This window comes from Hemicordylus capensis, chromosome 2 (assembly GCF_027244095.1).
Source record: "Hemicordylus capensis ecotype Gifberg chromosome 2, rHemCap1.1.pri, whole genome shotgun sequence".
Lineage (NCBI taxonomy): Eukaryota > Metazoa > Chordata > Lepidosauria > Squamata > Cordylidae > Hemicordylus > Hemicordylus capensis.
In genome coordinates, this window is record NC_069658.1 from 8623316 (window position 1) to 8695404 (window position 72089).

Here is a 72089-nt window from a genome sequence, read left to right on the forward strand (position 1 = left end):
GAAACTTGATTTAAATCAGTTTACCTTGATCTAATTACCACCCTGCCCCATTTACAAGGAACTGCCCCTGTATTCTGGCTTCAGTCCTTGGGAAAGCAATGAACTTGTTTTCCGTTTTTGGCAGTGCCTTTAAAAACTGTTGCTAGTTTTCTGTGAGTGTCAGCCACATCCCCTGGGTCTCTGGAAATTAAATCGTGTCTTATGTGGATGCTGTCAATGTACACACAGAGACAGGGAAATGTCAGGTTACTTCCACATGCTACACGACACCGTCTGGCCAGTGGTTGGATGAAAGACCACAAGGGAACCCCATGTAAACTGCCTTAAGTAGGAAGAAAGGTAGGGGATTAATGAGGTACATATATATGTATGTGCATACATAGGCACATACTTGTCATCTCCCAGGTAGGGCAGCAACCCCCTACTTTAGAGAGGAGGAGAGCTAGTCTTGTGATATGCTAAGCAGGGCCTGCCATGGTTTGCATTTGGATCGGTGTCTACATGTGAACACTGTAAACTATTCCCCTTAGGGGGTGGGGCCATATCTCAGTGGAACAGCATCTGCATGCTTGCATGTAGAAGGTCCCAGGTTCGGCCCCAGGAAGATACTCCTTCCTGAAACCCTGGAGAGCGCTGCTGCCAATCAGTGTGGACACTATAGAACTTGATGGATCAATGGTCTGACTGAGAATACGGTAGCCTTCTACGTCCCTATGTCCCTATGCATCTGGGCCTTCTGCATGAGAAGCAGATGCTCCATCTCTGAGCAACAGCCCCATCCTCACCTGGCTTCTGCAGAGCCCATCCCAATGGCCAGGTGAGTGGTGGAGCTGATCCGCCACCACAGGGGGTGCTGGGCAGCGCACTCCTGCTCGTAGTTTGCAGCTGGAGCGGAGGTAAGCACCTATTCATCTGCACTTCAAAGTGGCTCTCGCCACCCCCTCGGCAATGCCCAAATCGCCCGCTCCTGTTGGGCCGTTCTGTTAGGCTGCGCTGTGCACCCTTGTTCTGCGTGTTAGCCTCTTACAGTGAGATCAAGACATTTCCCTGAAAGGAAGAACAAGGTAATAGTCTGAAGTAACCAAATTGCAGAGCCAAGGTATTGGGCTAATCCTGGAGTAGCTGGCCATGCAGCCTGCCCAGAAGCCACACCAACTGGTCATGAAGCCCTGTCCCTTTAGATATCTGGAAATGATTCTGACTACTGGCGAAGGGCATGCACTCTGCACACGCACACCCAAACAGCTGAAAACAAGATCTCCTGTCTCTGAAACATTCCTGACAGGCGTCCACCCAAACATTTCCTCAAATCATGGATGGAGGTTGCATGACCTTCCCGAGCATTGTATTTCGCCTGCATTAAAATCTGCAAGGGAGACTTGCATGCAGCACAAAATTGAAAGAGGAGGGTTAAGTCTGTTTTTACCAAGCATCAGATGGGCAAAATGTGTTTGACCTTCACTGGGTTCCTCAGTCATTCTTCAGCTTGAGTGGCTGAGTGAAGAAAGTGTCATTCTGTCATATATTTTTAAAAAATACCTGGAAGGGGAAAAAAATTAAAAATCGATTCTGTCTACCCCCTGAAAGCTTTCCTTTTCATCGGCATCCAACTGACATAAATAATATTTTGTTGGGGTTTTTTTTCATTGCTGGATTTATTTAAATGCACGGAAGGTTGCTGGTTAGCAGGCAGTTTCGCAAGAGGTTATCTCTGTGTTTTTTTTAAATGGGGTGATGAGTGCCTACAGTTTCTGGTAAATACATTCCAATTACAGGAAGAACTCAGCAGCTCCTGTAAGAGTCAATACAGGCAAACTTCGTAACCCACGCCTAGCTGTCTATTTATAACTGCTAATTATAACAACCTGTACAAGGAGATTGGGTAAGTATAAATAAAACCCTCCAGTTCTTAGGTTCAAGGAACTAAAGAGAGCTGAAGGAGAAGACCAGAAAAGAGACACTCAGGAAAGTGTACAGCACATGTGACAAAACTGGACTGAGACTCGGTAAAAGTCTCAGATGACAACCCATTTCAAGTTGTCCCACAATGAACGGGACAGGAGGCAGCAGTGTGACCATTTATTATTTTATTTTATTTAAAATATTATACCCCACCCCTCCAGTATATTACTGCTTGGGGCGGCTCGCAACAATAAAATAGATACAATATAGAATAAAACTAACAGAATTAACCAAATTAAGTAAACAAGTTAGAAGTCAGGTTAAAAGCCATGATCAGAATTAAGTTTCAAATGAAAAGTTATTTTAAAAGCTAAAAATTGAGAATTTTTAAAAAAACTAAAAACTAAAGAACCTAGCAGATATAACCAAAGCATTAAAAGTCTCTTTTAACAGATGTGTTTTTAGTAAAAAAATTTTAAAAAACAAACACTGAGGGAGGGAGCATGGCGAAGCTCTGCAGAGAGGGTGTTCCGAAGCTAAGGGGCCATAACTGAAAAGGCCCTGTCTCTACTTCCTGCCAACCAGAACTCTGTTAGTGGTGGGGGCATGAACAGGGCCTGAAATGATGAGTGGAAGGATCTGGCGGGTTCATATGGGTGAATGTGATCCAACAGGTACCCCAGCCCCAAGCCATGTACATTTTTAAAGGTCAAGAGCAGAATGTTGAATCTAGCCCGGAAGCGGACCGGTAACAAATGAAGCTGCTGCAAAGGTGTGACACTCATGAAGCAACATGCACCCACGAGCATCCTTGCAGCAGCATTCTGGACCGGCTGAAGTTTCTGAGCCATCTTCAAGGGCAGCCCCACATAGAGCGCATTGCAGTAGTCCAATCTGGATGTTACCAAACATGAGAGACTGAGGTCAGGCCCTACTTCTCCAAGGTAGAAGGTAGATCTGTGGCTGCAGCTTGAGCAGTCACAGAACCTTGTGGCTAGAGCTGGGTAATTTCTGGAAATCCTCTAATGCACATCACATTGGTGCATTTCCCTGGCCTCCAGGTGGCCACACGGTGGCTCCCAGCAGATCTGCTCATGTGGGCATGACAGCTGCAGGGCCCGGAGCAGAATGGAGATCATCTCGGGGGCAGGGAGAGGTAGGTGCCCTCACCGCCCCACTTAAAGGTCACATGAACAACCATACTGTTTAAGTACTGCCTTAAAGTAGCATTTAATCACACATAGAGAGGTGGCAGTTCGGTGCAGCAGGAAGAAGTAGGACATGCATGTCATGTGGGGGGTGAGGTCGGTTGGACAGTTTTGTCTGAACCAGCCCATAGAGAGATCCATTTGTGTGTACAGCTGTACATTCAGAGGCTCCCTACAGATATACTACTGGATATGTAGGAAAAGAATGGAAGTTCAGCTCCCAATAGCAGAGCAAAGCCAGTGGGGGGAGAATTCAGCCAAGCAAGAGGTCTGGAGACCGTTCTTTAAGTTTGAAGAACAACAAGGATTTATTTAGAAGTTACAAGCGGATAGGGAAGCTGAGCTTAAGGCTGAAAGAGGAGAGACACTAAACAAACAACCATCTCTGGAGAGACAAAAATGGAGACTAACATTGGAAGAACAAAGAGGGGAGGAGTCCAACACTTTTATCCATGACCCTAAACCATCCCCTAGTGGTCACTATGAGACACTGCAGCTGAGAGCTGATGCTGCCAGGGTCCGAGCTCCAACAGTACATAGGCTGGGTGATGGTGCCTGGCCAGACTAACTGTACCCTAGTGAACATCTGGAAGGGTGCAAGCCAAAATAAATTTCCACCCCAACACAATTTCAGGCTAATGGGGCTTTAGCCTGCATTAGTAGAACCACAACGTCCAAGTCACCTAACAGGAAATAATGGGTCTACTCTTTTCTGCTGCAATCAAGCCTGGAATATTGTGGCCATATCTGGGTGCCACAACTGAAGGAGAATGTAGACAAATCGGAACCGGATCAGAGGACAGTAACATAGATGGTCAAGAATCCGGAAAACAAGTCTTAGGAGGAAATGTTCAAGGAACTGGGTATGTTTAGCCTATGGAAGAGAACGCTGAGGGCTAACATGATGGTACTATTCAAATACCTGGATGTCACATAGAAGAGGGCAAGGACTTATCCGCTGATGCCCCAGAGGGCAGGACTAGATTTAATGAGTGTAAGAGACAGGAGGGGAGATTTGGTTAGAACATTAGGAGAAATTTCTTCACAATAGGAGCAGTTCAGCAATTGAACCAATGACCACAGAAGGTAGGGTGGGTTCTCCCTTGTTGCAGGTCTTCAAGCAAAGGCTGGAGATGCTCTAGCTTTGGATTTCTGCATTGAGCAGGGACTTAGACTAGATAATCTGAAAGGGCCCCTCCAACTCTGGTTCTGCGACTATGATCAGGAACCCCCTATGGACAGCCTTAATCATCCAGTCCTGGGAACTATTTATTATCTAGAGGGAAATAGTCCTGGAGACTCCTTGTACAGTTTTGGACTGGTTATAGTCCCAGCAGCTCCTAACAAATAATGCACATCATATCTGCCCAGGGAATCATATTTCTGTGAGGGGGTGCTAGTCTTTTCAGGCACAGGATTCTCAGCACTCTCCCCAAACTACAGTTCCCAGAATTCGTTGGGAGAAGCCACGATAGTTCAATTGGTATGAAATCAACACACGTTTGCAGTAGTGATGCGCCCTGATTAGTGTTGCGGACATCCCAGGAGATCTCTCATTCAGGAAAGTATCCAGCCTGATGAAAAGTGATGGGATCACAGCTTGAGGTGGAATAGCTGTAGGCTATTACCTGGTTTATGAGAAGCCGGATCAGTAAATGACATGACCCGCTCTTTTATGGCGGGCTACAGGTCATCTTTCCAATGGCTTAAAAGTTTCTTTAAATGCATTTTGGAAGTCGCTCCATCTCTGACATTTATGATGAAGGGTTATGCTCTCTCTCCCTCTCTCTCTCTCTGAGTTTTCTGGTTAGGCCACTGTGATGCGAAGAGCACTTGCTCCAAGGGTGTCCTTTTATATCCACCTTTAGTGTGTGTTATGGCTTTAAAGGAAACGGAACACCGTGATCGCAAAATAGATTGTGTTCCCTTTATAATCACTCAACTCTATTCTGACACAAAGCAAACCAATGGGCAATAGTTGTGGCCTCCTATTTTTAAACTCATACTTTAATGATTTTTTAGGGCAGTCAGACAGAAAATACAGCAATTTCCTTCCAAATATACGAATTTTTTTCCCCACCAGTGGGTTTAAAAAAACCCATACCACCCACTACCTGATAATGACTCTACAAAATAAATGGCTGAATAAAAATAGTGTTGCTCATACTGTGTTTAAAATCACAGTATTTAGACATTTCTTTTGCCTTTTTATTGGATGCAGTTTTGCGGGAAGAGTGTTAGAGACAGAGAGAACATTTTAAGACCTGCTAGGAAAAATCCAGAGTTAATAACAATATAGATTGGAGAGGGAACAATGAAGAAGGTTAGAGCAGAGGGTCATGTAGTCAACTAATTAAAAATGAAGTTATTAGTTTTTAGTCACACAGCAGTTGCAGATGCCACAGTGGAAGAATCATGCAGGTGCATGAGTTATACTGGCTGACCAGTGAGGCTTTAAAGTGGCTTTCTCATTAGAGCAATGGGTATGGGATTGGGCATCCAGCCACAGAAGATGATTACCTATACTCAAATGCAAAGGAAAAAAAGAAAAGAAAAGAAAAGGTTTTGTAGTGATGGTCACGGTGGTGGTAAATTGGGCAGGCAGTGGGTGAGGTACCCAAATATTTCAGTGTTTATTCACTAAATATATCTGATATTGATGGGTATCTGATTTTTGAGTATGTTTGGAATCTGATGTTAATACCATGAGGCAGCTGACATGTAATGGCATTTAGTGTTTACTAAGTGACATGCAGTGGCATTTACTATGCCACATGTAACATTCAACGGAATCCCCCAATTTGGCTTGATCCACACTTGTTGAATACAGTTCTTCCGTGCAGAACACTTGAAAGTCTCCCTGTCAGAGCACAGAGGCAAATTTAGAATGCGGGTGGACATGTGCTCTGATTCATTTTGCCCCTTGCCCCCAGACACAGCCCGCTTTGCTGGACCCAAATAAAGTGAGGTGTCAAAATAAAGTGACCTACCTTGATTGTTTTTGTAGACTTAACACATAATACATCGAGAACATAAGAACAGCCCTGCTAGACCAGGTCCATGGCCTATCTAGTCTAGCACCCTGTTTCACACAGTGGCCCACCAAATGCCTCTGGGAAGCCCACACAGGCAAGAGCTGAGGGCTAGGGATGTGCGAATGGGCTCGTGGTTGAGCTGGTTCACCATCGAACTAGGCCTGTTTGATGGCTTCTCCTCAAGCCAAAATGAGCCCAGTTTGGTTCAGAGTGACCTGATCTCAAGCAAGAGGCAGAGGCCACTGGTGCAGCTAGTGCTGTTTGCACAATAAGGGAGAGGCAATTTTAGTTGACTTTCCCTGACTTAAAGCTTAAAGACATGCCAACTTCAAAAATTCTTTAAATTTGCCCAATTTGTCCAATTTCTTTGAAATTTGGGTGGTAGCTTCCACCCATTGGGCACTACCACCCATCCCACTTTGGCCACAAAATGGGGGTCCGAATCTCCAGATTTTGTGGGTCTGAATTTTGGGTGATTTGTTTTGTACCTGAATCTGGGCAGCTGAGGATAGGGGTGATTTGTTTTATCGACAAATCACCCAAATCAGCCAGATTCGGGTAGAAATCATTTTTTACCCAAGTCATTTTGTGCATCCCTAGTAGGCACTGCTTGTTTTCTTATTTCTTTTTGGAGGCCAGTGTAGTTCAGAATTTTGACAGTCCTCTAAAGTGTAGGATGCTTCTCTTTCAGATCCATTAGAATGGTGATACTTCCCGATTACTATTTGCACTTCTCAATTACTATTTTGCATAGGTCATGTAGATTTACAGCTGCCTTGTGGCAGCTGGGACTAATATTAACTGGACCAGCTGTAGTCATGGAGTTATTGAGCTTCTACTGCGCTGTGCTTTAGGCAGATTACTTTCGAAGATTACTTCCACCTACACACACACATTTTTATTATTTTAATATCTGCAAAATACAATAAACAAAATTACCATGTAGATGACAATTTAATAAATTCAGAATCTATTTGGAGTATCCACCTGGCCAGTATTTCACTGCCCAGACTGTTGTTTTTCAGGTGTGCTTATGAACACATGGAGCTGTCTTATACTAACTCAGGCCACTGGGTCTAACCACTGGTTTACTAGGGCTGACAACATTTCTCCATGTTTTCAGGCGGAGTCTTTCCTAGCTATGCCATCTTTTAACTGGAGATATTTGGAACTGAATCCAGGATCTTCTTCATCCAAAACATGTAATCTCCCATTCATCTATGGTTCCTTCTTCATGAAAGATTCTGCGTGCAGTGCAATGCCTATTATATACATTTGTGAAATGTCCAAGCTAGGGATGTTTGCAGCATTTCTCCCCATATTGTGGAGTTCTGAATGATGGAGTCTTGTTTTGGAAGTGGAACTGATGCATTAGGAATCCTCCTTTCTTCTTCTTTTTAAATTTTGTACTGAGGATTGTTTATGCACAGTTGGCCACAACTGGAAATTTCCTGGTGCATTTTTCCTCTCCCTTCATAACCAATGTACATGTGCACATTGATAAAACCAGTCTTGATATGATTGCCCTTATAGTTCAGGACTGGCATCAGAGGTTAGCATCGCTAGGCCACTATCAAAAGGATAGGCACTTCAAAAGGACTTGCTACAGATCCTTGGGTCTTCTCCATACTCCAAACCTTCGTGAAGTGGTGTTGGTGATGATGGAGCAGCAGCAGCAGATTATTGGCCAAGAAAGTCACTCTGTCATAGCTCCTACCAGAGCCTGAGAAGGAGGGGACGGATTTACTGGGGTGAATCCTTGACTGTGGGATAATAAACACTTCACCAACAAGAGTTTATTATTAGATTAAAAGAAAAACCAAAGTATGCAATAAGAACGATTCTCTCTTCATAAAGCAGATTTTAAGTGAGATAAATTTGCATTAACTAGGCAACAGATTCAAGCAATACAATAATGGAAAGTAACTTCCCTCACACATCTAATTGTACTGCCTCTATCTTGTTAGATAGGGGCAGTTAGGATCTTCCTACTATCTCCAGCCTCCAGACTGTGGCTTCCCATTTCCCCAGCAGTTTCTCAGCCAGCTGCTTCCTCAGAGCACTCTTGGGAGAGAACAAACAAACAGAACAAACCTTTCTCTTCTTCTTCTGCTGGTTGCTGAGAGTGTTGTTCCAGCCCAGTCCTCTGGATTGGTCCTTCTGTTTTGATTTTCCTGGGCTTTCCCCCTCATTAGGAATGGCCCACCCTCTCAGCAGTTGCTCTAAATGAGGCCTGGTCCTCCTTCAAATCCTTTCCATCACTACATGCTCTATTATTGCCTCCTCTCTTCCATCCCATCCCATCCCGACTACCAAGGTAAGCACCATTATCTACCTTGAGTGGGGGCAGAGGGATCAGCTACAGAGGAAGGGTCCTACAGAGGATGGTTTGCCAAGGGCTCCTAAAACCTGGAGTTGCCTGGGCACAATTGTATCAATATTCAGGCAGGAATTCTACAGGAAGAGAAGCATGATGCTATCACACATATTATAACATCAAAACTGGGTGCATTTTTCTTTAGTGCCTTATTGCTGCAGACATGAAGAAGAGGGTTAGAAGCAAGTATAGGAACTCGGAGCCGTGGGAAACCTAGCACTTTCCAGACCCAGAACTACTCTGAGAAACTCTCCTGGTTAAACTGGAATTGAGAAGGGGTAGAATGCAAAGCAGACCAAACCAGAAGCACACCAAAGAAACCGGAGAGGGGAAATCATCCTATCCCTAGTTTCAGTGGGCTGTTTGTACGGCCCAGGGTTCAATTGCCTGAATGGCCAGAGAGGGATAGAAACCCATTCAAAATATTGCAGAGTCCCCTCCACCAAAGATGCAGCATATACAGACTGCATTGAAATCACAGCCAGTACCTCGTGATGGTCCACTCCAAAGAACAAGACAGCCTCGCCAAGTTAACAAAACCTCTCCCACCTCCCTTTCCCTCTCCCACACATACACACGGATTTCTCCAAATCAAAATAAACAATACCTAATACTTTGAAAAGGTCACTCAGCGTTCCCGGTGAAGACACTTGGCTCCCATTGTGAGCTCTTTCACAAAGGGAAGTCTTTCTAAACTTCAACGGCTTAAAAAGCTAACCTTTACGCTTTAGATCCCCGTTCGTCTCTGTTGACACTCTTTCTCTGCTAAGGGCTTTACTCACTAGGAAAACATCTCACCAGCCCTTCCCGGCTCCCTCCCACCTATGTTTACCTTGAAACAAACATCAGAACTTGGCTCTGTGGGGTCATATCTCAGATCAAAGGGAGGTGCCGATCTGAGTTTGAGGTGCCAATCTGAGAGTGGCCCCCAGTTTGAGGAACCAGATCATGGGCTAGATTGGGGGGTGGGGGTGGTAATACTGGTAAAGCGGGATTCCCCTAGACTAAGAAGGGGGGAATGGTGAAAGGGGAATATTTACTTTTATTTTTCACTGGCGGGGATGGAGGTGACATCAGAGTCAGCGGCGGCGGGGGGCTCCTCCAACTGCCCCACCGACCTCCCAAAATGACAGGCCAGTCGTTCTAGCCTCTGATGTCGCAGCCACCACAGCCGCCATCTCCACTGACCCCACCGGTGGAAAAACAAAAGTAAATATTCCCCGTTCACCAGCACCCATTTGTCTAGGGAATTCCCCCTTTACTTGTAAAGGGGAATCCTAGCTGGATTCCCCTTAACAAGTATATCCCCCGAGCCGGCCCACAAGCCAGCTTGGCCGGCTCAATCGATGGACTGGACCAGACCCAATTTGGCTGAGCCTAAGCCCGGACTAGTCCAGATTCAAACCAAGCCGGCCAAATGACTTACCCCTATTTGGTAGACCAGCCCTCCACTCAAGACTTAGCACATCTGCCCACCTCAGAGGACTGGTCTGCAGGGCTGTCCTTAGAGAGTCCTAGTGGGGTTTGGGGCCCAGGGCAAATCAGCCAGTGCAGGGCCCCTTCCAGTTAATGTTAATGGGGGTTAAAGAGCGGGGCCTGGGGCGGACACCCTGCTTGCCATGCCCTAAGAGCAGCCCTGCTGGTCTGCTCTTGTAGACCAGTCTTCCGAGATGGGCTGATGGGCTCAGTCTGGAGAGGAGGGCTGGTCTAACCACCAGTCCCAACTGGAAGACCAGCTCTTCAGTTTTCCTGAGGATTGCTGGTCAACTAATTTGGGTCTGTGGGTAGATCAGCCTCTACTCTGGACATAGTGTGTCTGCCCGCCTCAAAGGATGGTCTATCCCCCAACCCCACTTAGTAGGCCAGTTCTCCCTGGGGGAAGTGCCATTTTGAAGCCCGTTTTTCCAGCAAAATGAGCCTCAGAATGGTGCTCAAATAAACCAAATCGATTTGGGTGATTAGAGTCTGATTTGTCGAGACAAACAGCCCGGCCAGCTATTCTTGATGGATCAATTATATTCAACCTCAAATCGAATCACATAATTTGATTCACACACACCCGTACCTCCTGGTGGACAGCTCAGTTGCTCCTTAGGCACTACGCTGTACTAGTTCTCAAGAAGAATGTGGTAGAAAGCTCACTTCCTTCACAGAACTGGAAGTTACAGAAAAGGCGGCCAAGATTATCAAGAGGATTCAAGCATCTTCCAAGGTGGCCGAGGTGACATTCCAAGGTGAGCTACACTGTGGAAGGGTGTTGGGAAGCAGAGAATGTGAGAAGATTTTATTCTGCGATAGGTGAGAATGGGGAGCAGGAGGAAGAGGCAAACATCCACCACATTACGCATTCTCAGCTTCTTAGTGGACTCTCCAACAAATGGAGAAACCTGCTTCCTTCATACCCTGTCTGTGAGCTTCTCAGAAGCAACTGTGGACACTATTGGAACAAGAATGCTGATTACATGGACCTATGATTTGATCGAGCAGGCTCTTCTTAAGAGTGGTTTGTCAAGCTGTGCATGGGCCAAATTATCAGCCCAGTTCTGATCCTGAACCTGGACATTTTCACATCACACTAGTGATGAAGAGGGTAGACAAGATTGCATTTGGCCAATAATCATTACCAGCACAAAACATCTGAATGGGGACAGGGAGCTTATTTTAAATGAAGAGCTGGCTTTGGTGAAGAAAGCGGCTATCTTCTGGAAGCTGCAGTCACAGCATTTCAAAATATCACCTTTCTTTTCCTGGTACTATCCAATAATGCTGAGCCTTTATCCTGGTGTGTTATGGTGCAGGGCGGGAGGGGGGGTGATGGCCACTCTAGTTACAGTATGTGGCCATATTTTCCCAGTCAAAGGATGCAACATCATGGTGCATTCAAGGGCAAGAAGATGCAGTGAAAGGCTGCTGCAGTTGCTAGAAGGCAGCCACATTCTTCACAGAAGATGGCTCTTTGTGGTAAGCCCCACTGCCTGATCCAATTCCATACCATGCATCTACGATTGAGTATTGTATCAAATAACTCCTGATAGAAGAACATTAGAACAGCCCTGCTGGATCAGGCCCAAGGCCTATATAGGCCAGCATCCTGTTTCCCACAGTGGCCCACCCCATACCTCTGGGGAGCCAACAGGCAAGAGGTGAGGGCATGGCCTCTCTCCTACTGTTGCTCCTCTGCAACTGGTGTTCAGAGGGAGGTAGCCTATAGCCATCAAGACTAATAGCAATTGATAGTTCTGCCCTCCATGAAAATGTCTAAGCCCTTTTTAAAGCCATCACCACATCCTGTGGCAGTGAATTCCAGAGATTAATTAGGCACTATTTGGAAAAAATATTTCCATCTGCTGATCCTAAACCTCCTGGCACACAGTTTCATGGGATGACCCCTGCTTTTAATGTTGTGAGAGAGGGAGAAAAAAAACCTTTTTCTTCACACCATGTATAATTTTATAACCCTATAAAACTGCCTTTCCCCCAAACAAACAAACAAAAGCCTCAGACTTTGTAGCCCTGCCTCATAAGGAAGGTGCTCTAGGCCCCTGATTGTCTTGGCCCCACTTCTGCAATTGTTTCTGGGGGGAAAATGCTCTGATAGGGTTTGCATCTCCTTGGACCAGATTATTTCTTTGATGCAATGCACAACCCTAATTGTTTGGTCGTTCTGAGCTGTACAATTTTGTGCACGATCCCATGCATACTCCGATACCTTTCACTGTATCCGATTCAACCATTGGCTCCATATCTTGGTGTTGCTAGAAAATCTCAAATCTGAGCCATTCCCCATTCAAGCCTTTCCTCACTGATGAGTTCTGGCAGGATCACAGCTTGAGATGACCCAGGAGATCTGATTGGATCACAGCTTGTGGGGATTTAGCTGCAGGCACAATGATTTTAAAAAATGACCTGACCCAAAATAGCGTCTAAGAACTATCCATCCAAACTCAGCCACTAAACCTACCTGAATTTCACAAAGAGTCTGAAACATTCTTAATTTAAAGGGGTACGATTCCTGATGAACTCCTTGGTGGTGTATCTTTGCAGTTCATGCTTAAGGCAAGAAGCAAGTCATGTCAAGTTGCTCTGGATATCCAGGACTACCAAAGGGATACTGAAAGAAAATTATGAATTTCACAGCTAGGATTATAGTTTTGACATGAAATTTGAGGATGGTGTTACATATTGCTTTTAACCTGAGAGATGTAGGAGAAGGGTGTTTACTGCTCTTTAGTAGTTTATCTGCTCTTTTCCTAGCTGCCAGAGTCTGGGGTTTTATTTATCTATTTATTATTGCATTTCTATACCACCCTACTTCCAACAAATTCAGGATGGCATACATGCTATCATCCAGGGGCATAGCTAGGGGAGAGAAGGCCTGTCTTCACCCTCTCCCTGGCAGCCTCTCGGAGTGAGGGAGATAATGAAGAAACTAGGGAGGGGTGGAGCTGGAGGCCCTCAGGAGCTGGGGGGGTGGGGTGGGTCTGGTCCTTTGAATCCCTCAGCTCAATTATAGCTACACTTCTGGTACCATCCTTCCTTTTATCCTCACAACAACCCTGTAAGGTAGGCTAGGCTGTCCATACTGCCTCCCTCCCTCAAAATGGTTGGCTATCAAGCCTTCAGGGCTGGGCTAGGACAATGACTAGCCATATTCAGATTTAGTCCTGCAGAGTATGACTTAGGATGCTGAAGTGAGTTGCTGGAGCTGGAAAAGCTGGTTCCAAAAATACAGCTGACAGCACATACAGCACTATGTGTCCAAGAGGGCATGCCCTCAGCTCCTGCCTGTAGGCTCCCAGCAGCATCTGGTGGGCCACTGTGTGAAACAGGTTGCTAGACTAGATGGGCCTTCCTTGGGCCTGATCCAGCAGGGCTGAAGAAAGAGCTGAGGCTAGATTCCTAGTATTGAGACCAGACTTGGTCACTCAAGAGGCTACATACTGCCTGTCCAGGGCTGGCTTGTTGACTTTCAACTAGGGATGTGCACTAAGCATTGGATGCCAAACAGTTTGCATCAAACCAGGCCAGTGCGGTGGCTCGATCGCAAACTGAACTGGGCCCAGTCTGGTCTGCAATTGAGTCAAACCACGCCCAGTTTGGGCAAACTGGTTCAGCATCGAAGGGCAGGAGGGTGGTGAGAAAGGTAGTGTGGCTGCTGGCGGCGTTGCTCCAGTCCAAGCACACGTCGATCCTTCTTTGAGTAAGCTGCCTGTGTGATGGCAGCACAGTTCCAGCCTCTGGGAATGCGTGGAGGCTGGGAACTCACTGCTGCAGCACGGGTGGCCTGCTTGAAGAGGAATCACCAATGCGGTGACACTGGCAGCCCTGCCATGCCGGTAAGCACCTTAAACATTTCTGACTTCTCCTCCACCGCCCTCCAGTGGATCCCCCAACCCCTTTACTTGTAAAGGGGAGTCCTCACCAGATTCCCCTTTACAACAATTGCCACTCAAACCACTGAACCAATTTGGTCAAATGGACCTGACTGGCCGGTCGATTTGACCGAACCAGTTTGGTGGCACACGGTGTGGTTCGAATTTGAGCCACATTCAAACCAAACCATGATCTTTGAGTTGGGCACACCCCTCCTGTCGACCTGGCCCTGATGGTTTGAGATGAAGGCAATGTGCAGCCGGGCCCTCCTTGCTAGCCCTGCCCCCCTGGGGCGGAGCCTGGGGCTGACACTGCCCCACCCCCTTGCCCGGAGCTGGCATTGACATTTTCCCTATCAGTGTTCCTACTAAAAATGTTCAGGAGAAAGGTTTAGCAAATTTCCTTAACAGAGGAAAGGAAATTCCTCCTTCCCTGTCCCCAAAGTCTCACTGATGGTGTCGGTGCTGCCCCTGTCCCCCTGGGTACCATGGGGTGGCATCAGCGCAATCAGCAAGAGTCTGGGGCTGGTGAGAGAGGCAGGGGTCAGGGTGGTAAGTGAGAAATGCATGTATAGGGTAGCAGCAGTGCCAAGGAGGCAGGGTGGCATCAGCAGGCAGGTGGGGTTGGTACCAGCAATGGAAGGTGCCCACACTTACCACCCCAGGGTATACTTGCTGCCTGAGGCCATTGTCTCACCTGGCCTCATGGGGAAGCTGCCCCTGTGCCTGCCAGTCACGGGATCTGATGTTGCAATTCCGTTCTTTGTTCTGTACCTGAAGAGGGCTCTGAGGCCAGATGCAAAAGGATGTCAATGGCTGCTGCAAACAGAGCACAAACCAAGCACAGCCCCTTCACAGGAACACCTAGTTTATGAAGATGAACTATGAGGCGATTCTCACAACCGCCAAAAAGCAGGCTAAGGGAGCCTAGCTTGCTTCTTGGCGGTCGTGTGCTGCCAGGGGAGCCAAGCGCCTCCCGGCAGCAAACCGCACTAACTACCCCTCCCTTTAGCCCAGGTTAGCAGAGCATGTGCTCCACCGCAGCAACTCACGAGGGGCCCCCCGACTGGGAGGGTCAAAAGCAGCCTCCCGCCTCAGGGGTCTCTCCAGCATGCTCTGCGTGCTTGTGCAGAGTAGGGGTGTGCATTTTGGAATTTTCTTGTTTCAATTTGTATCCGAATCGAAACATCCCCGTTTTGTTTTGTACCCAATTTTTCTGAATCCGAATCAGCCCTGTTTTGTGTTGTAGCCAAATTTTCCGAAACAGAATCCGAATCGATTTGGATTTTTAAAAAGGGTCCCAGGGCAAAAAGAGTGGGTGGTGGTGGTAGTGTCCAATGGGTGGAAGCTACCACCCAAATTTCAAAGCAATTAGGGCAAAGGGCTGATTTTTTTTGGTGATTTTTTTTAAGTTTACACATCTTTAAGAATTTTCCCATAGGGAATAATGGGGATTCCAGCAAATGTATCGCTTCAAATCAAGGGGAAAGGGATGTCCCAGAGCAGAGTGTGGTGGGTGGTAGTGCCCAATGGGGGCAAGGAAACTTCCAGAATTATTTCAAAGGAATTGGGCAAAGGGCTGATCTTTTGTGATTTGTTGACGTTTATGTGTCTTTAAGATTTCTCCCATGGAGAATAATGGAGGTTTCAGCAGCCCCATAATTCCACTTGGGGGGCACTGGGGTTGCCCAGAGCGAGGGGTTGTGTAGTGCACATAGGGTGCCAACCATCCCCACACCCACAAGCCTGTGGGGTACTGGGTTTTGTTGTTTCTGAGGTGTTCATTGTAGATTCTCTGGTAGCATATGAGATTTTCAGTGAAAAACAAGAATCCACTCTCATATGCTACCAGAAAATCTACACTCAGAACACCACAGAATCAACAGAACCCAGCACCCCATGGGTTAGCAACCCTTCCCCTGGCCAATGTGGGGTCAGTAAAGAGTGGGAAGAAGCAAAAGAGCCAATGGGGAACAAGGAGGGAATTGTCAGCAGGTCAGCCCATGATTTAGGTCACCGATCAGAAGGCTGGAAGGGTGGGAAATTCAAAGAGATGTCAAACACAAAATGGAGACTGACTCAGAGATCACCACAAAATGGAGGTCCGAAACAACAAAACGTTTTGTAGCCGAAACAAGGGCGTTTTGTTTTGTATACAAAACTTTTGGATCTGGAAAATGGGTGTTTTGTTTTGTCTACAAAACACCTGAAACAGGCTGTTTTGGGTACAAAATGTTTTGTATCTGAAATGTTTCGCACATCCCTAGTGCAGAGCATGCTGGAATTTCCGGGGGCCACGCGGCCCCTGAACTCGCAAGCCCCCACTGACTCTGTAACGGAGCCGATAGTCATGTGGGTGGCCAATCCGGCCACCCAGGGCAGACTGCAGGATCGTCTGCGGGGAGAGTGGGCTAAGCCCACTCTCCCCGCTTAACCCCATCTGGCGGTTCCCGCTGATCGTGGGAACTGCCTCTATATGTGTTCACAGGAACACATAGCTTATTAGTTTATATCTCTATAAGGTTTTCATAGGGAGTGGCCTTGGGGTCAATTTGGACTGAGACCATGATTCTTGGGGGAGGGGACACTGTCCCCCTCCCCCTGATGAAAATCTCTCCCCCCTTTCCTGATGAAAATCACTCCCCCTGCCCACCGCCATCAAAATTTCCTGTTGGGGCAAAAAGAGCTCTGCGGGGGATTTTCATTGGGAGAAAAGCTTGGAGAATAAGGTCCTTATTTAAACAGGGCCCTTCCCCATGGCTGCTTTTGAGAAATTAAGTATTCCTCAAAAGCAGAACTACCTGGGGTGATGGGAGATCCAAACACAGATCTTCATTTGCAGGGGGGTGTATTTAGGGGAGAGCGGGCTCAGGTTTGCCCCTCTCCCAGTGCAGCAGCCCCTCTGAGTGAGGGAGATAATGAAAGAAATAGGGAATGGTGGAGCTGGGGGGCCCTCAGGAGCTGTGGGGCCCGGGTTCTTTGAACCCATCTGCACAATTATAGCAACACCCCTGTTCATTTGTCCATCTAGTTTGAGCCGAGACTTCCTAATGAAGCTGAGCTGGGATCTTGCTAGATTACGTGTGCGTGTGTGTGTGTGTGCATGCACACACATTTTTGGTAAACAGCAGTCACAAAGGTCCCCAGTCTGGATCAGAACCCCATTGTGGAGGGAGGGAGATTTAACTCTGATCTGCGAGGTCCTGTATCTGGAAACAGAGAGAGGGGGAGAGAGAGAGAGAGAGAGAGAGAGAGAGAGAGATGCTTTTTTAAAGTAACTCTATGCAGCACCAAAGGGTGTGTTTAAAGGACCATCTAGCTTGGTGCTTTTCAGCATCCAGAATGCTACAGTATCTCAGCTGCTTTCCATTTGTCTGTGTATGCACAACCCCTTTCCAAACCACTGCCCTACTTTGATCCCTTAAATGCTGCGTTCTGATAAAAGGGACAGAAGTGTCCAGAAGCAGCACTGCCTTCGCTTTGCCAACACCCTGAGCTGTGTGAATTCAAGTGTATTGTTGAAAAATGAAGGTGCGTACCTTAGTAGGGCTCCAGGGCAGGAGCTTAGCTGGTGTTAGCATAGCTGCCACGTTGACAGTTTATACGGAATTTATGTGCCCATTTACTCTGTCTTTTTATGGGAAAACAGGTTGTTACCCTACAGCTGCCATCTCACATGCTACTTACCCTGCCTCTGAGCAACGGAGCACCTTCCTCAAGGAAACACTCATACATCACGGGGTTATAGAGATTTTAACAACTCAGGAAAGGGGAGGTGGTAATAAAATATGCATTATGGGCCATGGATTTGCAGCTTTTAATTTTTTTATTTACAACTACATTTTTACCTGCTGTATAACTGGTTTATTGCTTGTCCAAAGCATTTGGATGGTATTAACATAAGGAGGATGGAGGAAAGGGGGGGGAAGGGGGGGGAAGAGCGAGAGAGAGAGATGCTAGGATATTTCCATATTTTCACATTTCTTCTGGATTTGCGACACTTTTTCACTCACTTTTTGTGTGGCATCATTAGTACTATTTGTACACCACTTTGATAAAAGAAACCTTCTCAACGTGGTTTTCACAGCAGTAGATATGAGAAAATGGTTCCCTGTCCCCAAAGGGGCTCACAGTCTAAACACAAGCTCTGGCAACAGCCACTGGACAGATGCTCTGCTGGAACCAATAGGGACAGTTGCTCCCCACCTGCTAAATCTACAGGGGCCCCACTGTCAAAGGTGCCTCTTGGTCCAGTTATCATGGGTGTGTCTACAGGTTATCTGCAAATCCTTGTTCACCTGCGTTTCCCCTATTCAGCTTCCACTCCCTGTGAGAACTCAGAATATTCTGCCTTATACTTCCTGGTTAGGCTGGGGTCTTTGCCGGGGAAAGAGCCACATTCAGACTCGGCAGAGGCAGCCCAGCCTTTTACCAAGCATTGCTGCGCGTTCCTCTGTTACCTGACTCATCTTCCATTCTATTCAGTTGCTCATCTGCTTGCTTTCCCTTCTGCTTACTCCTTTCTAACCTGTACCCTCTTTCTGGGCAATCTCCCTCACTTTGGATGGACTTCTCAGCAAGATTCTAGTCTATACTTGACTCTGCCCCCAGACTGACACTCCTTTGGAGCGGCCTCAGTTCCCATCCTACCTCATCTCCAACCATGCTAGGGTTGGCGCATCAATTTCCTGTGTGCTCAGATGCCTGTGGCTGATAGAGAGCAATGGAGTACTTTAGGGACAACAGCAGTAGGGATGTGCGAATCAATTTGGGTATAAAACAATTTGTACCCAAATCTACCTGTTTGGGGTGATTTGTGGACAAAACAAATCGCCCCTGTGCTAGTTGGCCAGATTCGGTTTCAAAATAAATCGCCTGTATTTCGGACCTGAAAATTTTTTAAACTGAGACTTCAATTTTGTAGCAATCTCTCTTGCGATCTCCATTTTGTGACAGGAAATGTTTTTGAAAATCCCGCCCTCCCAAGCTTCAGATTGCTGACTTACAGTGTGCAATGATTGGCTGGCAATCCCTCCCTGTTCCAGATTGGCTTGTTTCCATTCATATCTTGTGTTGGCAGGGTGACTGACCCCGCATTGGCTAAGGGTCAAAGAAGGGACAAGGGCAGGGAGAGTTTGGAGGAGGGATTTTCAAATGTACTTAAGGAGGCAGGCAGCCAACATTATGCCTTTCTTGCTCATGGGAGGAGAGAGAGAGAGAGCCAGAGGAGCTTTGCTTTGCCTTGCCTGCCTGCTGCCTGGAGTAGAGTCTCTGCTTTTTGTCCCTGCTTTCCAGATTGAGGAAAAAAGAAGAGCATTTTTTTCACCCCCTTCTTGCAGCTGAGAGATTCACTGCCTGCGTCTGCTGTCTGTGCACATCGATTTGGGTACGAAATGATTTGTACCCAAACCTACCTGTTTCAGGAGATTTGTGGACAAAACAAATTGCCCTTGTGCTAGCTGGCCAGATTCGGACCCCAAACAAATCAAGGGTAATTCGATTCGGGTACAAATCGAATTAAAAAATTATTCGTGCACATCCCTAAACAGGAGATCTCTTCCCCCTCCCTTTGCAGGAAGAGGAAAAGGGGTAGCCCACTACAGTTGACTGACCATAGATTTACGTCTCATCAGTCAAAGCTCTTCCAATGTTCTCTTGAGGGAACCACAGGGACAGTAGCCATTATGGTGCCACCTAAAGGACTGCAGTCAACATGGCAGCCTCTAGGAAGACATCTTCTACTTGGGAATACTAATGGACCCTTCTTGCTTTCGAAAAGTAAATAGTACTTTATGTGCCATGGTTATTAGTATAGATATCCTCAGCAATAAAACAGATTATTGTCCACAATAAAAAACAAAATACATAGAATAGAAATATATATAGCAAATAAAAATTTAGTATTTAGTAAAACACCCAGAACTGAACATGGTGCAGTTAGTAGTGCAGAAATACTGCCTGCATCCGCTGGTGCGCGGTGAAGAAGGTAGGAAATCCAGGTCCCTGCCTAGCTCCTTGATTCACCACTTCTCATCTGCCTTGTCATTCTCCACTTCAGAAGCCATGTGCTAGCAAACTTTAATTTCTAGGAAGGTTGTACTATAATCCCCACTCTGATTGCAAAGGCCAGGGGCTACACCAGCCATGTAGACGTTTGAAGGATGTGGGCTGCTTTTCCAACATATATTGCTTCCTGTGTAGAAATACTATTCCTTAGTAAAGATGTGTATTTATTTTATTTAAGAACATAAAATGAGAATGTAGCAAAAGCCCTGCTAAACCAGCTTGGCAACAACACCAGAAGGAAGGGCTGTAGCTCTGGGGCAGAACATCGGTTTTACATGCAGAAACTCCTAGGTTCAATCCCTGACAATACCTGTAGAATAGGTATAGAATGGGCTAGAATAGATCCCTGCCTGAAAGCCTAGAGAACTGATGCCAGTCATCACAGACAGTACTGAGCAGCTATATGTTCATCAGACCCATCTTGTCCAAGACCCTACCTCCCTTGGTGGCCAGTCTTACACCTCCCTAAAACAGGTAATGGAATTAGCCTTACTGCCACACAGATTTCTCTCTCTCCCTCTAAACAAATTAGAGCTGAGAAGTCCTGAATGGTCAAGGTTGACCTTGAACCCAACCTGTTTGGGACTTTAAAAGGTCAACACCAGCACATGGAACTCTTCATGCATAAGGAATGATCCCTAAGGAATGATCCCTCTGTAAATACATATGGGGTCTCCTTTAATTATCAAAAGGGGCAGGGATACAAAATCCTTCCCCTAGCTGTGAGGAGTCCTGGGTAGGCTGCCACCACCACCCAATTTTTATATGAGCAGATTCACCCTTCCAAGGGAATATACTGGGAGAGTAAAGTGGAAAACCCCTCCTACAAGAAAGGCTTAAGCAGTCTTAGGCTTTCAGGAGCATGTGATTAAGGCAAGACCCAATAAAGAGGGACACTCTCTATAACAACCTGGATTGATTTAAAATTGGATGATCAGGAAAATTCTAGAGGCATCAGCCATCACTGCTTCCATTCAAGTAAAACCCTTCCCTGGGAACCACAAGAACCATGCAGTCAGCTCCAAGCACTTAAACAAAAATAAATTCCCTGACAGGTCTAGCTAAACTGGTCCCTATCCTTCCTACTTACTTCCAGGTAAGGAACTTCCAGCTGATTCCCAGCCCAAGCCTGTTAGTCACCTCTTTCCCACACTAGTTGCTGATTAGACCTCTCTCCTAGGCTTCCCAGGAAGAACTGAATTCTAACACACCTCTCCCCTACTCCTTTATAGGCTGCTATAATAAACCCTGCCCCTTGCTCTGGATTGGGCCACAGGAATTTGATTCTCCCAAGCTTTCTTCCTTATTTGGAGAAGTCCACCCTCCAAGTCCTCTAACTGAAGCCTAGTCTTCCCGCAAGCCTGACTATCATTACATCTTCCTACATATACTTTAATGAATGTTCCACCGGCTCTGGTTGGGATTTCACTTCCCCTAACCGTTCAGGTCCACAACTTGAGGGTATTACTCAATCCAGATTCCAGAGATCACTGGACATCTATGGCACACCATTTCCCATCTCCTGGACAGAGGTAGCTTGGCTACAGTTATCCATGCGCTGGTCCTCTCCTTAGACTATTAGAACCCTGGGTTGAAGAGCATACACCAGCCCTGTACTCACATAATGCTTCCCACTTACTAAAGGCCAGTGCTGGTCCTGCTCACAGCACCCATTTCCATGATGAATGCAGGTGCCACCTCCTTTTCCAATATTGCCAAACCCATGATAATGCAACCAGTGGGCACCAACATCAGGGTGACACCAGCAGGCATGTTTCCCACTTCCCCTCTCCTGACATTCAGTGAGCATGATGTAAGCACTGGGTTACTCTCTAGGGTTCAAATCAAGTCATCCACAGACCAGTGAATTTTATACAGCCCTTGTATAAAATAAAGATAGGCACTCTTTTCTAGAGGCACTCATTATAATGCTGATGTGTAGAATTAGACTGTAAATCAAGATAGGAGATGGTATCGAACAGGGGTTCCCAACCGTAGGTGTTGTTGGATTGCAACTGCCATCATCCCCATACACCATGTCCAAAGGCCATATGGAAGACACAGTGTAAGGAAACTACTGACAGAAATGACCCCATATACACATAGAGATAAGGGGAATCACTCCCACTTTTGCCTCTTGCCTGCACTCCTGTCTCCTATGCTTTTTTGGCATAATGTCTGAAAAAGACTGTATACAGTTCGTATGCTTGATCAGAACTTTGGAACTGGTGTCCATACATACACCTCCACACTAGGGATGTGCACAAAACCGATTTGCCTAGTTCGGTTCGAATTCGAACCAGGTTCGAACCAGGAGGGGGTGGTTCGGTTTTGGTTTTGCTCGAACCTCCCCCTGGTTCAGTTCGAATTCAAACCAGTTTGAACTTCTTCAGACACCCAAAAATTGGTAGGATGGTAGCTGGCACCCAGGGGTACCTGCCACCCAAACCCCAAAGCAATTGGACACTCATACGGGTTCTTATGAATTTTTGAAAATTATTTCTATTTTTTTCTCATAGGATATAATGGGACTCCAACCATCCCATTATTCCTTATTGTGGAGCACCCATGGGTGCCAACAACCATGCAAACCCCGAAGCAATCAGACACCCCTATGATTTTTTATGAATATTTGAAATATTTTTAATTATTTTTCTCATAAGGTATAATAGGACCCGAACCAGCCCATATCCCCTATTGTGGAGCACCTAGGGGCACAAAATTGGGGTAGGTGGTAGACAACCAGGGGTGCCTACTTTCCACAAAGTTCCAAGGCAATCGGACTCTCCTCTGATTATTGGTGAATTTTAAAATTATTTTGGAATTCCTCATAGAGAATAATGAGGATTGCAGCAAATATATAGCTTCACGTCAGAGAGAAAGGGGTGTCCTAGAGTGGAGTGTGGTGGGTGGTTGTTCCCAAGGTGGGCAAGGAAGCTATCAGAATTATTTGAAAGGAATTGGGCAAAAGGCTTATTTTTAAGTGATTTTTGAAGTTTACATGACTTTAAGGTTTTTCTCCATAAAGAAGCATAGAGATTTTAGCAAATGTATAGCTTCACGTCGGGGGGAAAGGGGTGTCCAAGAGCAGAGTGTGGTGGGTAGTAGTGCACAAGGGGGGCCAGGTAGCTATCAGAATTATTTGAAAGGAATTGGGCACAGGGCTGATTTTTAAGTGATTTTTGAAGTTTATGTGTCTTTAAGGTTAGCAATGAGAGTGGAGTCATAGTTTGTCATTGAAAATCTTATATGCTACCAAAGAATCTACACTCAGAACACTTCAGAAACAAAACCCAGTACCCCATGGGTTAGCAACCCATGGGGGTGGTTGGCACCCTCGCTCTGGGCCCCCCAAGTGCAGTTATGGGGCTGCTGAAACCTCCTTTCTTCCCTATGGAGAAAAACCTTAAAGCCACTTGTGGGGTGCTGGGGTGGCCCAGAGTGAGTGGTGGTCTAGTGCAAAGAGGGTGCCAACCACCCCCATGGGTTGCTAGATTTCTCCTGAAATCTAGGAGAGCTGATGCCAGTCAGTGTAGATAGTTCTGAGCTAGATGGACCAAGTTTTTGATTCAGCAGACAGCAGCTCTCTATATTCCTAGGTAGATATTACAGCAAATGAACATAACAGATGGCACATGAGAGACATCAGGTAGGAACAGGCATGTTTCCCTTCCCTTCTCTACAAGTGTTCAGACTGCAGAGTAATTGTGCACACAAAACACACTGACATTGGCCATTGCAGACCAATTCTAAAACAGCATCTGTACAGGAACTTCTGTTGTTGTTTTTCCATAATCTTAAAGCCAGTAGTTGCAGAGCAAGTATTTGAGCTTCCTCCAGCATTTTAGGAAATTTAAAGCATGACCCGTGTCTTGTCCCTAAACATTAATACCCGTTCTATGATTTGCTGAAGACACCCGTTCAATACTGCTGCAAAGGACGATCAATACGCGGACACTCCATAATCCTAGACAGTGGACATTCCCTGGGGATCTTGGCTGTTTCTCAGACGGGCTGTCGTAAGGTTGTGTTTGGCTCCCCCCCCCACCCTCCCTTAGAAGCTGCACTAGCATCATTTAATTTAACATGACACTTCCTTCACTCATCTGCTGCTAAGGCATTTGCCAAGTCAGAGGCAGAAAGCATTATGTGGGATAAAACCAAGAGACTTGAGATGAAGCAAGGTTTTTGGTCTTTTGCAGCACAGCAACAGGAGGAGACTTCCTAAGAAGTGAAATAACCAATGATTTAGGGAGCTGATTAGAGAAAGGAATGGTGGCAGCATAACAGAGCCATAAAGGGGGGAAGATATTAGGCTCCGAAGAATATCTGCTGGGAATAACGAAGCCTTCTTCAAGATACATTCTCAGTCTTTAAAATAAGAAATACATCAGGACATGTCTAGAGGTGACATGTGCCTTGTGTTAGCTGGATTTCTAGGGGACATAGATTAGGGGTACACCAGGAGGGATGGGAAAAGATGGAGATGGACGTCTTACTCTGGCTATTTGGAATAACCAGGAACTCCTGTGGGCCTTGTTCCACTGAAATGGGAAATTTGCAGAAGGTGAGTCAAGGTCTCTATGTACCTGAAGAGGATGCCAAATGTCACTCCCTTGTGTGCAGGGGGCAGAAGGGCATCTTGTCACTTGCTGGTGCCCATAACCTGCTGCCTGAAGCGACCGTCTCACCTCACCTCATGGATGGGCCGCCTCCCAGAAACCTGTGTCTTGACTTTGCCATTTTACATTGCAATTGGGAACTTATCTGCCTGAATACTCCTCCATACAAAATTGTTTCCAGCATACAGGCATCAAGGAGAAGGGTTTTATTCTAGCCTTAAGAACATCAACACTGCAACAAAAATTAAAATGGCTGAATATTAGAAAACAAAAACAAAAAGTCAGCCCTTATCAGAATGCGACAAAAAACAGCATAGATGTCGAGGTTAACATGTTTTGGGAGAAGTTATCAGAAAATGGACAAGCAGGTTTATTGAGAGTTTGTCATTTTTGAATGTCATATTTGAATGATAAATTTCAGGAAAATATCCAACCATATATCTTCTTTTCAATGATACAATGATACTGGCAATATATCTGTCACACACTGAAAACGTATATTTATAGGTATTCTTTATATTTTCTATCTGTCTTTAAATTGCTAATATTGGGGGGGGGGGGGGTTGAGGGGGAGGCTGATGGATCAGACCAAAGTCTACCTAATCCAGCATTCTGTTTCCCACAGTGACCAGTTTCCTATGGCAATCATGACCTTCTCCCTGCTATATATTCATCTTCTTTTTGCAGGGGGAAATTGATTTTTAGAACATGTAGGAACACTCCATCATTTGAGCCCCACCGCCCAGCACCCCATGTAATCTGAATTAGTACAGAACCATCCTACCCTAGTTCAGGAGCTGCTCATGTAGGAGTTAAAAACAAGGTCAGAGGCATCGGCAGTGATCATGTGGTAAACAACAGCTGGGTCAGGAAGTTTGTCCTCCTGCCTTGTTAAAGACCTGGGTACAGCTGCTGAGTAGGACAGAGCCCACCAACCTAAAGCCCTGTCCATGGATTAGTTTTCTTTGTTCCAAGGACTGGCAGTGCTACATCTGTCTCATTTGGAGGTCCATACCCCTGTACCCAGGAGCTGTACCCAGGTCTTTAAATTCTTCAACACTTGTTGGTTGGTTGTTGATTGTTGGAATAGACTCCAAACCAGTACTTCTAGCTTCAGCTAGTTACCCAAGGGACCAAGTTACCAAAGGTAACAAACTTTCCATATCCAGCTTCAAATATACCTAGCATCAGTTTGTCCCTCACACCAGAACTGTTTCTTTCTTCCTAAAGACCATATAGTCCAATATTGCCAACTTTGACTGGCAGCAGCTTTCTAGGGCCTCAGGCATAGGGAGATCTTTTGCAGCTCTAATACATGATATTGTTGTGGTGAGCCCTGATACATGGGATCCTTTAACTGCTGATGCAGAGGATTGAACCTGAGACCTTCTGCATGCAAGGCATGGCTCTATCCCTGAGCTATGACAAGTAGGCAAAATACAGCAGACAGTTTTTTCTAATGCTTTGTACCCTATCCTCCCCCACATAGAGAAGAATACCAAAAATTTGTTTCTATTCATCCAGGAGAAGCACCCCCCCCACTCCATCTTGAGGTCCCTAAATGCCAGGAACAATTAGGCAAACATGAGTTGCATACACAGTCCCCATAAAAGTCTCAAGCGTCACTATGGCCTGGTTCACACAATTGTTTGAATCTAGGTTCAATGTAGGTTACTGACATTAGGATGAATATGTGAACCTACACTAAGGTTGGAATCTCAGATTCATCTGAGACCTTGCTGTTGGCAACCCAAATTAGAACTAGGTTGGAATGACTGTGTGAACCATGTCTGAACTACATTATAATTTTTGCAAGAAACTCTCTCTCTCTCTCTCTCTCTCTCTCTCTCTCTCACACACACACACACACACTTACTTTACATTTCTGTAGTGCTTTTCAGTGTGCGAAGACAGATGTGGCAAACTTTCTCCGAGCTGGAAATTATCTTCTAATTTTCAGAGTTTCCCTCTCTGCATTTCATTCTCACTGCATTTCAGGAGAAAATTGGGCATTTTTTTCAGATGGCTTCTGAAATCCCACATCCCACATAAATAACCCTATAAGGTAAGTATTACTATCTCCATATTAAAGATAGGGAGCTGAGACCGGGAGGCAAAGGATGACATAAGGCCACCTGGTACATTCATTGTGAAAGGAAGAGTTGAATTGAGGAAACCCTGACTGTATATACGACACGTGCAAGAAAAACTACAATTCCTAGCACTACTTTTATGTGGCAAGAAGCCAAATCTGTGTTCAAGCACTGAGGAGGTAGGAGAGAGGGCACAGATGCTGTCAAAGCTATAGCAATGAGAAAGGTAAGGGTGTGGGAGGGGTCTTGGAGGTGGGGTAGGCCACATTTGGAGTAATGTGTACAGTTCTGGTCACCATACTTCCAAAAGGACATTATAGACACCTAGATAATTTTGGTGCTCATACCTGAAGGGCTAAACCACGATGCCTCCAAGGTCCAGCGGGGCCTCAAAAATCCAAGCGGGGCTTCCTGCCATCACACCACCCTGCCGCTACCCCGTACCACCAAACCGCTCTCCAGAAACTCCAAGCATTCTAGCCACACCATGTGCACGGCCAGGATGTGTGTGTGTGAGCTGAGCAGCCAACCCCGTTGTGCCTGCTCAGTGAGCAAGTGGAGCTTCCTCCTCACAGTGCTCAAGGGCTGCTGGGCCAAATGGTCAAGCCCAGCATCCACTCCTGCTCCGCCCGCTGAAGTCACTACCATGGGGGTGGGGGAGGCCTGCTTGACTGACCCCCCACACACACAAACACATACCCAGGTTGTACATGTGGCATGGGCCATATGGCTAGAATGCTTGGTTCATCTGGTGGAAACTCAGAGGCGGGCCTTCTCTATAGCTGCTCCTGGACTGTGGAATGCACTCCCAGCAGAAACCTGTAATTCGAGATCATTACTGTCCTGCAGGAGAGCCCTTGAGACCTGTATGTTTGACCTGGCCTTCCCAGGGTTTTTAAATGACTGAAAAACTGTTTTAGATTGTTTTCCTAGTTCTCCAGGGTTTTGGTTTTTTTAGCTGTTTGAATTGTTTAATTGGTTTTATTCTGTTTTTATAGTTTGATTTTAACTGTTAACTTGTTTTAATTGTTTTTACCTTGTTGTAAACCACCCTGAGCCATTTTGGAAAGGTGGTATATAAATTGAATGAATGAATGAATGAATGAATAAATAAATCTTGTGGGTTTTCTTTCCCAGTCAATCAGCATCGCCATTGCACAAGCAATATTCCTGTGAGAAACACTTGTGTGATTGGCCAGTGCATGTGGCTGTCATGTTCTCACACACTCATTAAGTGAGGTTCACCCTATGGGAAGTGGATCCCATGCCATTGGTGGAATGTATAATAAAGGGCACCAAAGTTTCTAAAATTCAGGGAGAAGCTCACACCACATAACTGGCAACTCTCCATGTTAGGTTCATTGGCAGGCAGCTAAATTTGGTCTCCAAGTTCTCTGTTTTTGTTTTTAACAGCATCTTATCCACCTTCATGATTACAGGGGAGAACAATGGAAGTCACACCTCCTACAATACATTGACCTTTGTTTAAAAAAACTGTGGACTATGGATACAAAAGGCTTCAGCTGAATAGTCTACAGGGATTTCAAGAGCCTTTTGAGACAAGGTAAAATAATGTTGATAAGGCTGACAAAATCTCTTTAAATTGCCTCCAGAAGCAAAATCCAAGGCAATTAAGGAAAGTCTTGTTTAGGAAAAACATCTGTAGGAATTTGGAAGAAGGCCATAGAACTGTGGATAGAGAGCAAAGTTTCTAAGTGTTCAAACCACCACCAATACAGTCAAAGCATTCCATTTGTCACTTAAAACCACCATTTTGCAAAGAGTGGAGAAGAAAGCAGTGCTCTTAAGCCTTATAGGAGCAATCCTCTTTCTTTTTGAGTCAACCCAGTGGAAAATAGCAAGCTTTATCCAGTAGTGAGCAATGCCAATACCAAATCTATTGCAGCAAAATATGCTAAAAATGTATGTCTTGGGTGGTGAAAAAATGAACAGAGCGGGGAGTAGATGGGAAAGCTGAAGAAGTGCTGAGAGCTGGTTGTCATGATTGTGTCAAAATTTCCTCCATGATAAGCTCAGCAACCCCATCACGAGCCTCGGGAAAGCCATTTCGTATGCTAATTACCTCCCTCAACTGGCGCATCCAATTTAATGTGTCATTTGAGATTCAGAAACTTGGCGCATGCACAAGATTTGAATAACTGATTGTGAATATACACTGAAAGCCATGTCGATTTGCTCCTTAAAAGACTATTATGCCAGCTCTTTTATTTAATAGATAATCTTCACCAAAGTCCATTTTTATCATTAGCATGTTACTACCGGAAGAGGAATCCAGAGCTTGGACCAAGAACCCAATGGTCTGAGGCTGGGACCTAGCACAGAAATGAGTAGGGATTTGAAACCATGGTCCCTCTGATAGGCAGGTAGCATGAAGCTCCCTGACCGGCTGAGTGTGATATAAGTATCTGCAGTCTGGCTTTATTCCTTGCTTGGTCCACAGAGCAGTAGCTACTCCTTGTTTCACTACAGCCTCCTGCCCTCAGAAATATTCCACCCCAACCAGGGATGGCTCCAAGGGATAGCAAGGGGAAGTGGGCACTCCCCCAAAATGATTTCTTACTCCCCCATCCACCAGCCTGGAACTTTACCGCAAAGTGTCAGACAATACAGTCATAGCATATTATGGTCTTCTAACTTGAATACCTTATTTTAAAAGCCCTCCCTCCATCCTGTAAGGAAGCCTCATTCATGCACTCCTCCCCCCCCCGCCCCAGGCAAGCAGCTGAAACCCATGAAGCCAGGTAGGGAGCCTCCCAGGTGCAATGCCAACCCCTGAGCTTCCTGCCTGGCTAGGAATTAGGCTGCCTGAGACCAGGTGCAGGGCAGGGCACATTTATCTTCCCTGCAGATTTCAGTTTGCCTGGAACTGCCCTCTCACCCCAGCCTAGGCTTTCCTGCCACATGGTCTTGGACAGGAAGAGAAAATTAGCCTGAAAAGCAGATTGGAAGGTTTGGCCAAATCCAAAAGATACTGAGGCTGTTCTCATGTGCAGCCTAACACAGGCTAGGGACACCCAGCCTACATGTGAGAACCACCAGGATCGGGGCCAATCCCAGTAGGCCAGCATCCCATAGCCTGACATTTTAGCCCACCTGCTAGCCAAGGTTAAGGGGAGAGTGTTCCTTTAACCCTCGCTTATGTGCAAGCTGGGCTTCTTCCGGCCCAGCCACGCATAGAGACAGGTGCTTAGAGTGCACAGTGCATTGTGGGATCTCCGGAAGCCAGGCCAATGAGTCTCAGCCTCTGATTACCCATGCTGCCAGGAGCAGCGCAGAGATTCATCCACGCTGCTTCCAGCCACACTGGTTGTGTGGGTGCATAGCTTGGGTCTGTGCAATCTTCTAGGGGAAGGTAGGTTGAACTCTGCCTTCCCCCAACCCCACCCACCCAACTGTGTGTGCTCACAGTCGTGTGAACAGCCCCAGTATTTTCTAAGAGGAATATGGCTGTCTCTGAATGAGTTTGAAAATATGAATCAAGCTTCATTGAAGAAGTAAATAAACTAACACCATTCATTACCTTACCTCTATATGTGGTCACTAAGAGTCGACACCAACTTGACAGCACTTAATCAATCAATCAATCAATATGTATTTTGTATAGTGAATCCCTAATAATGTTCTTTGCCACCCCTTTGCTTCCCCAAACTAGTTGTTCTAGAGTTGTCCCTGGGCCAACTTGACCGCAGGGAATAAGTTAGACAACAAACACGCCACATCTAGATTGGAGTATGGCCCACAGCACCAGCCTGATCTTGCTGTACTGGTTTACCACTAGAATAGTGGGGTGATTTGTGAACCTTCTCTCTCCATCCCAGCCCATGCTCATCTTGAAAATTATATGGGTTTTTTTGTTGCTATGCTAGTGTTCCCAGTGATCGCTTGAAAAACCCTGAGCAGCTTTTCGAGCAATCGACAGGAAAGTGTGCACACACACTGACATCTGCAATGGCTTATCCTGCCTGTCTTCCTACCACAAAAGAAAACAAACAAACATTACTCCTTTGCAAGGAGGGTGGGAGCAACAGCTGGCAGATCACTAGACTGACCTGCCCGATCCAGCTTCTCAGCTTGAGATGCAAATCCTCAACCATCCTTCTAACAAAATAGTCCATACAAAAATGAGGAAGTCACAGAGCCAGAGGAGGTAATTGGTGGCAAGGAGGGCTCACTAGACGCCTTCACTTGAAATTATGTTGCAAGTCATTTCATGTTATGGAGTCAGACAGGCCTGTCAAGTGCATGAGCCTCCTCCTTTACTCCGCCACTTTTACCCCAGCTGGATGTGTGTGCCTCATAAATGCACAGACTACTGTGATGAGAGGCGACATCTTAAGGATTTGCATAGAATGGGACTGGATAATTAGGAGATTTGAATGATCCGAGATCAGAAAATATTGTTCTAGCTCTGATGCCTCAAGCTGTTTTCAAGACCTGTTTTGTTTTGTTTTGCTTCGGAAGGAGTCGAGGATTAGCAGGGAGCCAGGGGGGAACCTGATATCACTACCAGACCTAAACGTGATGCACAACATTGGCTCTTCAACTGCTGTTGGACTAGAGTTCCCATCATCCCTGACTATTGGGTGCTGTGTCTGGAGATGACCCATGGCTGTTCAGGAATTTTGGGGGGTTCCCATTTCTGGACAAAATGTGGCATTTTAAAGAACGGTAAAAGTTTGGTAGACACCTAACTCTATGTATTAATACCCTAAACTCAACTGAAACTAGCATGCTTTCATAGTTTCCAAATTCCGCACTTCGGAACTGCCTGCAAAAACTACAATTCCCATCATGCTAAGTCCTCAGCAAAATATTGACATTCCAATGGAAGTGCTTTGTGTTTCTGGTACTGCTCCCTCCTTTATTACTGCTGTCATGACTTTTATTTATGTTATTTATTTAATGGATTTATACCCCCACCTCTCCAAACGCTCTCACAGGTGGCTTCCAAACAATATATCAATATAAATGCATAAAAATACGTAGTAAAATAAATCACATAAAAGGCTAAAAACATCACAGCATCTGAGGGGAAAAAATGGAGTAATTCCTACACCCTGCCCCAAACAAACAAACAAAAAATCCTACCATAAGAACAGAAACAGTGCAATACAAAATTCCTTAACATTCTGACTAAAACCTGAATGCAGACCCTGGGTAAATAAATGCATTTTATCAGGTGCTGAAAGGACTTTTGGCCTCACAAGCACCCAGAGTCACACTAGAGATGGCAGCAAAGAGTGTGGGTACCCTGGAAATGAACTTCGGGGGCTTGATAACCCTCACGTCTAAGGAGGGGTGAGCCTTTGAAACACCTAAATGCATCAGGAGGAGAGCTCCTAGGAGGAGAGCTAGTCTTGTGGTAGCAAGCATGACTTATCCCCTTAGCTAAGCAGGGTCTGCCCTGGTTGCATATGAATGGGAGACTTGATGTGAGAGCACTGGAAGATATTCCCCTTAGGGGATGGAGCTGCTCTGGGAAGAGCATCAGAAGGTTCCAAGTTCCCTCCCTGGAAACATCTCCAAGATAGGGCTGAGAGAGATTCCTGCCTGCAACTGTGGAGAAGCTGCTGCCAGTCTGTGAAGACAATACTGAGCTAGATGGACCAAGGGTCTGATTCAGTATATGGCAGCTTCCTATGTTCCCATGTTCAATGCAGAGCATTAGATTTGCAATGCGGGTGGCTGCCTGCGGCTAGATACTTTCGTGGCTCCTGCCACTGCTGCCACTAGCCTCCATCTGCCCTCTCCCTCCCTCTGTTCACAGCCAGTCAGCCACCTCCCTCTCTGTCACTGCCAGTGGCAAAGAGACTTTTGTCTCTTTTGCACAGCACACAGTCCCTCAGTGGTAGATTAAACCCCTGATGGAGAGACGGAAAGAGACTGAAGACCCTACAAACACCTGATAGGGGACAAACAGAAAGCATTTAGCAGCAATGGGTTGTGCTCTGTCAGCAGGTCCTCTCCTCAGCTCAAAGCAGTCATTTTCAGCCAGAGATTGTGGACCCTTGCAAGCCTCCATGATCCCAAGCTGTAACTAACAGCTTTGAGGCTGGCTGGAGGGGCTGTTAGAGGTTGAATTTGGACTGGCACAGAAAGAAGCTGAACTATTTCTTGATTTTAGGGGAGTGAAGTAAAGTGTGTCGAGTCGGTGTTGACTCCTGGCGCCCACAGAGCCCTGTGGTTGTCTTTGGTAGAATACAGGGTGGGGGTTATCTTTGCCTCCTCCCAAGCAGTATGAGATAATGCCTTTCAGCATCTATGTCACGCAGCTGCCCAATATAGGAGTCCCCCATAGTCTGGGAAACATACCAGCGGGGATTTGAACCGGCAACCTCTGGCTTGCTAATCAAGCCATTTCCTGAAGTAGTTTGGCTTATTTGTGGGCCCATCTGATGTGAACTAAAGAGATCTCACCTGTTGCAATTATGCCCCCTTCCCCACCCCCCACCCCCGCCTTGAGGCCTCAGACCAGGAGAAGGAGATGATTTGTTTCACTTGGATCTTCTTCTCCACCCATGGGACAGTTCCTCTGGCTGGCTGGTCCCACCAGCCTTCAGATCTTTGCCTCTCTCCATATCTGCTCTTTTCTGCCCTCTTTTTATCTCCTTCTGCCTCCTCTCATTCATGAGATCCAGCCACCGGCCTCTATGCTCATCAGCTTGCTCCTAATCCTCGCTGCCCTTCACTCAGCCTCGCCTCTCTGTCTCTGTCTGACACAGCAAGTGCTGCTGGTGTGTGCACTCTATGTTTCACCCATCCCATCAGTCAATGGGAATGTCAGCACACCTCCCAGCAACTCCACACCTTCTTCGTGGCTGGCAGGGGAAGCTGACACTGTGTTCGATCCCTGACTAAGTATCTTGGAGCTGGGCGGGAAGTTGGCAGCTTCAGTCAGAGGCTGGGAATCCCGACATTGTCCACTACTATGGCAAACTAAACTTCCACAGGAGATCAGGATTTCCCTTTTTAAAAGATAAAAGCAACCACTGCAGGTGGAAGGCTGGGTTTACATGAGCAGAGCAAGACAGTGGGAGGAGGTCTTTGACCCTTTCCCATGTCCCATTTTCCTGACCCTAATTCTCCTTCTCAAGAGGATGCTATTTAACTCACAAGAGAAAGCACACTGGCACCATACAGTATATCGTGTGTGTGTGTGTGTGTGTGTGTGTGTGTGTGTGTGTGTGTGTGTGTGTGTGTTTGTGTGTATAGCTGCTGCAAGTTTCATTCATTCATTCATCATTCATTCAATTCTTATACCGCCCTTCCAAAATGGCTCAGGATGGTTTGCAATTAAAACAAAACCATTAAAATCAATTAAATGGTAGTTCTAGATCAGGGCCACTTCTTAAACTGCTTTTAAAAAGAGCCCCTGGTGGCGCAGTGGTAAAACTGCCACCCAGTAACCAGAAGGTTACAAGTTCGATCCTGACCAGGGGCTCAAGGTTGACTCAGCCTTCCATCCTTCCGAGGTCGGTAAAATGAGGACCCAGAATGTTGGGGGCAATATGCTAAATCATTGTAAACCGCTTAGAGAGCTCCGGCTATAGAGCGGTATATAAATGTAAGTGCTATTGCTATTGCTATTGCTACTTCTAGATCATGGCCGCACAACCAGAGGCAAAAGTTTGGGTGGTGTATAAATGTGATGAGTGAATTATTATTATTATTATTATTATTATTATTATTAAATTAATTTGATTACTATACCGCCCTTCCAAAAATGGCTCAGGTCGGTTTACACAGAGAAATAATAAATAAATAAGATGGCTCCCTGTCCCCAAAGGGCTCACATTCTAAAAAGAAACACAAGATAAACACCAGCAACAGTCACTGGAAGTACTGTGCTGGGGGTGGATAGGGCCAGTTACTCTCCCCCTGTGCTAAATAAAGAGAATCACCACGGTAAAAGGTGCCTCTTTGCCCAGTTAGCAGGGATGAAGAAAGAAAGAAAGAAAGAAAGAAAGAAAGAAAGAAAGAAAGAAAGAAAGAAAGAAAGAAAGAACTTCAGCCTCTCTACAGATGCTGGACTGCAACTCCCACCATCCCTGACCATTGGCCATTGGGGCTGGGGATGATGGGTGTTGCAGTCCAACTGCAGCAGGAAGGCCGAATTTGCACAGCCCTGCTCTAGATTGTGGCTCTTGCCCACTTCATCCAGTTGGACCTGGAGGAGGTGCGTTTTATAGGCAAGCCACTTCCAACACTCTTTCCCTACAGCTGCATCATAATGGCAGAACATGCAGCCAGATCATTTGCATGCTGGTGGCATGATGTGTCTTTGGGAGGCAGCAGGGAATCATGAAATAGTCCCACCACCATCTCACACATAAATTTGGGTTAACGACACCAAATTGAGAAGAAAATGGTTGTCTGAACCAGTCCAATTTATCTCTTTTTCACTGTGACTCAGGAAGAAACAAGTAGAGGAGCCATTATTTCTGCTCAATTTAGAATTTAAAATAAATGAAGCAAGTGACATGAACAAAGTTCAAGTAGTGTTAATTTGCTTCTAAATGTGGGGCTGAGATTTTGAGTTCTGTTCTTTTGCCTTTGCCGAAAAGCAAGGCACTGAGCTTGTGCTAAATATAAATGCATTCTAAAACATTGTGCAAGGTTCCTTTAAAAACACTTCTGGTTCTCAAAGACCCCTGCTCTAAACACTATTATGCTGTACATGCATAAAGATGTCTGTGCACATGTGCATGTTTTTATATGAATGACCACATGCATTTAAAACTGAACCTGGATAAAGATTCCTTAAAATGTAAGGTATAGACAGGAAGTGTATTACCAAGTATGCCCTGAAAGTAATGTGAGAATACCTATATGTGCATACAGATTAATATGTGTGTATGCTGTGGAAAGTTGAAGGAAAGAGAAGAAGAGGACATCCAGCACCAAGGTGGATGAATTCGATTACAATAATGAATGCACCACTAAAAGACCTTAAAGGCCATGTTGAAGAAGATCATCCTGGAGAGAATCTATCTATGTGGCCATGAAGAGTCAACACCAACTTGACAGCACTTAATCAACCAACCAACCAATCAACTAATCCAATGCTGTATGCATATTGTACATGCATTAAATGTAATGTGTCAATAGGGCTGTAAACACCAAAAAAAAAACCTGGTGGCAGGTTCTGCTGATCTGATTGGACCAATGGTATTACTCAAGTCCTATTCACACATTATGTTAAATGTGCATACAATCGGCATACGGTGTATGCTGTATAGCTCTTATACATGTAGGTTTATTCACACATCACATTCAATACATATATGTTGATGCACGTCATACATCCTCTCTGTGCCTTGCATTTGAGGGGGCCTGTACCCAAGTTCACTTTTAAAATGAATGTGCTTAGAGTCATTTACCCAAAATCATGAACATTTGTACAGACACCTGTACAAGCATACAATGTAATGTCAGAATAGGGTTCCAATAGAACTGGAATGGAAGAACCACAGGAAGTAGAAGGATCGCAAAGAAAGAGGGAGAGGGGGAGAGCTGGTCCTGTGGTAGCAAGCATGAAGTGTCCCCTTTGCTAAGCAAGGTCCACCCTGGTTTGCATTTGAATGGAAGACTACATGTGTGAGCACTGTAAGATATTCCCCCTATGGATATGGGGCCACTCTGGGAAGAGCATCTGCGTGTCTGTATGCAGAAGGTTCCAAGTTCCCTTCCTCTCGAGATAGGGCTGAGAGAGACTACTGCCTGCAGCCTTGGAGAAACTGCTGCCAGTTTGTGCAGACAATACTGAGCAAGATGGACCAGTGGTCTGACTCTGTAGAAGGCAGCTTCCTATGTTCTTATGAAGAACTAGACAAGTACTACATAATCTCAAGCACTGATCTGGCCCTTGACACTTTCTTGCTTCTTCCCACATGAGCCTGCTTCACCCCTGTGCTTTCTCCTTCCCGTTATGGCTCGAGCAGTGTGGGCGATAGCCATGGGGATCTCCCATTCACCTGTTAGTGAGAGTGACCTTGGCTGAAGCTGTGTGGTTTGACTCACTGGATGAATTGGTTTAGAGCAGTGATTCTCAAACTTGGGTCCTCGGGTGTTATTGGACTTCAAATCCCATAATCCTCAAGCAAAGGCCACTGAGGCTGGGGATTATGGGAGTTGAAGTCCAATAACACCTGAGGACCCAAGTTTGAGAATCCCTGGTTTAGAGAAACCAACACAGCTCGGAGAATACATACGTAGGGTGTTACCCAGGTTCCTCTACAGTAGTGTACCTGCAACGTGCTTGAGATATAGCATGGCTTACACTGACCTGTTAGGTCTTGATGAACAAATGCTCCTGCCTAGGGATGTGAGAACTATCACTCTACACCCTGAGATAGTTTGATAGTCTCTTTACTACTCTTTTGGCTTCTCTGGCCTGTGAACTGGGCAAAGGAGCACCTTCTAAAATGCTGGGTGTCTTGTACTGATCAGGGAAAGAGTAATTGCCCCTTCTCAGCCCAGCATAGCATCTCACCAGGGGCTGTTGCTGGGGTTTTCTTTCTGTTTTCTATTTAGATTGTGAGCCTTCTTGGGGCAGGGAACAACTGTCTCATTCTTTTCCTGTATAAGCCATTTTGAGAACGTCTTGTTGAAAAGTGGAATAGTGGCTCAGATACCATGCAAGGCAAGACGGATGGTTGGGGCACCACTCACACTGCTGCAGTTGTATAAACACTGTTGACAGGGTTGTGCAACAGGGCCCTTATGTGCAAACAGAGTTGTGCAACACAACAACCATTGGAAAGAATGGGCGTCACATCGCACAACTGCATTTGCACAACTTTGCAACAGAGTGGAACTGCCCTGTTGCGCAGCATTGCCCAACCACTCATCTTGCCTTGTCCAGTATGTGGGCCACTAATAGCAACAACATAAATCCCTCAAATGTATCACCTTAATAGAAGCAAACATCTAGATTCATTCTGCATTTCTCATCAGGCAACATCTGGCAACAAACCTTGGCGCAACCCCTGAGAGGTGTCTCATCTTCTCAAAACTCTATTGGTTTCCTTCAGCATTCACCTAAGGAGGACTTCCAACTCTACTCTACTTCAAATTTCACTTTAAGCAAAGTTTGATGACTACTGAAGGAGGTCTGGTACCCACCAAAACATATTTGCTAGTTTTTTCAACACTCTCTTGGCTTTCTGTGAAATTCTCCAGATATCTCACCTGAACGGGAAGACCAAATTCACACCAGATTTTGCTTTGGGTGTCTTTGGTCTCCCTTTGCCAGGTCAGTGGTGCAGTTGACCACTGGGCTTTTCCATTGCCGTTGTTCCATGCAGAGGAACTCTCTTCAACCTTCTCCATTCTCCTTGATACCTTATTCCCCCGTTCCCCCTTTTGAAATAAACAGAGTAGCACAACAATGCAAAACAAGCTGATATGAGTTACTGATGTCAATTCATCACCCAAATGATTTCCCCTCAGGTAAATGCTAAAGCTTGAGGAAGCGTTTCCTTTCTGATGAAGTGTGAGTTTCCTTGGTGCCCGACTTTCAGAGTAATTATAGCTGCTAAGCAGAAGTGGGGCTTTATACGTTTGACGTGGATCAAGTTATTCAGAAGTATTTAAGGCTCAGGCGAGTTTACAACTGCTGTGGTTGGGGGAGATGCTTTATGGTTTATCATAATGTTTGATCAGGTGCTTTGGGATACAGATAGTGGAGGTTGGGAAAAGGAGAAAAGAGCCTGTTGGTTTTTCTTCTGGTTTTTTTTTTTAAAAATCTGCAGTTGTCAGGCTGTTTTTATGATTAAACAGAGGACAGCAAGGCGGAGTTTCTAATTCAGAGTTAATGATTGCATATGTTTCAGACCCTCTCTGGTGGATTAAACATTATGAAGATTTTGAATCTTCCTCTCTGGTTTTGAATTATCTCCATCTCTCACTCCCTCTTTCCTGCTCTGTCTTTTTTTCTCCCCTTTGCCCATCTCCAAAGAAAGCAATAAGGCTGTCAAAGGAGGAATTAATTAACCAAATCAATCAGTCAGTTTTATTAAGGAATTACAAAGCCCAAGTGCAACATCAATTATTTAGATAATGGGACATCTCAAAGCCTTTCTTCTCCATTATTGATAAGCCACTACCCATCATCCTGACTTCTTTAGGACTTATTTAGCTGTGAATGAGACCCAAGTCCTTCAGCCATAACACATGTCAATCATGACACAATTCACAACTTCTCACCAGACTGGCAGAACCAGGAGTTGCTCTGCTTTGCACACCCTTCTCATCTCATTCTTTTCCTCAGATCAGCTCCAGGTTAAGCATTACTGAGTTACCATGAACTGTATTTTCAAATCACGTCACCCACATATGGATATGCCTGTGCCCTAAATAGGAAAGAAAAGAGGAGGGGAGGGTATCTTACAATGATAAAGACCTCCTATCATTGCACAGAAATGGGTGGTGGGGGTTGGCATAACCCATGTCTGCCTCCAAACCCCAATCTGAGCAAGGCTTGTGGGTAAGGCTTGTGGTGCCCTCGTGCTGCCAGGGAAATTCCATGGAAACTGAGAGTAGCATGCAGACATGATCCTCAACCAGTCCAAGGTACCAGTGGAAGTATCTGAATGGCTTCCTATTTCTGTGGAGAACATCCAGCCTCAGCTGCAGAGGCAAGATGCCTCTAAATACCAGTTGCAGAGGAGCAACAGCAGGAGAGAGGGCATGCCTTCACCTCTTGCTTGCAGATGCATCTGGTAGGCCACTGTGTGAAACAGGATACACCTTGGGCCTGATCCAGCAGGGCTGCCCTTATGTAACAGGGCTCAGAGGATGCATACTGTCATGACCTCAGCCCTGAACAGTAGCACAGTGTCTGACACTGAAGAGTGGGAAGCAGTAGGTCTAAAAGACTCAACGCCAGGCCCAGTCAACACAGGGACATAGGAAGCTGCCTTTTATCAAATCAGACCATTTACATTGACGGGCAGCAGCTCTCCAAGGTTTCAGGTAGGAGTCTCTCCCAGCCCTACCTGAAGATGCTGCCAAGGATTGAACCTGGGACTTTCTGCATGCAAAGCAGATGCTCCACCACTGAGCTACTGGCCTGTCTCAGTTCCAAGCCCTGATACCAGGCTGCTGTCTGAGCCTGCTACCTGGGGGACTCCAAAAGTGGAGGCCCCAGAACTGGAGACCCTCAAACTGGCACATACTGAGCCTGGCCCTAAGCCTGCTAATGAACTGACCTCTTCCATATGCCATACCTGCTCCTCCCCCAAGCCTGAACAACAGCAACTGTTCAGGAGGGACTTGATGGAGGAGAGAAGTGCGGGACCCCAGGCCAGAGAACTCTAGAGGCAGAGCCTGGGAGGCGTAGTCCAAGAAAGTTGCTCACTGGGAGCTATCCAAGGTACTGCAACTCAAACTGTTTCCCCTCACTGTTTCCTGACTTTGAGACAGAACCAGCACCTTTTGGCATGCACCTCCAGAGTCCAGTTCCCACATAACCAAGGGCCATTCCTCCCACCATGAATTATGAATAAGGGAGAAATTATTTGGTTTGATAATTTATTGATTTAATAAACTTAGACACTGCTTGTCTTTAAAGGGTTTCCAGAGATTTCCCATCCAGACACTGATCAGTAGGGATGTGCATGAATCAATTTTTTTGATTTGATTTGTACCTGAATTGAATCAACCCCCGATTTGTTTTGGGTCCAAATCTGGCTAGCTAGCACAGGGGTGATTTTTATTGTCCACAAATGCCTGAAACAGGAAGATTTGGGTACAAACCGTTTTGTACACAGACAGCAGGCGCAGGCAGTAATTCTCTCAGCAGCAAGAAGGAGGTAAAAAAAATTCTCTTTTCTTTTCCTCAATCAGGAAAGCAGGAACAAAAAGCAGAGGATTCACTCCAGGCAGCAGGCAGGCAAGGCAAAGCAAAGCTCCTCTGGCTCTCTCTCCTTCCACAAGGCAGAAAGGCAGAATGGTGGCTTAAGTACATTTCAAAATCCCTCCTTCAAACTCTCCCCACCATTGTCCTTTCTTTGACCCTCCCCCTAGCCAATGCAGGATCAGTCACTCCTGGCAACACAAGATTTGAATGTAAATGAGTCAATCTGGAACCAGGGGGGACTCGCCAGCCAATAGTTGCACACTGTAAGTCACCAATCTGAAGTTTGGGAGGGCAGGATTTTTAAAAAGACTTCCTGACACAAAATGGAGACAGCAAGAGAGATTGCCACAAAATAGAAGTCTAAATCTACAATTTTTTCAGGTCCAAAATCCGGGCGATTTGTTTTGAACCTGAATCTGGACAGCTAGCACAGGGGTGATTTATTTTGTCCACAAATCACCCCAAACAGGTAGATTTGGGTACAAATCATTTTGTACCCAAATTGATGCACACATCCCTACTGATCAGGTCCTCACCTCCTTACCTCACAAGGCACCAAAAGGTTCAAGGTGGGCACCAACAAAATGGGGGGGGGGGACAGCTTGCAGCTGGGGGCTGACTACTTATTTGTTAAAATGAGGGGGAGAGAAAAATTTTGGTCCCACCCTAGCCCCCTGGCTATTGGTCTGGGGTTGCACTGTCAGTGTGTGACCAAAAGCTAGCTGTTGGTGAGTAGCAGCTAGAGAAAGCTTTTGCCTTCATCCCCTGCTTGTGGGATTCCCAGTAGCATCTGGTTGGGAAACAAGCAGCTGGACCAGATGGACCTTTGGCCTGTTCTGGCAAGGCCCTTGTCTTCCTATGGCATGAGCTGTCCTTGTTGAAATAAGCCCTGAAATAGCATTTGTCATCCCATATGAAAAAGACTAATATCAGCATGTGAGTGTCAACATTCACTTTGGAAGCTGTGCTTCCCTACAATACTTCAGGCAAGAATGCCTAGATCTTGAGGAAAGCAGACAGGAAGCCCCGGAAGAACACTAACGGGATGTCTATAGAAATGGTTCTGGAGAAGAAAAATGTTTGTATTACCCCAGGAAAAAGGAAACCCTTCCAAATTGTGATAGTCTTAGATTTGGTTCACACTTTATCACTGTGAATAGGCTAACACTCATAGGCACCATCTCCCATCACATGTAGAACGTTTCAGCCACATTTTTACCCATTGGTGCTTCAGGATTGGGCGGGTGTTCATACTTACCTTTTTGTGCATGCTGCCAGTTTGCAGATGCTTCTTTCTCAGGCTGTTTCAGATCCAAGTATTTGTTTGCTTGAAATATGTTTACTCCACCCTTCAGCACTTACTGCTTTAAGTCACTAACTATAAAGTCAATTTTAAAACAATGAAACCTAAGAATCAACATTGCAATTCCAGCCCAGTCAGGGGTTATATGGGCAGTGTGATGTTTTCACATCCCAACAGAACCAATCAAATTTGACAACAAAACCAATCAGACTGATGGCAGAAAGCAATGCCTAACACTCTGAATTGTTTTGATGATCCAGGTAAACAATCGGAGTTGACTTTCTGATGAACTAAATGAGGGCAATGCTTCTTTTCTTAATGCATGGACATGTTCATCCCATTTCTTAGCCTACTCACCCCCTGAAAAAATCAAGAAAACAAAGCATTGCATTTTGTGGACGTCAACATTTTCCACAAATGTACCATTTTTGTTCAGCCCTTTCCAGAATTGACAAGTTTACCAAGCAGTTACATGAAAACCATGGAAAGTTACCACTTGGATCCAGGTTGAGCATATTTGCCCTGTTTGAGGAAAGTATTGGCTCTTCTACACTTGCTGAGACAATGTCGAAGGTAGGTACCTTCACTCAACCAAATGAACGGACCTGTCTTGACTTAGTGATGTGGCTCCCCTTCAGAACAACAGCGAGATCAGCAGTTAGTTCATGTACAACAATCATTATTTTGGGCTGCCGAGTTTACCTAGGACAGATTTGAATAGCTGGAAGACAAAAGGATTCTGTCGTCAGCCAGCCTCCCATAGGTGTTTTAATTCCTCAATCGTTGCCTGTTCATTAGAAGAAACTAAACACAAGAGACACATTAGTAAGTAGGAGCTCCTTTATTCTCATTTTTCTCAATTTGTCTCCCACCGTATTATTTCTCCTGCCAACCCGTTTTCCAGACATGTCTGATTTCTCATTGTTTCTTCTACCTCTCATTTATTTTTTAGTGTTCTCGCGCAACACTTTCTCCAGACGATCTCATTAAAGACTGGACTAATGAACCTCCTGTTTCTTAACTGTGGTGCTGCTTATAAAACGCAGGAGCCTCCATCGGCATTAAAAGGGAAGCAGTTCTGTTTACTGCAATGGAACGATGTTGATTTGCGTCAACCGATGATATGAAGAATAGTTTACAACACAGTGGGAAATAATCACAGCTCGGCTGCATTCGCCTACCTCCACGAGCCGATCAACAGCCTCTTGTTTTGAAGTGTATTTGTGCAATTAGGAAAACTCAGACAAGTTCTCTGAAGTTTAAGGCAGATTCTGATACTACTTCAAAACATATGGGAGGTTACCAAAAGGTCCATTCAGCACAGTTGGTTGTCCTTAGTTTAAAGATTTTGGCGACAAATGAAATACGAAGCAGTTTTACATGTGTCTGCCCTATTTGTGTGAAAAGCAGGGGTTCCCTTGGAAACCCAGATGTTGTTGAACAACAACTCCTGTAATCACTAGCCACAATGGCCGAATTTCATGGTGGCTGTGGATGATGGGAGTTGTTTTCCAATCCTAGGGACAAAGGAATATAGGAAGCTGCCTTATGCCAAGAGGGACAATTGGTCCATCTAGCTCACTACTGTCTTATCTACAGGAGGCTGAACATGGGGAGACACTTCTTTACAGGTCAGTTTGTCAATGGAATCAACTAATGGGGGAGTCCTTCTTCACAGGAGGTCTTCAAGTGGAGGCTAGAGACCTTCTATTGAATTTTCTCTAGCTGAATTAGATGGGTGATTCTGTCTTAATGCATGTAAAGAACTGGACACAATAATGCAAAAACTTTTAAAATGACCGCTAATACAAGTATGTACAGTTTTAATAATGGCGGTGGTCGGGGCGGGCTGAAAATGAGCACAGCATTGTTTTGGCCAGACTTCTAGCGAATGCAAACTGTTGTGAGAAATGCTGTTAATCCCAGTGCCAGTGTTAAAAGGGTTAATTTTTGGTCAGAACTACACATTATGAACAATGCAAGGAATTCTTTGTTCACCACCAAACATGTAGCTCTACCCATAGATGAGGATGTAATCTACACATCATAACATAACGTCTTCTAAACACTGGTTATAGGTTGCCTCCAGTATTTTATGAAAATACAATTGATACATACAGAAAATCAGCCAATAAGTAACATTTCTATATCGACAAACCAGTTTGGAATACAATCCTATTTACACCAGCAAGAACCTTTTAGGATATGGAGCATGTTATCTATGCCAGCAACATCTCACTGTCATTGGGATCACATCCGAGTCAGTGACCACTGGTGTAACTGGGATTCTCTAATCCTACTGAACTATTTACAATACATAACATCATCTTCTGTCCCCCCAAATACATGGACAATAATAAGCTTTAGTAAATACGTTTCTGCAGAATCTTGTGCATATTCTTGTTGTGTTCTCTGGTCTCCAGTATATAACCAACATTTCTTAAGCTGATAATCAAAGCTGTCAGTTTCCTGTAGCTTCATCCAATTTTATCTTTTTCATATATTCCCTTCCATTCTAATAATCCTAACAAATTGTGGGTGAGTCCTTGCATTTGTATGCAATGGCATAAATACAATAGCTGCAGTATTTACAGAGCAGCACTGATGAACATAGTGCTCTATAGCACAAGCTGCTCCAAGGAACTTACAACTGAAAATTTATCAGAGGGGAGAGAAGTGAAGGAAGGGAGAGTTAAAGGTTACAAAAGTGTGATCAAATGTAGTTGTTCAGACTTGGTTTCACTAGTGGTGATGAATGAGAGCTTCATGCAAGTGGTAGGCTGTGAGGTGGTTGCTATTCAGAGACGGGGTGTCAGGTTTCCCCTGGGTTTTCCCAAGGAGGACTCAGGGGGAGAGACAGATGCAGATGAGCCCCTACCCATACTAGTCCTGTTGGAGGGCCACGGGCAGCACCCTGAGGAATCCCTGGGTGGGGGGAGTCCTCAAAGAGCCTATTTGGATGCCCTGCCAGGAGAGGGAGGCTCCAAGGATCCCGGCAAGACTTCTGAGGAGAACCCCCTGGTGCTTGACTCCTAGACAGCTCCTCCCAGACTTGTAGCCCCAGCAGGCCGGGATCCATTAGAAGCCAATTCCATAGAGTCCAGACCCATAGAGCAGGACACTGGGGTGAAGGTGGTAAGAGTTGGACAAGCATAGGTCAAAAGCTGACCTTGTTGCCTTAGCCCTAACCCTGCCTCCCAAAATCTGGATAACACAGCCCTATCTTATAGGGTGTTGCAAAGATGGCACCAAGTGGTATATACATGCTCAGGCCACCTTCACACGTAGCACTAAACCAGCAGTTCAGTGGAGCTACTGGAGCCCTAGGTGCACATGTGCAAGCCCTCCTTCTGGTTTTGGTAAAGCTGCTGAGACAGTACATGTTATACAAACCCATCAGTCTTGGCATATTCTGCCCTATTAGTGGCATGGAAATGGACACTTAATACTTAAAGTAACTTAGATCTGGACAGATGTCTGGTTCGGGAGGAGAGCTGGTCTTGGGATAGCAAGAATGAATTGTACCCTTGCTAAGCAGGATTCTCCTGATTGCAAATGAATGGGAGAAGATTTACCCCTTAGGGGATGGAGCCCCTCTGGGATGAGGATCTGTAGTGTAGCAGAAGGTTCCAAGTTCCCTCCCTGGCATCTTCAATATAGGGCTGAGATACACTCCTGCCTGCAACCTTGGAGAAGCCTCTGGCAGTCTGTGTAGATAATACAGAGCTGGATGGACCAATGGTCTGACTTGGTAGAAGTCCTATGTTCCTGTGTTCCTAAGTAGGGCAGGATATGCTGAGACTGGTGGGTTCATATAACACGCTCATTCTAAGCATATTCTTCCTGAGACCAGAAGTAGAGCTTATACACATTCCCGAGGCTGTGGTAGCTTGTGACAACCTCAGGTTTGGTGCTCTGTGTGAAGCTGGCCTTAGTGTAGTAATTAAAGTAACAGACTTCCCCTCTCAAGACAGATCCTATGCATGTTTACTTGAAAGTAAGTCCCACAGAGTTCAATGGGGCTTCTCAGAACATAGGTACATTGCCTACATGAGGAGGAGAATTAATCCAAGAAGTTCCATTTAAATTAAAAAGACAAATTAGACAATGTTTAATTTAAGAACATAAGAACAGCCCTGCTGGATCAGGCTCAAGGCCCATCTAGTCCGGCATCCTGTTTTGCACAGTGGCCCACCAGATGCCGCTGGAAGCCACAGGCAGGAGTTGAGGGCATGCCCTCTCTCCTGCCATTACTCCCCTGCAACTGGTACTCAGAGGCACCCTGCCCTTGAGGCTGGAGGTGGCCCACAGCCTTCTGACTAGTAGCCATTGATAGACCTCTCCTCCATGAAGTCATCCAAACCCCTCTTAAAGCCATCCAGGTTGTTGGCCGTCACCACATCCTGTGGCAGAGAGTTCCACAAGTGGATCACGCGTTGTGTGAAAAAGTACTTCCATTTGTTGGTCCTAGACCTCCTGGCAATCAATTTCATGGAGTGACCCCTTGTTCTAGTGTTGTGTGAGAGGGAAAAGAATCTCTCTCTCTCTCCACTTTCTCCACGCCATGCATGATTGTATAGACCTCTATCATGTCTCCCCGCAGTCGTCTTTTTTCTAAACTAAAAAGCCCCAGGTGTTGTAGTCTTGCCTCATAAGAAAGGTGCTCTAGGCCCCTGAACATCTTGGTTGCCCTCTTCTGTACCTTCTCCAGTTCAACAATGTCCTTTTTAAGATGTGGTGACCAGAATTGTACGCAGTACTCCAAGAGTGGTCGCACCATAGTTTTGTATAAGGGCATTATAATGTTAGCCGTTTTATTTTCAATCCCCTTCCTAATGATCCATAGCATGGAATTTGCCTTTTTCACAGCTGCCGCACATTGAATCGACACTTTCAACGAGCTGTCCACCACAACCCCAAGATTCCTCTCCTGGTCCATCACCGACAGCTCAAATCCCATCAGCATATACTTGAAGTTGGGGTTTTCATCCCAATGTGCATCACTTTACACTTGCTAACACTGAACCACATTTGCCATTTTGTCGCCCACTCCCCCAGTTTGGAGAGATCCTTTTGGAGCTCCTCACAATCCGTTTGGGATTTCACTACCCGGAAGAGTTTGGTATCATCTGCAAATTTGGCCACATCGCTGCTTACCCCTACTTCTAGATCATTTATGAATAAATTAAAAAGCACTGGTCCCAGTACAGATCCCTGGGGGACCCCACTTCTTACTTCCCTCCGTTGTGAAAACTCTCCATTTATACCTACCCTCTGTTTTCTGTCTTTCAACCAGTTAGCAATCCACACATGTACTTGTCCCTTTATCCCATGACCACTAAGTTTCCTCAGGAGTCTTTGATGAGGAACTTTGTCAAAAGCATTTTGGAAGTCCAGGTAGACTATTTCAACTGGATCACCTTGATCCACATACTTGTTGACACTCTCAAAGAAGTCCAAAAGGTTGGTGCGGCAAGATTTACCTTTGCGGAAGCCATGCTGGCTCACTCTCAGCAGGGCATGTTCTTCTAGGTGCTTTACAATTTTATCCTTGAGGATGCTTTCCATCAATTTGCCTGGAACGGACGTTAGGCTAACCGGCCTGTAATTTACCGGATCGCCCCTGGATCCCTTTTTGAAAATCGGTGTTACATTTGCTACTCTCCAGTCCTCTGGTACAGAGCCCGATTTCAGGGATAAGTTAAATATTTTAGCAAGGAGGTCGGCAATTTCACATTTGAGTTCTTTGAGGACTCTTGGATGAATGCCATCCGGCCCTGGTGATTTGTTAGCTTTCAGTTTTTCCAGACAGTTTAGAACATCATCCCTTGTCACTTCTATCAGACTCAGCTCTCTAGCCTCCATCCCTAAAAAGCCTGGTTCAGGGACAGGTATATGCTCAGTATCCTCTGCCGTGATGACAGATGCAAAGAACTCATTCAGTTTCTCTGCAACTTGTTTTTTTTCTTTAACTTTCAATGGGACTACTTTGAGGAATTTTCCTCATCATGCAAGCCATTGTGCCTTGGGGAATAATCCAGTCAAAGTGAAGCACTGATTGATTTTGATGAAACCAAAGAGACTGAATGTTGAAAAGTGCTTCACTTTGGCTGGATCATGCCCTTTGCTTGGTTTTGCCATTTGTTTTAAACATCTGCAATTAAGGAGCAAACAAAAAAAGAAGATGTTTCATATAACAGAAAAGGAAAGCAACAGTCGCAGAGCTTTCCCCTCCTGTGTCTGACAACAGCACTGCCATTGGAACAAATGTAGATAGAGGGGGCACTGAGCCATTCAGAAAGCAAGTAATTATCTCCAGTTACTGCCTGATTATCTCTCCAAATGTTTGCTAAAATTTCTATTGGGCAACCATCTGGACTGGGAGATTTATCAGTGGGCTGTTGCCTCTAACTTTTCCCTCTAATTCTTTCCTGCCAATGCCTCTTAAATAATTTGACTCTTTTCTTAGTGAGCATTCCAGGTCGACCAAGTGAGTGTATTCTAGGTGATATACAGATCTCAAATATTCCTTGAAAGTTTCTCTTTGCTTTCCAGAGAGGATCTGAGGGACACTTTGCCAACTGTTCTAAGGGTTTGCTAATTTACCTTTCTTTCCCCATCATCTCTTCTCTCTGCTCTCCTCCCCCCGCCTTCCTAAATTACTCGGTCTAATAGGATCCCTAATTGGTTGCCCTTCTCCTGCTTCTATTTATGTGGAATATACATTGTTTCAACCTCAGCAACGCATATACAATGGAGTCTCCCCCCTTCCAAGACACTCTGTTGAAGTTTTATTACTGCTGCTCTGAACAGCAAATATCCCTTTCCCCATTCAAGCAGCAATAAATAATTCAGTAAGGTGGCATCAATAACTACAGACCAGTTGCTCAGCTCAGATCCCATCTGTGGCTTGCCGTGAAGGTCATTATTACACCGAATTGCTATGTCCCTCCACTATTAAGTAAAGAATTGGACTTGGACTGCATGCAACTAGGATTAACACCTTGGATCAGCTTCGAGGACAACTGGATGGAGACATCACAACTAGGGATGTGCATAGAATGATGTTTGTGTTTCATTCTGAGCTCAGAACAAAATGCAAATACCTGGGACGTTCCTTCGGAACAACTGGTCGAGCCAGTTGTTCTGACAGAATGAGCTCAAAACACTTGAAATGTTCTGAGCACCATTTTGGACCAAAATGGCACTCTTCTAGCAGCCATTTGTGTGGTGGCACTGTCCATGGAAATGGCCGCTGCACATGCACATTGGCCAGAAGAGCACCATTTTGGAGTCCAAAATAGTGATCAGAATGCTCAGGACATTGCGACTCGGAACGGGTCATTCCATTCTGAGTTCAGAACAGGCCTTTCATTTGAACAGCACTCTGTTCCAAGCTTGGAACATTCGTAATGGCAAGTTTAGAGTCTGAATCTTCCGAGCTCTGAGGTTTCTGTACCTCCCAAATCACAACCTCTGTCTCCCCATCTTTACCAATGGAAAGAAACTACTCCCCACCTGTTTGGTGCTCAAGCAACTGTTTAGCTGCCATATTGTTATTTATTATCATTATTTATTACTAGCAAGATGCCCACCAAATGGGAAATCTGTCAGAAGCCTGTTAGAAATCTGCAGTGTGGTTCAGTTTGCTCGATCTGTTTTTTCCTCCAATGGAAATATCACCTCTCACATCATTTTGTTTTGGGGGGACAACTTTGCTACATCTTGTTTTTGTGAAGGTTTTGGTAGGCGGTCAGTTTTCACTGGGGAGAAGTGAGTAGGGGGTGGAGCTGAGGCAACCATTGCATGTTGCCTCCAACCCCAGTGCCCAGAGATAGTCCTTTCATGACACAAGGTAGGGCGGTCACTTCAAACAGCAGATTATTGGGCACAAGCTGGGTGGCAAGGCTGTAGCTCCTCAGGGCTCATCCTGACCCTTACAAAGCCTCTCTTCACATGCCTTTCAAAGTCTGCAAGAAGCACAAGAAGGGAAGCTAAGGCTGCTGGCAACCTTCCCTTCTCCCCATCCCAGTGCCACTTCCATATCTTGCAAGGGTTGGTTTGGAAACCATCTCTGCAACAGGATGTGATGATGGCCACCACCTTGGATGGCCACCACCTATGGCTTTCAAAAGGCTTAGACAAATGTATGGATGATATGTCTATCAATGGCTCCTAGTCTTGATGGCTATACCTACCTCCAGGCTTAGACTCAGGATACCTCTGAATACCAGTTGGAGGGAAGCAACAGCAGGAGAGGGGGCATGCCTTCACCTCCTGCCTGTGGGCTTCCCAGATGTATCCGGTGGGCCACTGTGAGAAAAAAGATCCTGGACAAGATGGACCTGATCCAGCAAGGCTCTTCCTATGCTCTTATGAAAGGGGACTGTCCCCCACCAGGGTGTGGAGCAAGGTAGCATTTGGTAATTTGCCTCAGGTGTTGCAGTATCTGGAGCTATCCCTCCAGTGCCTCATTCCAAGTCTGAGTGAGTACTCCTACCAACAGGAACAAAATTGGGGGCCAGATAGGGATTTTGTGTTGTGCTTTTTTTTTTTTTTTTTTTTTTGCTGCCTGGCATATTGGACATTGTCAGTACCTTTTTCACCTACTCCATACTGTTCTCTATAGTGTGGGTTAGGCTTGCTAGTTTTGGTCACAAGGGTGAGTACAATGTGGGTAAGGGAAGAAACAGCAAGCAGCTGATTGGTGAGTACCTTTATTTATTTATTTATTTGATTGATTGATTGATTGATTGATTATACTATACTGCCCTTCCAAACATGGCCCTACAACACTGTGGACCAATTGGAGGAGTATGTAGTTGATCTGTTGAGTCTTGATGACACAAAGGATATTGGTTGGGACTACTCCTTAGCACCACCAACCTCAAAAGCTGAATGCAGATGGGAATGAGGCTACTTGGAAACTTGGACCATGTATTATTTATTTAATATTTATTAACTGAATTTATAAACCACCTAATAAAATTTATCTAGGTGGTGTACACAAAATGCAAAAAAATCTAAAAACAACCAACAATAAAATAAAATAAAAACAGTTAAAACAATATGTATACAGAACACTTTAAAACTAGAGGCCTGGAGAAATGGGTGTGTCTTGATAGTTTTCTTAAAGGCAGCTGGGGTGGGGAGGCGGCTCTTATTTTGACAGGAAGTGGAATCCAAAGTCCCAGAGAAGGCCATAGAGAAGGCCTGGTTCCAATTCACCACCAAACAAGCCAGTGGAAACCTCAACCAGACCTCACCTGATTATCTTAGTAGGCAGCGGGGTTCATGACGAAGGAGGCACTTTCTTAGATATCAGGGCCCAAGCCATTAAGGACATTATAGGGAATAAGTAGCACTTTGTATTTAGCTCAGAAACACATGAGTACCCAGTGAAGTTCTTTTAGAACAGGAGTAATGTGGTCTCTTGGGGTTGCCCTGGAGACCAATCTGGCTAGTGTATTCTGCACCAATTGTAATTTCCAGACTACATACAAAAGCAGCCCAACATAGAGCACCTGGAAGTCAAGCCTGGAGATTACCAGCATGGGTTGGCAAGGATGAGCAATGAATGGATTGGACTGGTGCTGATCTACTGCTCTGAGCCAGGCTGGGATTGCCCCACAAGGGTTTGGGGAAAGGATGTGGTACCTTGGCTCTCTGTCTGAAGTTAGTACCCTCCCCGTTGATCAGGTGTGGGAGATTTTAGATTGGTTATTCGAGATATGCACTTTAAGATTTGTTATTCAACAAAGTTGTGGCCCTGTTGAACCCAAGTTGTTTTCTTCTATCTTTACTAGGGATGTGCAAATGTTGAAGCTGAACTGGTTTGGTTGAAAGGCTCGGGGTTGAGCTGAGCCACTCCAGGTCATGCCCAGGTCACACAGAAGCCCATTATGCAGGCACTGCGGCCTCCAAAATGGCCGCCACACTGGGGGAAAGGCCTGAACAAATAAGGCCATTTTTGAAGGCGGGAAGGCCAACAGGGTCCACGGAGAATCTCCGTGGACCCACCATCAACTTGGAGTACCGCCCAGGGGGTCTAGGTTGTGGTTTTTTTTAAACTAAAAACAATTTAATTTTGGTGCTGGACTGAAATGGCCTTATCTGGTTTGGGTCCGGTTCGGACTCGAAGCAAACTTGACCAGCCGGATCCGTGCACACCCCTAATCTTTATTGCTAAGGTTGTGGGGAGCAAAACCAGCTGAGGGGAGCAAAACCAGCTGAGAAAGTCTTTGACAGAAAAAACTTGAGGGGATCACACTTGGCTTCTGTGGTAGATTGCTGCCTTTGTTTCTTCATTTTGGAAAGGAAAGGAAAGGAAAGGAAAGGATCACAGGAGCTTGGTGTTTTCAAATACCCAAATGGCAGACCAGGCACAAGCTTGGTATACAGGTTGATGATGCCACAACAGCCTTCAGTTCTGCACCGAGAGAAGCTTTTACTTACTGTTGTCCAAAGGGAGACGGCCTTGTGATAGCAAGCATGATTTGTCTCCTTTGCTAAGCAGGGTCCACCCTGGTTTGCATTTGAATGGGAGACTACATGTGCAAGCACTGTAAGATATTCCCCTTAGGGAATATCTGGGAAGAACACCTGCCTGCTCACATGCAGAAGGGTCCAAGTTCCCTCCCTGGCAGCATCTCCAAGAGAGGGCTGAGGGGGACTCCTGCCTGCAACCTTGAAGAAGCCGCTGCCAGTCTGTGTCGACAATATTGAGCTAGATAGACCAAGAGTCTGACTTGGTAGAAGGCAGCTTCCTATGTTCCCATGGGAATCCTCTCCCAGATGAAAGATCACACAGGTTCCCCAAACAGTGGTCACTCTCTCTCAGTTTCTGACTACCTTTCCTGCTTGTACCAGTAAAGCAGCTCAGAAATGGTGTGTGTGTGTTAGATTGGATCACCCATGTACTCACTCGCAGACATCTAGCACATGGCTAAGGAGATCATTTCTACAGTAGCACCCATGTACATAATGCTTTACAGCACAAGGGCTGGCTCAAATTTCCAGTGGCTGATCATGAGTATTATGGAACTAGACATATGGGGGGGTGCCCATCACCCCAGTACCGGGTGGCCCTGCCTCCAGTACACACCCACGTGGTGTGCGATGTGCAGATTTCAGAGTAACAGTGGGTCCTTCCTCAGCCCAACATGCTGTCACAGTACTGGACATTTTGATAGTGTGTTATAAAACGAATTAAAATATACGACAGCTGAGAAATCATAGAATGCAGTGATTGGAGGGCAATGGGGTAGGTGGCGTGTGGGGAGGGACACTTCTTTAAACTGTGCTGCATACTTGAGAATTGTCCCTGGCATTAAAGAGATGAATTAAAGCCCATTGGAAGTACTGGCATTGTTTCCATGGTCTCAGGGTCATGCCCTGTATAATGTTCTTAGCTTCCATGGTTGCCAAAGATAATCAGAACACATTCAGTATTCACAGAGCTTTGTTTAATCACTCAGCTGAGGTTCAAGAGTCATATTGCTCAAGGCAAAAAAAGTTGACATTTCTTATGCAAAAAGTCCATAAAGAGAGCAGGCCATGCTTGTGTGCTCAGCCTCTGCATGGTAGCTTACATCAAGTGAGTCTGATGGCTCCACTCAGAATGGATTGCCAGTAACAATGGGACACCCAGCAAATTACTTCTCTAGAATTAGACATCTGCTGTGGGGTAGAAGCCTTTTATTTTTCTCCATCTTTACTCTCTTGGTGAGCTCAGGCCTCGCTCTGGATTCCATCTCAACACAAAGAGAAAACTTCTGCAGCATGAAGCAGGGCCTTTATGTTTGTGGCCCCAAGGCTATTGAATGAGCTCTCTCTCAAAAGTGTGGAAGATCACAGCCAATTATCATTCATGATCAGCCAGATCACGTGGTGAGGCTCACCTGACTTGTATCACTGTAAGATGGGAAAAGGCATGCTCGGAGGCGAGCAGGATGTGTGAGATCCTAATCATGGGGGGCAGTTCAGATGGTATGGTCCCAACTGGTCCAGTGTTACATGTTCAGTAAAGTGTCTCCCCCACCCACCCACACAACCCTGAATTCTAAAATGGCACATTCTGCTGTTTGCATAGCTCAGCTCTCATGCTCACTTAAATGCACCCCTTTGCAGCCTCTCCCATCTCTCTTTCCCCTCTTTCCTAAATCAAACATTTGACTGTCATCATCTTTGGGCCCAGAATTAACATACCAGAATGAAAGGGTCTAGCTTAGCTTCCCCCCGCCGCCCTTAGTTTGCTACTTTTCTACATGTGGGCAGTTTTTATATGTGGTGAGTGTGTGAGTATGTGGATGAATAGCTGTCTATCCCACCTCTTTGCCACCATGTGTGGAGGATCTGCACCACCGCTAACACGTGACACGGAACTCCCTGACAATTACTCGTTTAATTGCTGCCACCAAGCAGACGTTTATGCTCTAGGCTGAGTCTACCACAACAGCCTTCCAAACCTCTGTGGCAAAAACAAACAGGTGTAGCAAACAGAAGCTACCATTTTCCTTCAGATATAAACAAGAAATTCTGCTTTGTAATTAGTTTAATTGGAATTTGTTTCACAAGTTCAGTACCAAAAAAAAAAAAAAAATCAACCAAAAGAGCATAAGGAGCAAACAAAATGTGGTCAAAAATGCATCCACTAACCTGACTCTCACTGAGCCCTAACTTAGTCCTTGATCATCACCTTTAGCAGCTCTTAGTTCAGTCTCTGGTCTTGTTTTTTCCAGTCATTAGTGATTTCCTTTCTGCAGAGATTTCACCTCTCTGCCAGTTATTTTTACAGCTCTGTGCCAGCAGTTCTTCAGCTCTGTAATCTCTCACCAGACTCCAACTGACTCCAATTTTTTCAGCTTGGACTGCAGCTTCAACTAACTCATGCACTCTCTCTCTCTAACTCATGCACACGCTGTTCAACTAACTCGTGCACGCTCTTCTTCAACTCCAACTCTTCTGATTTTCTCCAGGACTCTTTCTCTCAAAGTGTCCAAACTCAACCCTTCCCAGCTCCAGCTTCTCCTTCGACTGCTTCTTGGACTCCAAGCTTCTCCAGGACTCTAACTAACTAAAGCAGCCTCCTATATATACACAATTATCTGTAACAGTTTTTTGAACAATCCAATCAGTGTAACACAAAGTTCCCTCCATTTTTTTTAAAAAATTCTTCCCTCCAAAACCAAACTGTCAAAATGACATTCTAAATGTGGAACGAAAATATAGCAGGCATGAACTCTTGACCCTGTCAGTAGTCTTTGCGACACAAGTACACACACAATCCCATTTTAAAAAGAAGATTTTTAGGAATATCAATGAAATAATACAGTACGAGGGCTTATTTACACAAGAGGTTTTGGAATATTAACTTACAATACAGGGGTTTATTTACAGAAACCAAGAGGTCTAGGCCTCATTCCTCCACAGAGTACATGAGATCTCCAAATTATAAGGGGACAGATCCTGGATGTCTTTTTCGTGTGGTTTTTGTGCACGCATATAAGACCTTCCACATCCATTACTCCTATGTTCTAAAAATTCCTTCCCTGCTAAAAAAACCCGCAAACAAAGCCAACCCCAGATTCCGTTTTTGATTCTGTCTCTTTTCTCTCCATCGAGTCCATTTTCTCATGTCCCCATTTGCCTTTCTTCCATCCTTCTACCAGTATCAATAATTCATTTTTGTCAGTTGCTGTTATTATGATGTAAGACGTTTCAGGTTGTACTTTGCTCTTGGCCTCCTACTGGCTGTTACAACTGCTTGGCTGGTGAGTTTCTCTGGGCTTTTCCTGCATTCTGTAATTTGTCTGTTGATGAAAAATCCCTTTTCAGAAAAGGAGGCAACATTTCCAGCGGAGCGTTTTTGATTTTTCAGAAGTGGCCTTGTAGGACTTATGCTTAGGAGATGAAAGCATCATTCTGATTAGTTGACTAAGAACGGGGATACTTCCATCAATTACTCTCAAGCACTTTGGGGGAGCATCTAGAAATACAGCTGTAGGTGGTGGTGGTTTTGTGTGGATACTGGGAGCTGGTGGGTCTGGAACCTTCAGATCTGCCATGATAAGGAATTGAATGGCTCACAGGACAATAATCACTGCCACTGCCCATATAACCAAATCGATTGCCAAGGGGGCAAAAGAGGTGAGTGGGGGTGAGGTTCTGTGAAGCCTTTTTACTTCCCCCAAAGAGAGCCCACATTTCTGCAAAACAGGTGGCAAAAGCTTTTGGTTCAGCTCAAGGAATGAAGCAAAAAATTAAGATTAAGATTAAGATTCAGAGCTACATTGAGGGGACCTCATGTGGACACAGGGCCAAATCAGACCATACATACCAGGAGGGCTCTGGGGGGAGTGAGCACATGCCTCCCTTCCCTCCCAACTCACTCCCTCTCCTCTGACATCACCAGACATTCACACGTGGGTGGAACTTTTGAATCAGGCATGAACTAGTAACATTGAATGTGATGTGACCATAGCTCTGTGGTAGCTACATCTCAGGGCTGTAGCTAGGGGAGAGGGGGGCCTATGTTCACCCGTCTCTCTGGAGGTCCCCCAAAGTGAGGGAGATAATGAAGAAAATAGGGATTGATGGAGCTGGAGGGCCCTCAGGAGCTGGGGTTCTGGGTTCTTTGAACTCTTTTGCTCAATTATAGTTACACCCCTGGAGCATCTGCTTTGCATGTAGAAGATCCCAGTCCCAGATTCAGTTTCTGGCAGCATCTCCAGATAGGGCTGGGAAAGACTCCTACCTAGAAACTTGGCAAGCTTCTGCCAGTCAGTGTGGACAATACTGAGCCAGGTAGACCAGTGGCCGGACTCCATATAAGGAAGCTTCCTATGTTCTTGAGTGGACCGAGTCATATGGATGGCATCCAAGACAAAATCCAGCAACTATCTCCACATACAGGAACCACATAGTACTATGATACCTTGAATTTAACCTCCATACCCTCTATTTGAACTTTATGCCTACACATGGACAACCAGCAGTGTTGGAGAAGTCCATCCACACTGGGTCGAATTGATTGACTGATTGATTGAATTGATTGATTGATTGATTGATTGTTAAATTTATATACTGCCTTTCATTAAAACATTCCCAAGGCAGTTTACAGAAAAATGTAAAAGCAAGATAGTAGAAATGACACAATTAAAATATTAAGCTATAAATATAAAACAAATCTGATTAAAAACTTTAAAGCACAAACATAGAAACAATACAAAATACAAAGTACAAAGAGCAACAGCAGAGACAGTCATATAAAAGCCTGGGTAAAAAGCCATGATTTTTGACATGATTTCTAAAAGCTGTAATGGAGATTGAGGAGCGAATAACCACCGGGAGAGCATTCCAGAGTCTGGGGGCAGCAACAGAGAAGTCCCTGTCAGAGAAGTCCCTGTCAGAGAAGTTCCTGCATGACAACCAAGCCTCCCTCATTGTCAGCACCCGGAGCAGAGCCCTCTCAGATGACCTCGTCAAGTGGGCAGAAACCCTTTTGAGCAGGCGGTCCCTCAGGTATCCCGGGCCCAAACCATTAAGGGCTTTAAAGGTCAAAACCAGCACCTTGAATTGGACCCGGAAACGAACTGGCAGACAGTGCAACTCTTTCAAAATGGGGGTGATGTGTTCCCAACTGGCAGCTCCAGATAAAACCCTCGCTGCCGCGTTTTGCACTAGCTGCAGCTTCCAGATATTCTTCAAGGGCAGCCCCACGTAGAGCGTGTTACAGTAATCCAGCCATGACGTGACTGAGGCATGGGTAACCATGGCCAGATCTGCCTTCTCGAGAAAGGGACGCAGCTGGCGCACTAGCCAAAGCCATGCAAAGGCACCCCTGTCCACCGCCTCCACCTGAGCTTCCAAAAGCAGAGCCAGGTCTAGCAGTACCCCCAAAGCTGCGTACTTGCTCCTTCAAGGTGAGTGAAACCCCATCCAGAACCGGTAAAACCTCCTCATCCCGATTGGCTCTCCTACTGACCAACATTACCTCTGCCTTGTCTGGATTAAATTTCAGTTTATTAGCCCACATCCAACCCATCATGGCCTTCAGCCCCCCCATTCAGGACATCCACTGCCTCCCTAGGATCAAGTGACAAGGAGAGATAGAGCTGAGTGTCATCTGCATATTGCTGACAACTCAGTCCAAATACCTGGATGACCTCTCCCAGCGGTTTCATGTTGATGGTAAACAGCATGGGGGACAAGACCGAACCCTTCGGGACCCAACAGGCCAATGGCCATGGGGCCTAGCAGTAGTCACCCAGCACCATCTTCTGGACCCTCCCCCCAAGAAAGGAACGGAGCCACTCTAACACAGTACCTCCAATTACCATACTTGAGAAGCAGCCCAGAAGGACACCATGGTTGATGGTATCGAAAGCCGCCAAGAGGTCCAGCAGAACCAACAGGGACACACTCCCCGTGTCTAGTTCCCGGCATAGGTCATCCACTAGAGCAACCAGGGCAGTCTCAGTCCCATATCTGGGGCAGAAGCCAGATTGAAAAGGGTCCACATAATATGTATCATCCAAGACCCTCTGCAGTTGGGACGCCACCACACACTCTATCACCTTGCCCAAAAAGGGAAGGTTAGAGACAGGTCTATAGTTGTCCGGGTTGGAGGGATCGAGGGAGGGCTTTTTTAATAATGGTCTTACCATAGCCTCCTTCAGGCACGATGGCATCCTGCCCTCCTTTAATGAGGCATTAATAATCACCTCCAACCATCTACCTGTATCCTCCCTAGCAGCTTTTATTAGCCATGAAGGGCAAGGGTCAAGAGCACACGATGTCGTCCACACACTGCCCAGGATCTTGTCCACATCCTCAGGCTGGACCAAGCAAAAAGAATCCAACACAATAAGATCAGATGGTATCAGAGTCACATCTGCCAGAACCACCAAAACTCTAGAGTCCAAATCGGCACGGATGCAAGTAACTTTATCTGCAAAGTGCCACACAAGCTGATCACAGCGGTCTGTAGATGATTCCTCCCCTATTACCTGGGGGGGTGTATACAGCAATGTCTTTGCTACACGATACAGATGGAGGGATAGGCACCCCCTTGGCTTCCCACCAAATGATCCCAGGCACAGGATTGTCCAGTCTGGCTCAGGCTCTCAGAAACCTACAGAAGGAAAGGCCTTTTAGAGTTAACTATAATCCGATAACCAGCATTTCCCCCCTGTTTCCTTTAAAATATAAATTATTGCTTAATCCAAAACCCCTCACAGACCTCATTACTGCCAGAAATGTTTCTGCCTGCTTGTTTCTCTGCTTCAGCCATTGCCTTATTTTGATCCAGAAGGGAATATATATGCTTGTTATTGTAGTAAGTGAATCTTTGATGTTCTGACTTCGTGTGGATCCAGAATTCATCCATTGATTTGGCTAGCCCTCTGTTGCTTTTCCATATGCAATGGGTCTCCTCTTCAAAATACAAATGCCGCCTGCCCAAGGCATCAACATAAAGGCATCTGCAAATCTGATGAGGCAAGCGGAGCTTGCTTAAGAATGAATGAGGAGGGTATCCGCATGGCAGAGCTTTGGGACTGAAAGAAATCAGTAGTTTAGGTCAGGTGCACATCCTGCTCTGAACTTATGAAGCTAAATCAGACCAGTGGTCCATGTAGCAGCAGCAACTCTCTAAGGTCCTGGGCAAGGGTATTTTCCAGCCCTGCTATGTGAGATCTGAAACTGGAAATGCAAGAGACAGAGGATTGAATTGAGGACCTTTTGCATTCAAAGCATGTACTGTTATTGAACTATGGCCCTCTATCACCATTAGGAGCACACCAAGACTTGGGAATTTCTCTCCAAAGTGCTCAGGAGCATAGGAAGCTGCCTTATATCGAGTTGGACCATTGGTCCATCTAGCTCAGGATTGTCTACACAGACTGGCAGAGGCCTATCCAAGTATCAGGCAGGAGTATCTTTCAGGTCTAACTTGGAGATGCCAGGGAGATAATTTGGAACCTTCTGCAGGCAAGCATGAAGATGCTCTTCCCAGAGCGGCCCCATCCCCTAAGAGGAATAGCTCACAGTGCTCACATGCATTATCCCTATCACATGTAAACCAAGGTGGACCCTGCTTACCAAAGGGGACAATGCAAGCTTGCTATGACAAGACCAACTCTCCTCTTGTAATTGTAATCCTCTTGTTTAATTGTAAACTGTCCAGAGTCACAAGTTTTGGGCGGTATAGAAATATGTTGAATAAATAATAATAATAAAATAAATATGAACTCAACTTTCACTTTATCCAGCTGATCTCAATTGGCGACTGGTCTCATGGTGAAGAAGATGTTCTCTAAAATACCCAGGGCCTAAGCTGTTTAGGGCTTTATAGGTAATAACCAACACCTTGTATTTTGTCCAGAAACTTAGCAGCAGCCAGTGTAGCTCTTTCAACACAGAAGTAATATGGTCTTTCCAAGATGACCCAGAGACCAACCTGGTCGCTGTATTCTGTACCAACTGTAGTTTCCTTTGGATTATGTACAAAGGCAGGCCCACATAGAGCACATTACAGAAGTCCAGTAGTGGTTACCAGCATATGTACCACTGTTCTGAGGCCGTTCATCTCAAGAAACAGACACAGTTGTCATTTCAGCTGAAAATGATAGAAAGCACCTCTGGCCAACACCTCAGTCTGGGACACCAGGGAGAGGTTTGGATTCAGAAGCACTCCCAGACTGCATACTGGTTTGTTCCTTGGGAGTGTGACTTCAACCAGAACAGGCAGATCAATATCATCTCCCGAGTTCTGACCCTGCACAATAAGTACCTCCGTCTTATCTGGATTCGGCCTCAGTTTGTTATCCCTCATCCAACCCATCGCCGCCTCCAGGCATGCATTTAGGGAGATTATGCCTCCTCCTGATGAGGTTGACATGGAGAAATAGATTTGGGTGTCATCGGCATACTGATAACACCCGACACCAAATCTCCTGATGATCTCTCCCAGCTGCTTCATGTAGATGCTAAACAACACCGGAGACAACATGGAGCCCTGAGGGTTCAGATTCTGAAGAACAACAGTCTCCAAGAGACACCATCTGGAATCTGCCCATGAGGTAGGAATGGAACCACTGCAAGGCAGTGCCTCCCACCCCCAATCTCCTCAGATGTTCCAGAAGGATACTATGGTCAATAGTATTGAAGGCTGCCGAGAGATCCAAAAGGACCAACAGAGTCACACTTCCTCCATCAATTCCTAGTTGGAGATTATCCATCAGGCCAACAAGGGCAGTCTCCACCCCATAAACCATTTCGGGTCCACCCGAAAACCGTTATGTCTCAGTAATACTGTGCATCATGCAAGCCACTATCTCTTTTCCTCTAGTTTCTTGTACAACTAGTACATCAGACTGTAAATTCCACGTGGCAGGGTTGTGAATTGTTTTGCCTATGTTATTTATATTGTGTGTGAAGGTGGTATTGTGTAAATATTGAATAAGAGGCTTACTCACACTTCCCACTGTATGCATGTACAGATAGTACATGCACAGTTAGTGCACCTGGAGGGAGGACAGGTGGCTGAGACAAGGTGCCAAATTCTGCCTTGCCCCATGACCTAGGTGGGAGTCATCACCCTTTCCAAAGCGAAATTTTTCAAGCGTTGATAGTAGCACAGTGGGATCAGGGCGGAGGGGAGTGTGACAGTAGCCTCCTCATCTCCTCATGCCTCTTACAAGTTTTGCAAGGAGTGTGAGGAGAGCTTCTCCTTACAAAGCTTACTTGGAGAAGAGCTGCTGCTCTATTGGCTGCAGCACAGGGCATCCTGCTACCCTGCTGTCACTCCAGCAATCTGCCACCTGAGGTGACTGCCTCACATTGCCTCATGAAAGAGCCTCCCCTGGAGAGGAGATATGCAATGACTCGTCTCCATTCCTGGCAGTGCTGTTGAGGGGCTGGGGAAAGGAAGGATGATGCAATGGCCGGAAGAAGAAGACACATGGAAATGAGGTAGGATGAGGGTGTGGGGGAGGAAAAGAGACAATCCATGACTGTGTGCCAAGCCATTCTATGCAAAATTGTCCTAGTCTGTAAAATGCTTGGAAGCTGGGCCTTGCTGTAGGAGGTAACATGGAAGGAAATGCATTCCACCCAGGAGATCTTTGCTGTCTGCCAAGAGGTTTTCCTCACAAATAAACACAATTACATCAGTGAACGATACCCATATGAAGCCACTGCTGTGACTCAACAAGGGCATTTCGAAATGTTACCCACAGCCAGGCTATTTGCATATCAGAAGTTCCTCTTCGGCAGCATTCGTTATGCTAATAAAGCGGTGTGACTTTTCCTGGCAGGGATTGAGGCAGCTGCCGGCCTGCGATGGAAGGTTCTATCTGGGGAAATAACTCAGCAAGTGACGTTCAGATGGCCGGCAACCTGCCCACTTTTACATCCAAGGATGAGAAAGAGTGCTATTGTTGTGGACATAATGGCGGCTTCGTGGCTTCTGTGCCTCAGGACCTTCCCTGCTGGCACTTCAGGACCCTGGGATGCCTTGGTTAGTTTATTTCCTGGCATCTTTTCAGTGCTCGACAGCCTGTGGGTAGCAGTGACAGCATAACAAAAGGCAGAGGGAGGAAGGCTAAGGGAGAAGGAGGGCCCTTTTCTCCGTATTAGCTGAAAGCTGGACAGAAACAAAGGAGCATGAGGGAACCAGCAAGAATGTTGCTGGGGGTAAGAACTGGAATGTTGGTTTCCAGTTTGCACACTTTTGCAAAAGCTGTGGCAGCAAGAAGACTTCTTGGTTCTGTACGAATGTGGAGATGTAAGGGCATCTACTCTGTATTCAACACAGGCATGGCACAATTGGGGCAAAGGGCATGCAAGGCATTGGCTTGCACCCACAGACCCCTTGCACACAGGAATACTTCTGGCATTTTCTCGCCTACAAATTTGTCCTTGGATGGGGAATCCTCATCATTCCTTGTGTCTTCTCTCTACATTTTGTACAGAGCACTGCCCATGTGTAGTTTGGGATGGAGAGAGATGGCATTGTGTGTGTGTTTTCTGAACTGTAGAATGGCTTAGGAAAATGATACGAGTTATTTTGATATTTTGGAGCGGGCATATGGATAATTTCTTTGATCAGTCAAGGTGAGTTGGGAGAGCTCAAGCTCTTGCACTGCTCTGCTTTTCGTTCAGCATTGCCAGTTCCCAAACTTGAAGAGTGATGCTGTCTGACCAAGTGCACCACACACAGGGACATCAGAGCACCAAATCAGAACCTCTCCCCATCTAGCTCAATATTGTCTGCTCCCGGTGGCAGTGGCACAAGAAGTCTCCAGGCAGGAGTCTTTCCCAGCCCTACCTGAAGAAGCCAGGGGTTGAATCTGGGACCTTCTGCATGCAAGCAGATGTTCTAGCACTGCACAGCATCTAGATAGGCTGTTAGGCAGTGCTGGGGAGGAGACAGCTGTCATGGTGCACATCAGCACCAACGATGTGGGGAAATGTAGTTGGGAGTCCTGGAAGCAAAATTTAGGTTGATAGGTAGCGTATTGAAGTCCAGGACCCACAAGGAAGCATTCTCAGAAATGCTACCTCTTCCACATGCAGGTACAGTGAGACAGGCAGAGCTGAGGGGTTTCAATGCATGGATGAGACATTGGTGCCAGGAGGAGGGGTTTATATTTGTTAGGCACTGGGATACATTTTGTGGGGAGCAAGGCCTGTACAAAAGGAATGGGCTGCACTTGAACCAAGATGAAACCAGACTGCTGGCGCTTAAAATCAAAAAGGTTGAAGAGCAGCTTTTAAAATGATGCCTGGGGGATAGCCAACAGGAGCTGGACAGTATCTGGTTCTGCAAATGCCATCCTTTAAAGTGTGAGGGGGAAAAGGATTCAGATAAAACAGAAGGGGACAGAGCAGAACCACATAAAGAGCAGACAGGAGCCTGTGCCAACTAGTCAAAGAATCAAAAGAAAGATAGCATACACCAGGTGAGAGATTCAGTGTGTAGGTGCTTATATGCCAGTGCCAGAAGCCTCTGAGCCAAGATGGGTGAGCTGGAGTGCTTGGTTGCTAATGCAGAAATAGATATAGTGGGCATAACAGAAACATGATGGAAGAGTGAGAACCAGTGGGACTCTGTTATCCCTGGATATAAACTCTATAGAAAGGACAAGGAGGGGCGCCTTGACGGCATCTGGTGAGCCACTGTGCGAAACAGGATGCTGAACTAGATGGGCCTTGGGCCTGATCCAGCAGGGCTGTTCTTATGTTTTTAAGTGGAGTAGGACTGGATGTTAAAGAAGGGGTAGCTAGAAAACCTAGGTGGACTGGAGTCCTCCACAGAAACCCTGTGGGTTACAATACAAGGCCTGAAAGGGAACGTGCTATCACCCTACAGATGAAAACGCTGACAGAGACTGTGAGTTGCAGGAGGAAATCAGGGAGGCGTCAAGGAGAGGCAGGGCAGAAATAATGGGTGACTTCAATTACCCACACATAGACTGGGTAAATTCACAGTCAGGTAAAGACAAAGAGGTCAAATTTCTAGATAAGCTGAATGACTGTGCCCTAGAACAGTTGGTCTTGGAACCAACCAGAGAGAAGGCGACCTTGGCCTTAATCCTGAGTGGCACCCAGGATCTGGTGCGTGATGTCAGTGTCATTGACCCTTTAGGAATTTGATAGACCATAGTGCTATCAAATTCAGCATTCATGCAGGGAGAGAATCACCAAGGAAGTCTAACACAAACAATTTGAATGTCAGATGAGGAAACTTCTCCAAAATGAGGAGTATGGTGAACAGGGGCATAGCCCCTGGTTGGAATGGGCCCAGGTTGGAATGGGCCCAGAGACAAGATTTTAAAATGGGCCCCCCACTCACTGAAGATCAGCTCCTGAAGTAAAGAAATCTTAAATGAGCCTGAATAGTGGTAACATAAAGCATAGTAAAATGTATATATTTAGATAACCTATGCGCCACAATAGAACATCATCCTAAATTATTTTTTTTAAGATTTTGTAAATTGTGGGCGATGCAAGTCATTTAATGGTACTAGAAAAAAACATGCTGTTCTGGTAGCTCCAGGTCTTAACACTCACATCAGTTTCGGAGGATGAATACAACTGAATGAAGTCTGGGCGGGTGCACAGCTGGGGGAGTCAGTCATGTGACTTGCCTCTGCCCCCCCCCCAGGCAGTGGGCTCCCAGACAACTGCCTCCCCTTGCCCTATTATAGTTATGCCCTTGATGGTGAAACAAAAGCTGAAACGGGAAATCAGGAGAGTCACATTGCTCCAGAATGCATGGAGTTTACTCAAAACCAAAATACTAGAAGCCCAGTTAGAGTGTATACCCAAAAGGAGGAAAGGCACCACTAAGTCCAGAAGATGCCAGCATGGCTAACTAGTCAAGGAAACTATAAAAGGAAAGAATACTTCCTTCCAAAATTGGAAGGCCTGTCCAAATGAAGAGAACAGAAAGGAACACAAACTCTGGCAAAAGAAATACAAGGTGACAATAAGGGAGGCAAAAAGAGAGTTTGAGGAATATTTAGCTAAAAGCATCAAGGGGAATAACAAAAACTTCTTTAAATACACCAGATGCAGGAAACCTGCCAGGGAAGCAGTTGGACCATTAGACAATGAGGGAGTGAAAGGGATTATTAAGGAGGATATGGAGGTTGCAGAGAAGCTCAATGAGTTCTTTGCATCCGTCTTCATGGCAGAGGATACTGAGCATAAACCTGTTCCTGAACCAGGCTTTTCAGGGATGGAGGCTAAAGAACTGAGTCAGATAGAAGTGACCAGATATGATGTTCTAAACTGTCTGAAAAAAACTGAAGGAGGAGATGCAGACTAAGTGATTTTCCCAAATACTTCATGGACAGAATGAATTTTGAAAGAAGAGAGTGAGAGTGAGTGAGTGTGTGTGTGTGTGTGTGTGTGTGTGTGTGTGTGTGTGAGAGAGAGAGAGAGAGAGAGAGAGAGAGAGAGAGAGAGAGAGAGAGAGATTAGGAATCAGATTATGAATTCCAGGTATATGGGGCAGGAAGAAAGACCATGAACCTTGGCATCTAAGCTTATGATAAATAGTTTGAAGTTCAAACCCCCTGAAGCACAATGAGGCTGAAGGCTGAATGGGCAGAAATGGGGAAGGGATTGGCCATTCTCTGTAATACCTGCAAGGTTGAATTAAGTCCTGGATAGCAGATGTTTTATAATTTATTGACCTAGCATTTAATAACCATGATCTTCAAAAATGGAGGAGGGACCAACCAGAAGGTGGAATTGCCCAACCTGGTCTCAATACCCTTTCCCTTACCCATTTGGCCATATTTTCCCCTGCCCCACATTCAGTGGCCACATGATCAGTGTTTCCCAGTGTGCCTGTCTTGCAGCTGCAGCAGTGCGCCAAGCACCAGAGGGGAATGGGGGGAGAAACGTTTGCCCCAGCAGCCATAACAGGTAAGTTGGTTGGAAGGGAAATGAAGGAATTTAGAGTAGGGGAGCTGGCATGTAGGTTGGTGGGAGGCAGGAGGTTTGGAGGTTCAGTTTGGGAGCATGTGGGAGGTGGGGGGAGAAATCAGACCCTACGACAACATGGCAGGTCCGACCTGGCTCAGCTATGCTTCAGGTTCAGGGGGAACTAGTTCAACTCTCCAGGGCCAGTTCCAAGCGTGACAGATGGAGCTCACCCCATCTTTCATTACTCTGGTTGAAATTCAGCCTTTTCCTACTTTCCCTCCTATACCTGCTATGCTATGGGGAGAGCCGTCAAAAATGCAGGCTGCCCCAAGAAAAGAGAGCACAACAAATTGGAGCCTGACCGAGTCCCAAACAACTTGGCACAGGAGTGTCTGAAAAATACCTCGGGCAGCTCTCCAAGCAAGCTTGCTTTTGCTTGCAGACAAGCTGCGGACGCTGCACGGCAGGGGTGCTACCTGGGCATCCCTGAGCACCGCAGACAGGCTTGCTCAGGCGAGCACAAAACAGACATTGTGTCGAGGCATCCTTGACAGACAAAGAAAGCGGGAGTTGGCAGATCAGAGCGGGAGAGCAGGGAAGCGGCACACAGAAGAGAAAGGCAAGAGCAGGAGCTAAAGACACAAGGAACACTCTGGAAGAGTTTTGAATCTGTAACTTATACTAGCTGTTGGGCACCATTACAGCATGTTCAGTTGTCAGTTATTTAATTTATTCTGTTTTTACCGGGACGGAAGGGGGTACCATTTGGATCCTCTGCCTCCATCACCAAAATGATTCAGGATGGGACGGAAGGCTTAAATGCGGGAGTAGACAGCATTCAAGAGTCTTATAGAAGACCAGTTAAAACCCACATCGTTAACTAAGAAATAGAGAATGAACAGGGAAATAGGAACATGTACTGCACCTAACCATTTCTTACCTACTAACGCCAGATGTGAAAACTACTCCCCATCCCCTAGGAATAGGAGGTAAGAGTATCAGGCTAAGAATCCAGGGCATTATGGTGGCAGGGGGCCAGCTACCAGGAGGACCTCTGATGCTTATTTTACACTTGTAAACCCAGGAGATGACATCTTAGTGCCGCATGTGCTCGTCAGGAATATATGTCCATACTCCACATGGAGGCTATTCCCATGAACAGCCAAAATCAGGCTAGGGGAGCCTAGTCCGATTTCACCTAACCGTGAGAATAACGGGGCTCACAGGTGAGCCTGGTGGCCTCCAAGCGGTTAACCCGCTTAAGTAAACCTCCCCTAAGCCCAGGTTAGCGGAGCGAGCACTCCGCTAACCCAGGCTCTATGACTGTGAGTTGCCGCGGCATGGCTCTGTACCATGGCAACTCACGGGTAGACCCCCGACCAGGAGGCTTAAAAGCAGCCTCCTGGCTCAGGGGTCTCTCCAGCATGCCCTGCGCACTTGTATTAGCACAAGAGTGCCTTTGCTCATCTCCCATGGACAGTTTTTAGATGCCCTTCACAGCGCAGGTGATCCAGAATCACGCATGTTCCAGTGCACAACTTGTCAGTCACTGAGCTTCTGTTTTTTCCCCTCTCTCTCTCTCTGTAAGTATTTGTATTTGTATACCAAACAAAACAAAAAGCTCACAAAGTGGTTATATGTGAAGTTAGGATTTTGTGCCCCGACATGCTTCACCTTGTAGACTCACTGTAGATGTGTCCACAAATGCATACTTAAAAAGGCATACTCCCAACTGGAAAAGCCTTTTTTCCATACAAAATCACCTTGGGGGAACAATCCTGATCAGGATCAAAGGGTTCAGGGAGGCGAAAGTTAGCTCTTTCACTTTGTACTTTTTTCTCCCTCAAAATGGCCATTTATAGCCATTTGGTGTGAGAGAAAAGAGTTAACCTCCTTTCCCCCAAATTAGGAAAGAAGAGCTTTACATTAGGACCTCCATATTAGGAAAGATGAATTTATTTACAAAGGTCTCAGAGTGGGTTACAGTAAAACTAATATAAAACATAATTAAAACTCAGCATCATAAAATCAAAAATAGAGCAAAAATGCCTGAGAGGGGAAGAACCACCACATTACTAATCAAAGTCCAGGGTAAAGAGGTGCACCTTCACCATTCTCCTGAATGTTGAAGCTCGGCACACCTCAGAGGGGAGGGCATTCCACAGCCTAGGGGCCACCACAGAGAAAGCCCTCTCACATGCCCCTGCCCTTTTAACTGCCAACAATGGTGGCACCACCAAGAGGGCCCTACAGATCTTAAGTGACCGGCAGGTCTATATGGGAGAAGGCGTTCCTTCAGGTATTTGGGGCCAGGTTGTTCAGGGCCTTATAAGTCAATATTAAAACCTTGAATTGGGCTCGACAGCAAATTGGCAAACAGTGCAGTTCATTATACAGAATGTTAATGCAAGATGTTAACGTTAGAGGAGGTTAACACATTGGTTAGAAGCAAGCCCCTTTGGCACACATTTGTGGTCATGCCTCCTTTGACCCACACTTGGACAGGGCAGGTTCAGACAACCTGCTGCAAGTAAGGCATGAGCTGGTACTTCCACTCATTTCTGTGTCGTCCGAACCTGCCAATGCTGGGTGCCTTCCGTCACCCAGCATCTGCCGCTAAACTTCAAATATAGGTTACAGTTGTGTGGTGGAGGGACCCCAAAACTGCCAACTTGACATTGGTATTGGATGACATGAAAAATAATCAGAAGTACCAGCTGTAACCACCTTAGAAGCAGGTTGTCTTCTGCGTTGACCCGTTTTGGACAGATTGTATTTTGAGCAGTTCCTCAGCATGGGTCTGCCATTTGGGGTGGGAGCACCTTGTGTAAATTGATAATGCTTTCTCCCTGGCTGCAATAGTTGTGGATCGCTCTGGCTTTCTAAAACAGAGGCATATTGCTGGAACTCTCATCAAACCCCCCTAGATTAAGGTCCATCCAGATCTATTGTCTTCCAGCATGCACATTTGTGCTGCCTCTTTAATTCTCCAAATGCAGGAGGCTTTTAAACCCAACCTTTATTTTTAACACGTATATTTTAATACAACATGAAATACGGGGGGGTGGGGATTGAAACTCCAGCCTGCCTCACATGGGCATGGACAAAAATCCTAATTACCTGTTTCAAAAGTATGAAGCTCCGATTTATTCCCCACCCCCACCCCTAATCTTCGCAGAGCCAGGTTTAAAAAAGAGAGAGAGAGAGAAAAGAAAAGACAGAGAGCAGCATTAGAACTATCTATACCACTCCTGCTATTTCATGCATAAAATTATCACATTATTGTTGGAAAGAGATGCTGGAGAGATATCTAAGGAGGGTGCAATCGCTTTGCGTTCTATCAAATTGCATTCCTGAAAGGTATCATAAATTTTATTAGAAGGCAAAAGGCTAATAGAAGCCAATCAGTGTTAATGCTGATAAAATTGCTTGTATTTTACCTTATATAACAGGGATACGAGAACGTGGGTTTTTTTTAAAGAGGGAAAAGCCATTTAAAAATCAATTTAAAAAAAGGAAGACATGGGGTAGTTGCAGTCTCGCAAGGCAACCCCAATGCAGCAGCGAATGAGTGACTGCACAATCAGTGCTAAGGCAGTTAGCCCCATTCATGCCAATGTGATGGCTCTGATACTGCGACCTTTTGTTCCCTGCAGCATCGGGGCTGTCTTATGAGTCCAAAACAACCCCCACGTGGTGCACAGTGTGGTGCCATACCACTGCACATGTTGTCAGTCACTTCCCTTTCTCTTTGTTGCTGTCTGCAAAAGTGTTAGTGTTAGAAAAGCTGTTGCTACATTGCAGTAGCCCTTGGGAAGGCTGCAAATCCCAAGGGCGCCACAACATTGCTTTGAAGAAGTGCTGTCTTGTGTGGAAGACAGCACTTCACCCCACTTTCCTGGGGTGGGAGGAAACGTCTCTCTGCCCCACCTTCGCCAAGAGCCAGTAAGTTAATGCAAAGATGACGGAGAGGCTGGTAAGGAACTACCCCAAATGGTTCAGCCAATGGTGCAAGTTGTGCCCTTTTTTTTAGTCCAAGTTGTACCCCCCCCCCCTTTTTTGTGTGAAGATCTCAGATCATTTTTTGAATAGTCCAAAGCAAGCTCTGAGGAACCTGACCATTTCTAGTGGTGACTGAGGGCTAGTTCTCATAGAGGGGACAAAGATTGTTAGGGCTATGACACTGCATAATGCTGGTAGGTCAACATGACCAAATGTTCCATATAAAAAAATCCCCAAACATAGATCATATGTCAAGGAGAAGGATGGGAACACCGCCATCTAGAAGATCGATGGCTATGTTCTGATACCCGTTTCCTATGTGCAAAGGTTTATTTTCTGTGTGGAGAAGCACTGAATCACATTTCCCTGTCACAAGTTGAGGGCTGTCTCGGCTGCTTTAACGCTCTCTACAGTGGTGGCACCCCAAAGTTAAGAACATAAGAACAGCCCTGCTGGATCAGGCTCAAGGCCCATCTAGTCCAGCATCCTGTTTCGCACAGTGGCCCAACAGATGCTGCTGGAAGCCCACAGGCAGGAGTTGAGGGCCTGCCCTCTCTCCTGCCATTACTCCCCAGCAACTGGTACTCAGAGGCATCCTGCCCTTGAGGCTGGAGGTGGCCTGTAGCCCTCCAACTAGTAGCCATTGATAGACCTCTCCTCCATGAAGTCATCCAAACCCCTCTTAAAGCCATCCAGGTTGTTGGCTGTCACCATATCCTGTGGCAGAGAGTTCCACAAGTGGATCATGCGTTGTGTGAAAAAATACTTCCGTTTGTTGGTCTTAGACCTCCTGGCAATCAGTTTCATGGAGTGACCCCTGGTTCTAGTGTTGTGTGATAGGGAAACGAATTTCTCTCTCTCCACTTTCTCCACACCATGCATGATTGTATAGACCTCTATCATGTCTCCTCGCAGTCGTATTTTTTCTAAATGAAAAAGCCCCAGGTGTTGTAGTCTTGCCTCATAAGAAAGGTGCGCTAGGCCCCTGATCATCTTGGTTGCCCTCTTCTGTACCTTCTCCAGTTCAACAATGTCCTTTTTAAGATGTGGTGACCAGAATTGAACGCAGTACTCCAAGTGTGACCGCACCATAGTTTTGTATAAGGGCATTATAATGTTAGCCGTTTTATTTTCAATCCCCTTCCTAATGATCCCTAGCATGGAATTTGCCTTTCTCACAGCTGCCGCACATTGAGTCGACACTTTCAACGAGCTGTCCACCACAACCCCAAGATCCCTCTCCTGGTCCGTCACCGACAGCTCAAATCCCATCAGCATATACTTGAAGTTGGGGTTTTTCGTCCCAATGTGCATCACTTTACACTTGCTAACATTGAACTGCATTTGTCATTTTGTCGCCCACTCCCCCAGTCTGGAGAGATCCTTTTGGAGCTCCTCACAATCCGTTTGGGATTTCACTACCCATTAGAGTTTGGTATCATCTGCAATTTGGCCACCTCGCTGCTTACCTCTACTTCTAGATCATTTATGAATAAATTAAAAAGCACTGGTCCCAGTACAGATCCCTGGGGGACCCTACTTCTTACTTCCCTCCATTGTGAAAACTCTCCATTTATACCTACCCTCTGTTTTCTGTCTTTCAACCAGTTAGCAATCCACACATGTACTTTCCCCCTTATCCCATGACTGCTAAGTTTCCTCAGGAGTCTTTGATGAGGAACTTTGTCAAAAGCTTTTTGGAAGTCCAGGTGTACGATGTCAACTGGATCACCTTGATCCACAAACTCTCAAAGAAGTCCAAAAAGATGGTGAGGCAAGATTTACC